The following is a 72089-nucleotide window of genomic DNA, read 5'->3' as shown; positions in this document are numbered from 1 at the left end:
GTCTCTACCCAAATTCCACCTCCTCAGATGTTTTATCCACCATATGTAAATAGTCTTCTTTCCCTAGTCTCATCATTCTTTATTCTCCATCCCAGCTTAATTTGTTTTATATCATTTTTATTAACTGACCATGTGCCAAATATTGATTTGTACATGGCCTTTCCCCTTTACTCCTTATGTCCCAAATGCCTAGGACACAGCTAGCTAGATTGTAGGTGTTCAGTAAAGATTTGGTGATGAACAAATAAACTCAGGGCCTTGGCAATGTTGTTCTCCTTGTGGGAAAGCCCATCCCTTCCCCTTCTTCCCTTTTCCTGGCAAACTCCTTCTTGTCTTCTTAGCATTCAGGTTTCAGATTCCTCAAGAAATCTTTTCTTGTTCCCTCAGCCTAGGTTAGAACCCTCTGTTTTATTCTTCTGTAGCACCTTATAATGTGCTTTTGTAAATTCACTCAGTCATTCAGTCAACAAACATTTGAGTGCCTGCTAGGTTACAGCCCCTGTTCTAGGCCCTGGGGATACAGTAGTGACACAACAGATACCATTTCAACTCTTATGAAGCTGATCTTCCAGTGGGGTTGGAGTGGAGGGCAGACAGAAGTGAGTAAACACGTGAGTACATAGTCCTGTCATCACAAGTAGCTGAGAAAACATGAGGCAGCATTAGGGGGACAAGAGAGCCAAGGAAGCAGGGGTGGCTCTTTCCATAGTGGACCAGTCCTCACACATTAGATGTTTTCAAAGGGAATCAAGGAGGGCTTGGCCCCAAGGATAGCTGGGGAAAAGTGGCCCAGTCAGAGGAAACAGCAAGTGCAAATGCCTTGAGGCAATAATGTTCTAATAGTGTTTTAGGAGCAGCCATGAGCCCAGTGTGGCTGGAGCAGAGTGAACAAGGGACAGGGCAGTAAGAGACGAAGTCAAAGACAAAGCTTTTGGGGGCCTTTTCTGGACAAGTGATGTCATTTTCATTTTTACGGTTACCACTAGGATCGGCAGGCAAAGGGGGAAGGGGCAGCCTGTGGGCTCTGGCCCAATGATCAAAGGAACGCCAGGTCCTGAAGGTGCAGCCTCAGGAACAGCCGCAAGGTGGCGCCAGGCTGCACAGGACACTCCAGGAGGTGCGGTCCAGGGCTGGGCCCGGGATGCAGACATTCCAGGGGACTCCCGGACTAGCCCTCCACAGGGCTGGTGGACCCAGAAATCCCCTTCCTCAAACCTCAGAGGGGATTTGCTCCAGTCCGGCATCCTGCCCTGGCCCCAGGGCCTGGCCTCGGTGGTGCCCATCTGTTTGAGGGGCAGTTCAGCGGTCACAGCCTGGGGACTGGGTCCAGCCCAGCCAACTCGGCAGAAGGTCAGCGCTCAGCTCCTTTCCGTGCTGCGAGGGATGTCGGGGCAGTCAGGTCACCACGCAAAATGCTCGAGTAATCCACCACCAGAAGTAGTGACTTCGGCTGCTGGGAGCAACCTCGGCTGCCTCCTGGAAGACGGGTGGCCGTGTTCTTGGAGCCGAGACGAGCACTTGAGGCAGGTCATGGAGCCCAGGACTGGATGACGGAGTCTTGCTATTTTAAGGACTGGGGCTTTTACTCTAAGAGGCTAAAGTCACAGGAGGGATTTTAGTTTGAACAGGCTCTCTCTGCTATGTTCACTGTAATGGGTGATTAGTTAGAAAGTAATGAAAAGAATCCACATTAGAGATGATGGTGGCTGGGATCCGGGTAGTAGCAGGAAAGGTGGTGATAAATGGTAGAATTTTGGTCCACCTGGAAGACTTATCCAGCAGGATTTGATGAAAGGTTGAATATAGGGTGTGAGAGAAACAAAGCTGTCGATGGTGAATCAGAGGTCTGGCCTGAGTACCTGAGAAGATGAAGCATCACTTTACTGAGATTGGGAAGACCATAGAAGAGCACGGAGGAAGGGGTTATGTCCAGTTGGAACACAGATTTTGGACATGTTGAGGTATCATTAGACACCCAAATGAAGAGGTTGAGTTGGCGGGCTATATATAAATAACTCAAGGGAAAAGTCCAGGATGGAGATATAAATAGGGGAATTATCAACATATAGATGATACTTAAAGCCATCTGGAGGATGAAAAGACATGAAGTTTGATGACTGAACTCTGGGTAATTTGAACATTCAAAGACTGAGAGGATGAGGAGGTATCAGCCAGGGAGGAAAACCAAAAGAGAGTGGTAGTCCTAACAACTGAAATAGCAGGTGAAAGCTTCATTGGAGTAGGGTTAACAGGAGATGGGAACAGATGTTTTAGGGACAGTATGAACAACTGTTTTGAGAACGCTTGCTTTCAAAGAGGGCAGAGAAATAGTATAGTGACGGAGGGACCTACTACTCAACACGCTGGAAACTCCTGTGTCTGTGAGAATGGTGAGAACCACAGGCTGTGGTGACAACCACGTCCATCTTGTTGACTGCTTTTTGCCTTGTACAATGCTTGACCCAAAGCAGATGCACAATTAGATATTTCTTGAACAAATAAATACCATTTCAGTTAAAATTATAACCTAAAATTTGTTATGGTTTAGAAATATTTTCAACAGGTGTTGCTTTTTCTTTTAAATTGGACAAGAATAAGCATTTTGACACTGGTAAAAAAATGAAGTAATCACAGATAATATGGTCATTCCACATTTACATTACCAATGCCACAGCTGACTCAATTATGCTAAGCACCGCAGATCACCTTTATTTCAGAAGAACTATGCAACATGACAAGATAATTTGCTAAAAATATTTGATGCAGCTAGATTTAATTGTCTATATCAGAGTTGTTCAAATTATGGAGAAAAGAAAGTAAATATATTTTTCTTCAGCAAAGTAGACTTTGATTTAAATTTGGAGAGCATCAGGAAACCAATAAGTATTTTTTTCCTTGCATTTTTATTTTATTTTTAATTTTTATTTGTTTTTTAAATTGAGATATAATTGACATATAACATATTAATTTCAGGTGTACAACATAATGATTTGATATTTGTATATATTGCAAGATGATCCCCGCAGTAAGTATAGTTAACATCTGTCACCATACATAATCACAATTTTTTTTTCTTGTGATGAGGACTTTTAGGATCTATTCTCCTAGCCACTTTCAAATGTGCAGTACAGTACTGTTAACTGTAGTCCCCATGCTGTACATTATATCCCCATGACTTATTTATTTTATAACTGGGAGTTTGTACCTTTTGACCCCCTTCACCCATTTTGCCCACCCCTATCCTCTGCCTCTGGCAACCACCAATCTGTTCTTTGTATCTCTGAGTTGGTTTTGTTTTTGTTATTTTTTAGATTCCACATATAAGTAAGATCATAGGGTGTTTGTATTTCTCTATCTGACTTATTTCACTTAGTGTAATGCCCTCAACCTCCATCCATGTTGTCACAAATGGCACGATTTCATTCTTTTTTTATGGCTGAAGAGTATTCCATTTCATATATATATATATATATATATATATATATATATATATATATATAACATTTTCTTTATCCATTCATCCATCGATGGACACTTACGTTGTTTCTATACCTCGGCTATTGTAAATAATGCTGCAATGAACATGGGGATGCGTATATCTTTTAAAGATAGTGTTTTTGTGTTCTTTGGATAAACACACAGAAGAGGAATTGCTGGATCATATGGTAGTTCCATTTTTAATTTTTAAAATTTTAATTTTTTGAGGAACCTCCATATTGTTTTGCACAGTGGCAGCACCAGTTTATACTCCCACTAACAGGGCAGAGCATAGGGGTTTCCTTTTCTCCATGTCTTTGCCAACACTTTTTATTTCTTGACTTTTTGATAATAGCCATTCTAACAGGTGTGAGGTGATATCTCATGGTGGTTTTGATTTGCACTTCTCTGATGATAGTCATGTTGAGAATCTTTTCATGTACCTGTTGGTCATCTGCATGTCTGCTTTGAAAAAAGGTCTATTCACATCCTCTGCCCATTTTTTAATCAGATTGTTTGCATTTTGCTATTGAGTTGTATGAGTTCTTTATATATTTTGGGTATTAACCCCTTATCAGATATATGATTTGCATATATGATTTTCTCCATTCAGTAGGTTGCCTTTCATTATGTTGATGGTTTCCTTTGGTGTGTAGAAGCTTTTTAGTTTAGTATAGCCTCACTTGTTTATTTTTGCTTTTGTTGCCTTTGCTTTTGGAGTCAGATCCAAAAAATCATCACCAAGACTGATGTCAAGGAGCTTACCTCCTATGTTTTCTTCTAGGAGTTTTATGGTTTCAGGTCTTACCTTCAAGTCTTTAATCCATTTTGAGTTAATTTTTATGTATGGTGTAGATAGTGGTTCAGTTTCATTCTTTTGCCAAATGGCTGTCCAATTTTCCCAACACCATTTTTTGAAGAGACTGTCCTTTCCCCATTGTATATTCTTGGTTCCTTTGTCATAAATTAATGACCATATATACGTGGGTTTATTTCTGGGGTCTTTTTTCTGTTCCATTGATCTATCTGTCTGTTTTTATGCCAATACCATACTGTTTTTATCACTATAGCTTTGTAATATAGTTTGACATCAGGGAGTGTGATGCTTCCAGCTTTGTTCTTTTTCAAGATTGCTTTGGCTATTTGGCATCTTTTGTGGTTCCATAGAAATTTTAGGATTGCTTTTTCTATCTCTGTGAAAAATGCCACTGGAATTTTAATAGGGATTGCATTGAATCTGTAGATTGGTTTGGGTAGTATGAACATTTTAACAATATTAATTCTTCTAATCCAGGAACATGGAATATCTTTCCATTTATTTGTGTCTTCTTCAATTTCTTTCATCAACATCATATAGTTTTCAGTGTACAGGTCTCTCATCTCCTTGGTTAAATTTATTTCTAAGTATTTCATTCTTTTTGGTGTAATTGTAAATGGGATTGTTTTCTTAATTTCTCTTTCTAATAGTTCATTATTAGTGTGTAGAAACATGACAGATTTTTGTATATTGATTTTGTATCCTGCAACCTTGATTTCATTTATTAGTTCTAATAGGTTTTTGATGGAGTCTTTAGGGTTTTCTGTGTATAATATCAGATCATCTGCAAATAGTGATAGTTTTAATTCTTCCTTTCCAATTTGGATCCCTTTTATTTCTTTTTCTTGCCTAACTGCTCTGGCTTGGACTTCCAATACTACGTTGAATAAAAATGGTGAGAGTGGGCATCCCTGTCTTGTTCCTGATCTTAGAGGAAAAGCTTTCAGCTTTTCACCATTGAGTGTTATGTTAACTGTGGGCTTATCATATGGCCTTTATGACGTTGAAGTACATTACTTCTATACCAACTTTGTTGAGACATTTATCATAAACGGATGTTGAATTTTGTCAAATGCTTTCTTGGCAACTATTGAAATGATCACATGATTTTTATCCTTCATTTTGTTAATGTGATGAATCACATTGATTTGTAGATGTTGAAGCATCTTTGCCTCCCTGGAATAAATCCCACTTGATCAAGATGTATAGTCCTTTTAATGCATTGTTGAATTTGGTTTGAATATTTTATTGAGGATTTTTGCATGAACAATATTATTAATGCATCCAAAGATTAGAGAAAAATATTTTTCTCAAGCATACATAATTCATTTATGAAAATTGACCATAAATACTCCATAAAGCAAATATCAGTGCATTTCAAGAAATGAATTTCAAACAATCATCACTGATCACAAACATCTCCATTATAAATCAAAAACAAAAAGATACTAAGATAAATGAAAAGTATAAACACATTTCTAAATAAATGATGAACAAAAAAAGAAATTACGATATAAGCTACGCAATACTTAGCACTGAATGATCACAAAAGTACAAAATACCAAAACTGTAGGATGCATGCATGTAAAATAAATTAAAAAGGAGTAAAAATAAGGAGCTGAGCAGCCAAAAAGAGAGTACTGATTCTGAAGAACAAAAAAGAAAACCATAGCAAAGATAAGATAAGAAGTTCATAAAATATAAATATAGAATGGAAAGAATCAACAAAGACAAATACTGAGGATTAGAAAAGACTAACAAAATAGACAAACTTTAGGCAAAATTGATCAGAAAAAGAGGTAACAAAGATAGAAATATTGTTACTGCAGAAGTGATCATAACAAGAGATACAGTAGGTATTAAACATAAGATAATACTATGAATAATGTTATGTCAGAAAATTTGAAAGCAGATAAAATTGACATGTTCCCAGAAAAATAAAATTTATCATCACTAATTCAAGAAAAATGCAAAATTGTGCAATTCTGTAATAATTAAGGAAATTAAATCAGTAAAGTCCACTCATTCTAGATGATTCTAATTTTATACAAACTATTCCAGAGATAAGTAAAGCAAAACACTTCTCAAGTCATTTTATGATGCTAGTTATAACCTTGCAAAATCATACATAAACTCTTTAAAAATTAAAGATTATAGCTAAATTCAATTTATAATAAATATAAAAGTCTTTTATAAAGTGTTGGTAATCTGAATCCTGTAGAATCTAAAAAAATAGTAATAACACAGATTATTGTGGAATGATTTACCCCAGTAGTACAAGAATGATCTAATGTGAAATTCCAGGTAATTTATGTTTATAACATATAAAGAAAAATGGTGATGTAATACTTGTCTTCAAAATGTAGAAAAAGTCAAGGTATTATCATCTTTTCTTCGTCACCATCAAAATACAATCAAAATCAAAATTATGTCAAAATTAGAATTTTGAGAATATTTTAAATTTCTGTAAGGCAATCAGGGAACACTAACAACCAAATAGAAAAACGGGCAATTTATAGAATAGAAAACAAAACTGGACAAAAATATAAGAAAAGAGCTCAATATCACTAATAATTAGGGAACTACAAATTGTAGCCACATTGAAATACCATTTCATGCCCATCAGGTTAACAACTGAGGCAAATTCAAGTAGAATGATAGCATGTGCTCCACAAAGATGGAGAAGCAATTAGAATTCTTACATGCTTCTGGGTTAGCATAAATTAGTTCAGTTCAGATAGAACAATCTGGCTAACCCCGGGAAGTTGATAATGTGTATACCTCATAATTTAGCAATTAGACTACCAGGTACATGTACAAGAGTGCTTATGTTAGCATTTTTTGTAATAGCAACAAATTGGAAACAATCTAAATGTAAACGTTCATGAATTGGAGAATAAACAACTTTGGGGATATTCATATAATTGAACATTAAATAGCATCAAACTATGAATGAACAAGAGCTAAATATGTCAATATTGATAAATCTTTCCAACATAATATGAATGAAAATAAATTTACAAGTTGTGATTTATTTTATAGAAAGTTTAAAAATAGGCAAAACAATACTACATATTGTTTAAGAATCCATATTAAGTAAGTATGTAAAGAAATATATGGAAGTTACAAACAGTAAATTGAATAAACATAGTCATAGGAAGGGAAAAGAATGCCGTGAAGGAGAGGTGTCCAGGGGGCTTCAACTGTATTGGTGATGTTTTATCTCCCAAGTGATGTGGTGAGTACTTGGATGTTTATTTTATTAGTCTCTATACCATTTTGGTATGTCTTAAGTGTTCTTTAATACATGTTTATATTATAGGAAAAATGTGTACAGAAAAGAGAAAGAATGTAAAAGGAAGGGAAGATGGAAGGGAGGTTGGAGAGACGGAGTAAAGAGGAAGGGAGAAGTGGTTACAGAAAAATTACAGGAAAAATACCGACTTCTCACTTCTTCCCAGGTTCTGGTGTCCGTAAAACTTGGGTTCAAATCCCAGCTCAAATAATTAGTAGCAGCATGATCTTGGGCAATTTATTGAACCCCTCTAAGCCTTATATTCTCGTCAGTAGAATTGGATATTATAATCCCTACCTCAACGTGTTGCTCTGGTGATGAAATAAGGAAATATAAGTAAAGCATTTAGCAGAATTCCTATCATATATTAAGTATGCAATAAATCTTGGTAACTATTATTTTTTATCCTTTAAGCCAGCACTCAAATAAAATCTCCTTCCCTCAGCAATACCTTCCATTTGGCAGCTAACACAATCTGTAAACTATTTTGAAATTGTAATTTGATCCATATAGCATCTGGGGAGATGGGCAGGAAAGGTATCCTGAGATTGAGTGACTTGTCCAAAGTCCCTCTTGTGAGCTGGCCCTTGAAATCACACTCCATGTGTGTTCTTTCCCATCCATCATGACTGTCACCTTTGGTAGATGATGACTTCCATGTGGATAGAGACTCTTTCTTATTCTGTTTTGTTTTGTGTTCTGTAGAAGAACACTTCAAAGAGTGTGTGCCTCACCAAAGTAGAAACTGATGGATGAAAATAGCGTTAAGCATCTTTATCACAGTGCATTTTGAATTTTCTTCAATTACTAGTACTTACCAAGAGTTTTAAAGCAAGAGTGAAAACAGTAGGGCAATCTGTGCCACACTTATTTGCGCTAGAAGTTTGAGTGTTATCAACAGTGGGTAAAGAAAAGAAAGGGTGTGCTCAATAAACTTCAGGAGCACAGAGCTATATTTTATGTCTATTTCTCACATCTGTGGGGTTCATCTGCTCTTTTGAATCAGTAATATATGTTTGAGGATTATTAGGAGTGAATCAAAGATATAAAAGCATGAATTGAAATATTGATTTGGGCACTAAGAACGAAACTAGCCACAGTGTGAATGCAAGGACAGGCCACTAGACCTTGAACTGCCACGAAGGCTCTTTACCAATGCAGTAGGGAAAGACCAGAGCTTCTAGGTGTTGCATGGAACCTCTCACAGAGGAAACAGCCCTCACACAGCCCAAAATGGGACCCAGGTGCAGGCTCTTAATGTGTGTTTTCTTCAGTGATAAAAAGGACTCATTTATTATTGCAGAAAAAATGTCTTCCAAAACAATGTCCGTCCAAATAGCCACAGTGTGATGACAAAACCTGAGAAACAAGGACAGGCATGGAGACTTGAAAGATGAATTGCTGTCCCTTAGGGGACCCAACAAAATGTTCTTTAAATGACAGTGATCGAGATTAAGAGGCTGTGGAGCCATAGCACAAACAAGAACAGGAACCAAATCACCCCGTGGATGGTTTTCCACATGATCGAGTGGGATCTATCTGCAGATGTGTTCCCAGCCCCACAAATCGGGGTGACATTAGCAATTTCATTACTTCAGAAAAAGTATTATTAAAGTGGAGTATAAACAATAAATCACTAAGTGCATGTTGAAAAAATGATTCATATTCTCGCATTTCATATTCATAGATGGTGCTACCACAAATGGCTGCATATAAATATGGGTAACTGAAAAATGTGTAACAAATATTACTTTAAAGATAATACGCATACTGTGTACTCTGAATGAACACAGAATAATAGTATTATAAAATGTTCAGACTCTACCCTAGCCTTCTTTAAAGGAGTTCACATATTATTGGCATAGTATTTGGGATTCCTTATAGACATGATTAAAAATTAAGGAGTTGCAGGCTGGAAAAATATTTTTGTTGTACAGAGATTTCTGTTGTAATGGCATATTTTAAATGGGATTTGACTGGAATGATGTGAAAAAGCTGCTAAAAAGTAATACCCTCAGTCCAAACACTGAAGACCAGAATGTAATTTTCCCATGTTGAGTAAGGACAATCATTCATCTTACTTCACTTTTCTTTGTTTTGGTGAGGAAGATTGACCCTGAGCTAAAATACATTACCAATTCTCCTCTTTCTGCTTGAAGAAGACTGGCCCAGGACTAACATTTGTAGCAGTCTTCCTCTATTTTGTGTGTGAGTTGCCACCACAGCATGGCTTGATGAATGGTGTGGGTCCACGCCTGGGGTCTGAACCTGTGAACCCTGGGCCACCAAAGTGGAGAGCATGAACTTAACCACTGTGCCACCAGGCCAGCCCCCATCTTACTTCACTTTTCAATGTGAATTCAATCTCAACTGAATGAGAACTTCCATAGCAAACTGTTTAACAGCGAATCAGCGTTCTCCTCTGCCGTGTTAAATGCCTGGTTCCTGAGGGAGACATGGATTGCCTCTTGCTTCAGAAATCATCAGACATATGTAAGTAGATCTAGACCTGGTGGCTGGTTCCCAAAGCTTTCATTCATTTCTCACTTAAGAAGTGTACTATTAATATAATTTCAGGCTACATGAAACGAGTGAAATAGAATACAAGAGAGCAGTGTGTGTACTATTGGCCTTTCTACTTGGGGATATTTCTTTGCCCTAATTCTAGCCTCATCCTTTTACTGATACTCAACAAGGTCCAATACTGTGAGCAGGAAGTATCACCACCTCCACATTGAAAATGTGGAGCTATGTATAATTGTGTAGTGAAAAAAATATTATGGGGAGAGTTTTTCTCAGTTAACTGGTAGGGAACTTGAGTTTCAGAATAGTAAAGAGACTTGTTCATTGTAGAAATTTTGGAAAATGTATTTTAATGAGGAAAGTTGTTCATAATTCCACCACATGGAGCTAGCATCTTGGATATTTTTTAAAAATTGGGAAATAGCCTCTTTTGTTTAACAATAATCTACTTTTTAATTGAGCTCATGTTGAACATTTCTTATTGTTCTTCACAAACATGACTTTAATGGTTTCATAGTGTTCCATTGTATAAATGTACATGTACAGTAATTTACCAAACTGGTCACTTCTTGTTGTAAATTTAGCTTTTTTCCACATTCCACTCTGTTGTGATAAATTTCTTTTTACATAAATATTCTTGAACATGTCTGAATAAATTTTTCTTAGTGTTTTCTTAGGATAAATTTTTGAAGTGGGACAACTATATTTAAGGATGCAAACATTTCTAAATATCACCAATACACATTTCAAAATTCTACTGATTTGAAAGGTCTTTATTCCTATATTTATTCATTCATTTATTGTTTCTTTTAACAGATATATATGAGGTCTTTTGATGTATAAGATACTGTGTCCAGTTCTAGGAATAAATCCTTCGATATGATACCATCTCTTACAACAGGGGGTTTATAGTCTATTGGGAGAGCAATACAAGTAAACAGCCAATTACAGGTCAAAGAGAGAGTGCCAGTGTTAGGGTGCCATTACTCGTGAGAGTAAATGGGTAAATATGAGTAGTTTTAGGCCCAGGGTTACAAAGTCATGAGAAAGAAATAGCCTGCAGGTGGGGGGAAGTAAGCTCCTGAGGGAAAAGGCAGGTTTCAATTAGAGAGATTAAGAAAACAGAGATTTTTCTGATAATAGACTACGAATTCCAGTGGGCACAGTGAAAGATTTCCAGGATTTGAGGAAAAAGTGGAGAAAGGGAGAGATAGTGCAGCCTTTTTTGTACAGAGGGGGAGAGATAAGGGTGACTTGAGAGTGTGCGGATTTTTGTGTAACAACGTAAACAGGATCAAAGGGCACAATGAGACGAGTTCCAGTGGTGAGCAGATTGTGATTGTGGGGTAGTGAGACGTGGCTTTCTGTGGAAGGACTCTCTTAACCCCTGAGGAGGAAGTAATTTTCTTTAAAGAACTTTAAATATTGGAAAAACAGGAATATTTCATGAAAATTAAAATATTGTTTCCTTTTAGGATTCTCTCATCAGCATGACTTTTCCTGCTGTGGTATAGCACCTAACTGTGTTGCATTTGTAGGCACCGTGTTGCTCTGGATTTAAAAGAGAAGGAGCTAATCAATGGGAGGAGAATCCTAGGCTTTACTTTCACTCCGGGTCCCTTATCCTACTAAATTGTATCATACAAAGATGACACCCCCTGATAAAGCTCGGAGGTCCCAGTTTTTCACTCTTATCTATCATAAGCACAAATACCAGGGGCAGCAGTAGCATGACTGAGGTCCCTAGATGGGATCAGCTGTAGTCTGTGGCCAAGGAAGGGGCAGAGTTTGGTTTATGAAAATATTTAAGAAGTGAGCAAAATTCATATGGATGTAACTGTGTTGTTAACCAAAAAATAATTTTGCAATGAATTTTTTATACAAAAATTGTCAATATACCATCAAAATTGGGAAAGAGGCACAAAGAGATTTCCAATGAGTCATCTCGGTGCCAAACATATTCCTCCCTGTCGCTGTGATGAAATAGCAGCACTATATCCTGCTCATCACTGGTGTCAGTTTTCTCTACGAGGATGTCACCATTCCCTGTATGTTGCTCTCTTGGCTGCTAGACTCTTGCTGCGTCTATGTAGAAATGTTCCCTTTGGTGAATCAACGTTCATACCTGAAGAGCATAGAGTTGTGGGGATGGGAATCCAAATTCTCCAAGTAGGGCACTGAGAGTGAGGCTAAGCAGGGCTTCTCCAACTTCTACTCCTTGGATCCTGGACATTTGTATTCTACTTAATGGTAAAAACCAAAAAACCAAAAAACTGTTGCTGATTTAGGACATATACTTTATCTTGGAGGATATTGCCCTATCTTTGCGTATCATCTTCAAGCTGGCCCTTCAGCTGTGACTTTAAAAGGCCATTCTATTGCTTTATCAGATGGTGTGGTATGTTATAGGACCAGTAGATCCCATGTTTATATACCTTCTGTTTACCTTCTGTTCTGCAAAGTGGGTTAATTGGTTTAGTGCAATGTTAAGTGGGATGCAATGTCAGAAAATCAAACACTCTCTAAACTCTGAGACAGTGGAGCTGGTTCAGTCACTATAGGCAGAAGAGAATAAGTGCTAATGAATCAGTGGCTCTTCCGAAGTGGAAAGAACTCAATGTAATCAACTTGACACAGAAGGGCATTGGCCTATTAGAGGGATGATGCCCTCTGGGAACTCTATGTTGGTCTTTCCAGATGGCAGGTTGGACATTTATTAGTGGCAGTGTCTAGACAAACCTTGGTGAGTGGAAACTTGTGTTTTGGAGTCCAAGAATAAATCTTCCATTCCTGCCCTCATGATTACTCCACTTATGTTCCCATTGTGAAAGCTCTAGAGTGGACGATGACAGAGATTGGCTGACATCAAATGGTTGAATCATTATGTCTACTTGGTTATTTAGTGTATGACACAAAGATCTTCACACTTTGTCCACTCCTGTAGATTATCCACATGCCTCTTGTCCCCAGTCTTTCAATTTTTTTCCTTCCAGGTCCCTGATCAACAAACCAAGCCATTCTCTACTGTCCATAAATCCTTATATATTCTTACTCCAGGCCACTTCTCTATACATGAAATTGACAATTAGATGCACTTGCCCTTGGGGAGAATTGTCCCTACTGCCATCTTTCAGGGACACCACTGAGTAGGACTGTAATGCAGCCGTACTTAATCTTTTGCTTATAGCAACAGCAGAGCTGAATCATCTGTGAACCAACCTTGTCCTTTTTCCTCCTCCATCAGTTGTGAACCGAGGGAGAGAAGCCAGTGATATGGTGTATAACATAGGAGTCTGTGCAGTTACTGGTGCTCTCTGGTCCTATTATGTCCTATTCTGTATATGGTTGGCCCTCCATAGCCCCAGGTTCTACATCTGTGGATACAGAGGGCTAAGGGACTTGAGAATGTGTGGGTTTTGGTATCTGCAGGGGGCCCTGGAACCAATCCCCCATGGATACTGAGGGACAACTCCATACCATTTCCATTTTATGATGGATTACTACCGGCCTTCCCAACCATATGACTCAGGGTGGATGTGGGGGGCTGAAAACAATCCAATGAATACAGGTCTGGCTACATGCTTACTTCATCTCTGTCCACCAGGACCTAATAGTATAAGAGTAATGGCTTATTCAGTGCTATATCATTTCTGCTGAAGACAGTATGGTCTTACTCCAGAACCCTAGGGACCTCAGTTATGATTCTCCTTTTGGGACTTGCCATAAATTCTATGCAGCCAAATTTTCCACCACCAGTACCTCTAAGACCATAGGGTCTTCTGATTCATATGGCCCATTTGAAACAGCTGCTTGCACCAGTGCTTGGACCTATTGCAGAGTTACTTCCCTGCTTTGGCTCCCATTAAAAGCTGGCAGCCTTCCACGTCACTTGGTAAATGTGTTGGAACCATATTCCCAAGTATGGATTATGCTGCCTCCAGCATGTGAAGAGGACTGCCAGGTCTTCTAGAGGTGGAAGATGCTGAATATGATCATTTGAATTTAACTTTGAGAGGGGAGGTTATGGTATGCCCGTGATCATGGGACCATTAAATATTCATTGACAAGATAGGTATCTAAATCTTTGTAGAATTTATCTTTTACCCTGTGGAGTGCATTTATTTTACCAAGGCCTCCAAGGTACTTCTCATTTATTATTCTTTTTTTCTGATTAAAATGATATCAGTTATAAAGTGAACCAATGTGATGTTCTGCAGAAGGTCCAGATAGATGGTCTGGGTAACTTTGGACTATTTTATGCAGAGGACAGGAGCATCAACATAGCTTTTGGACAAGACTTTAAATATATACTGGTGTTTCTTCCACTGAATGTGTGAACTCTGGTTTTATTTCCTGATAACTTAGGGAAATAAAGCATATAGAGAAACAAAAGCCTCATGTTACATTATTAAGGCCATGTTAATCTACTCTAGCAAAGGCACCACATCAACACAACAGTTGCAATTGAGGTTACAGTTTGTTTGAGTTTGTAGTAGCCAACTGTCATGCATCCTCCAGGATGCATCTGGGTATTGTGGAGGTAAAGATTGGTAAGTTCAATGGAATTCCAATGGGGAGTACCATCCCTGTATCCCTTAGGTGTTTAAGAGTGGCATTAATTTCTGCCATTTCTTCTGAGATACAATATTATTTTTGATTTAGTATATTGGCCAAGGGGTGGGGTTTCATAGGTTTCCTGCTCTAATAACTCTTATCCTTTGGAGTAAAAACACAATATGGGCATTTTGCCAACTATTAAGTATTTCCATTCCAACCATATATTTGGAGACCAGGAAAATAAGCACCAAGTAGTTCAGTGGACCTAAAGGACCTGTATCCAGGTGGACCTGAGTGTATCCAGGCCAGGACTTTACCTGATTCCCATATAAACCATTTGTCTTCCCCTCCCTCACTACTCTAATAGGAAGTCCATGATGGCATTTCAGATCCTTAGGTCAACTTGGACCATATCTCCAATAGTCATTGAAATATCTGGATATTCTCTATTCTACTCTGTATGTTCACCCTTTGTAGAAGGACTGGAAGAATCATTATCACGCAAGCCTTCTGTGGTGTTGTAGGGTCCTTTCTCTTGAGGACTTGGATCTTCATCCAGTTAGTGTCTTCCAGGTCTAACAACTGGCGTAAGTTCAGAAACTGGGCAAGGATTGTGACATTTTATTGGAGTAGCTACTCTCAGACTTCTGTTTGTTCATTCTTGGTTTCCAATCATTGTATAGATTAAGAATTCCCTGGTTGGTTGCTCATCTTTGTTTTACCCTTGGAATACTATTTTCTGTATACTATCACCATAGCCCCCAGTGGGTCTGGAAGGCTGGTTGCCACTGCTATCTTGCTGCTCATTCAGATAATTGAGTTCACCTTACTTGTGGTGTTTAAACACTGACAACTGGCCTCTAATATTTGGTGATTATTGGCCTGACAACTGGCCTCATTGCTATCAGGAAGCATTTTTTTAGACAGCTCTTGGTGTGATTCCAATGTGTTGCCAAGTTTAGGAACAATTGATTTGACATATTAATATGATTTTGACTTTAAATATGACATCGTATTTTGTTAACATATGTCAATGGAAAAGACTATATATAAAATTGTACTAATTATTTTATTTTTTGTTTTTTTGTGTGTGAGGAAGATCAGCCCTGAGCTAACATCCAATACTAATCCTCCTCTTTTTGCCGAGGAAAATTGGCCCTGGGAAAACATCTGTGCCCATCTTCATCCACTTTGTATAGGACACCGTCACAGCATGGCTTGACAAGCAGTGTGTCAGTGCGTGTCCGGGATCCGAACCTGTGAACCCTGGGCCACCGCAGCAGAGCCTGCGCACTTAACCGCTGCGCCACCGGCCGGCCCATGTACTAATTATTTCAGGTCAATTGTTTTAAAACAGTCCCTGATTCAAGATTTATTATAGAGCCACCTACTGATTAGGAACACCTATTTTAGATTTTTTGAATCATTATATATTTTTGATTCACTTTGTTATAATAGGTAACATTACGCTAAATAATACAAATTGTGAACTAAAAAAAATGTATGTCTCTTTCACAAGAGGTTTTTTCCTATTAGTTCTCCTCATGCCGTATGTTTTTAATACACATTTTAAATATAAATAATCGTATTAGTTTTAGTCCATTTCTTCTTATCACCTTTAACATTTATGTACCATCTGTCATTGAGATCACACATTCTGCCATTTCATGTGTTATTTTCCTCAACTTTGGGTAATGTATAAATTAGGTAAATTTGCCTATGTTTTTCCCTAATTCCATTGATGAAACTGTTGAACAGGAAAGAGCCAAGGGCTTAACCCTGCAGCTTACCTCCTGCGTAGTGGTAAAGATCCACTAATCAATACTTCTGGGCTGCAATTGTTCAACCAGCATGATCCACATAATTGTTTTGTCATACAGCTCACATTTCATTTTGTCCACCAGGGAATCATAGGAGAGTTCATCAAACACATTGTTGAAAGTGAGAGATACTATGTCTACAGCATTTCCTTTGTTGCATTAAAACAATCATAATAGTTACCCTTTGATAAGGAGCCTGCTGAGCACTTGACTTAAAATATCTCGTTTAATTGTCACCACATCATTAGAAATTAGGTATTGTTATAATATTCATTTTATAGGCAAAATGTAGATAAAAGAGGTTATGTGATTTGTCTATAGTAGTTCAGCCCCTAGATCCTTTCTACTCCAAAGAATGTTGCCAGAATAACAATTATATCAAAAAATGAATTGATAAATAAAAATCCAAAATCATCATTTTGTAGAACTTCAAATTACCTTCATCATAGTGCAACACCTTTTCTCTATTTCATGGTTCTAAATTTCTGACTTTAAGTTTCTAATTCATTTATATTCTTAAAATCTTTTTCAGGAAAAAACTTAAAAAGTAGAGCGTCCATTTAGTTAGTACCAATATTTCAAATAAACCATTCAGAAATAAACCATTCAGAAATAAACCACTGGAAAAAAATTTTTCAAAAGAGCTTCCAAAGATTGACTGAAAATTCCAGTTAAAATGAAAATAGATTTTCTAGACAAATACTGCAATACTAACAACACTTCTCTGGATATGGGTACTGCTGAGAGATTCATGGCATTCCAGTGACTTTATCATGATTATTAAAAATTAAACATTTATCACCTACTATGTCGTTTTTACTAGGTATTTAAAAGCAATTTTATAATGATTTCCATATAAATTATTGCATTGTTCAATTCATTTGACAATCACAGTATAGACTGTAGCATTCCTTCCATTTATTTTTATGAAGTTGTTAAATCCTTTATTCCTATTTAATAGTATATGTTTATTCAGCATCTTTTCAAATAGACAAAAAGGACATGGAGAACAGGGAACATAGGTTTCAAATGTTTTTATAGTCCTCATATCCTATTGTACAATGCTTTGCCATTTTAGCAGTCATGAATAAATGTATTGATTTGGTTTAAAACTGCATATGTTCTTCTGCCAGATAACAGTTTATTTTATCTTACTAGTTGGAGTGCTTTTTAAAAACATAACAATAGGCATGCTTATTACTACTTAAAAAATTGAATTAAGTTGTTCTGCCCAAATTCAATATGTAGAGGGGGCTCCATGGTATTTAAAATATTTTAAATTTAATAATGACTAGTGAAAGAATTCTATTCTGTACAGAATCAGACATAATCCTTAGGATATCATGAAGTATATTTTATAAAATTGAGAGAAAAAGATATGTATGTAGTTATAGTGTTAGATATTTTAAATAGAGGATATAGTTAAATAAGGATGAGGATTCAAAATTAAAATTTTGTAAACCAACTTCCAAAAACTTAGAAAGTGCAAGTATTAGAGGAAATAAGCAAACCTACAAAGTGATTTCTCTAATAAGTTCAGATACAAAGGAAATATAATCAAAATGTGGACAGAATATCTGCTATTGCATTTTCTATAGGAGTTTTCATGAAATTGGAAGAATATGTGTATTCATACCTGCAATGTTTTAGGACAGGACTTAATGGATCCTTTCGTATGCTAATACGCAGTGTAACTTTCCAAGAGAAGCATATAGTGCGCAGTAATCCTCCTATTTTTTTGATGTTGAAAGTCTTATTCTCAGATCATTTCTACAGACCATTGGTCCACTTTGGTAAATACTGCCCTAGTATGACCAGAAAAGAGTAACATGACCATATAAGAATGGTTTTAGGTTGTTCACAGCAGATACACAGGTAACAGCATAACTCACTTTCACAGCATGACATACAGCAGGAATAATAACAAGGGAGGGATAGGTCTACTTCTTGGGAAAGGCAGTGAAATGACAGCAATTTTCGTACTTTATCGCCTCTGCTAGTAAGCAATTATCTTCAAAATGGCTCAAGTAGATCTTACATTAAGAGGGAATGGAAGATCCAAGAAAAGTGAGAAATTTTTAGAGAACATAGAGTGTGTTTAAGTCTCTGGACTTTAAATGAATTTTGAGATACACTCTTGGTGCTAGTATCAGTATGTTTTGACAAATCATGGAGAATATAAGAGATGAAAAGTGGGTCAATTGACCAGGTACTTGAAAACAATAAAAAATTAAATTTAAGAAAATGACATTGGTTAAGTCACTTGGCATTAACTATGAAATGAAGTAATTATTCTAAATGATTTCTAGAGCTTCTTCCCGGACTGACACTCTATGTTTTTGTGTTTGTAAAGTTTCTGTAAATTCCTGGCAAGAATTACGATGAATTTTTAAACAGATGAAGCCTGTGTTTGTGTGAATGTGTGTGCACTTAGGAAGGCATGTAGGTGGGTGATGGGGAATTTCTGGGTTAGTGTGGTGCCAGACTAGACGAGCTTATTTTTCCAAATTTCTTCTAAAATACCCATGGAAACACACACAGACAACAGAAAATAACAGCAAGAGAATTTGAAACTGCATAAAATGAATATTATACACAAAATCCAGGGGATAGTCCACTGACTGAATTAGAGGTGTAGATGGATTTCAAACCAGAATCTTGGACTCCACACAACATACACCAATATCTTAACCAAAGCAGGATAAATGGCTTGGCAAAAAGTAAACTATGAGGCTGCCTTCAACTGACTGTATAGCTCAGAGACACAGGCATTATATTAAGTAGATCATTACTTAGCCACCCACTGAATCTTCTGAAATTACCCTTGGAGCCATCCAGAACCATAGTCATGCCACCATCATACACTTCTCTTTGTCTTGTCTCTTCAGAGTCTTCTTCTACAACATGAGACCGTTGGATGTGGAAAGTGAAAGGAGGGGGCTCACTGTATTACGGGAAATTAGTTTACTGAAAGCATATGTTAAAAGCAGGAGCAGAGACAAAAGTCATTGTGTGCCACAAAGGTTTACATTGACCTGTGTGTGAGAGGGTTGTACATCTTGGAAGGCCCTGCACTCCATGTTAAAGGCTTTTAAAAAAACTGAGATCACTTCCTCCATTACTCAAAACTATCTCCTTTATGCTTACTTTTTATCTTTCATTACCAAAACCCCACCCTGTAGCAATTGGGATTAAAAAGCATCCACCTGATACTTCACTACTGTTTGTGTATTTAACTTTTTCAAGCTCAATACGTGGCAATTAGAAGAGTTAGGGATAGTTTTTTTTTTTTCCTTTTTTTCTCCACAGAAGAGAGAAAGGACTAAAGAAATATACGTTTCAACCCAACATGTGGATGAAAATGCTAATACAGCTTTCTAATAGTAGAATGAGCCTCTTTATAATATCTGATTCCCTTTCACTAGATATTTTCACTTGAGGGTGGCTGGTTTATCAGGCTGATAGGTTAAAGCAGATTTCTGCATTCAATGAGACCTTCAAATAAATGACCCCAAAGTCCACTCCAATTCTAACAGTTCAAGAATCAAAAAATGGCCTCATAATTTTGTGTCTTTCCTGTATGCTTCAAGAGTACAGTATAAATCAAATTGAAGTGGTCTGCTGGATATTGCTGTTTGGAGCTAGTTGAATATCCATGGAGAGGGTTGCATGGCAAACCTATGACCCATCATTTAAACAAACCTCAAAACTATTCAATCTTCAGCCATGCACCCATGGGGCACAAGCCTACCCAATCAGTGATGACATATTTAATTGAGAAGAAAACTACCAAAGATCTGTCAAGAGATGAACATGGATGTTGGAAGACAATTGCAAAGATAGGACCAGCCTCGTGTACACCAGTTAGAAGCATGATGACACAGACACTAAAGCTACATGGCACAGTCAATATATGTTGATGCAAACTGGCAAGTAGGGGAAATATCATGTTATTGCCAGGATAAAACAGAATAAGGTCATTTTATTAATGTATAGATTCACATTAATGTAATAGACAAATGCTTTTTAGTATCAATAAGAAATAGGTTCTAACAAATTATATGATATGATTTTCCAGTATTAACTGTGACCTTGTAAAGAATATAGGACTTAAGTCTGATGCTTTGACTCAGCAACTGTAGGAACTTGAGTGAGTCAATTCAGCTCTGTTGCCTAAGTGTGCTTAATTGCAAACTGAAAGAGATTGAACTTGATCAGTATTTCATTTTCCACAGTGTTCAATGGAACATGCTCTACTAAAAGGAAAATAAAAGTTTGAATGATCAAATAAGTGTGGGAAATGATATAGTATATAGAATATTAAGACTTTCTTCATAAGAAACATGTTAAATATTTTTTCCCAAACATATTTACTTATTTGGCAACTCTCCTTCTCTCCTTTCTTCTTCTTCATCCTCATCCTCCTCCCTGCCCCCACTTTCTTTCTCCTTCTAATTTTGAAACTTAACATCCTGTTTCCTCTGAAAAACTCTTCGGGAAATTTCAGAAATTCCTAGTCTCAGGTATTGGTGTTATGCAATGTATGTTCCATACCTCTGAAACAAAGCTTTTTGTGAGCCTTGCTCCCTGCTGCTGTGAAATGTAGGAATTGAAGAGTTCAAACATAGTTTTGATATTTAAAATTCAAAATGGCTATGATCAATGAAGCAAGTCTAGAAAAAAAATTTTCCATTTAGAATACAGGTATATACTGAAAAATAGTAAACAAATTTATCTACTCTTCTTTCTGCTGCAGAAATGATCTGGGATTATTTCTTTGATCATGATCTCTAAACATTGAAGACTAATTTTGTTTGTTCATTGCCAAGCTAATAGTAATAAGTGTATTAGTTGATTGCTTACCAGTCTTTGCTTTCTGTCAGTATTCACAGTAACAGGACACAGTGGTTCTCCCTATATTACAGATGATAAAACTGGGGATTAAATAGGTTCAGTTACTTGCTCAGGGTCATGTACAGTAAGTGCCAAAGCTGTTCTTGAAACCAGGTCCGTATAGAACATCAACTCTTCACTAATACTCTGTATTGCTATACTCTTTTTATTACTCTAGGATCAATTTAAAAAATTACAAACTGGGGTTCAAATTATGAATATGTATCTCTATCTTGGTAAGTAATGGGTAGCAAGGAAATTTTTGGAATCCTGATGACCATACCGGAATATTCAGTTTATCTCAACGCAGAGTAGACCTCATTTCCTCTTCATGAGACTGGAAGTAACACTGCATTTTTAGATTTGTTAGTGGTAGTTTAATATTTGCTCTCACTGTCTAAATTTCAACCCTTTGCCTTAATGTCTCTGGCATTCCTTTCTATTTTTTCTTATCTGTCCTGGAGTTTATCTTGCCCTTCTGTCAAGGTCCATTTTAGATACTACCTTCTCCGTTCAAATTCCCCCCTTTTCCTTAAATAAATGTAAATTTGCCTCTTCCCCAAATAGAGAATTAGTATTTCTTTCACTATTTTAAATTAATTGCCTACTACACGTCAGGCATGTGCTAGAGGCAAAGGATTTAAAAAAAAATTAAAAACATGGTCTCTTCCCTCAAGGAAATTACATTGTAGTGCAGAAATAGATATATAAACCCCAAAATGCAATAAAATGGCATGCATTAAAATTAAGGTGACCATAGAATTAATTGCCCAATCTGGGTCATTTTGGAGGATGAAAGGGAAAATTAGTAATTATGCTTGGACAGCACGCATGACTAGGGTCTGTCCTGGCAAATCCAGATGTGTGGTCACCCTATAATGATTTACGATTATAAAAAGAGGAGCGGCCAAGTCTAGGGAGAGAGGCTTGTAATGTTTATTGCCTTCTCTCTTGTATTACTCTCATTTATACATCACCTTATTTTATCACCAAATTCTAGGAACCTTGTAGGTGGGCTCCATATCCTAGTCATCATCTCATATCCCGCAGTGCTCACAGATACCTCCTTGTCGGTGGTCATTTCATATACGTTGAATGGATGTATTAGTTTTCCTGTCATGTATCAATGCTCTCTTTCTGTCAGTTTTAGAAATGTTCAGTCATCTCAGGTACATTTCCACTGTCTCTGCATTTTGGCTATCATTTACTTTTTATATTTATTTCTTTATTTGCAAAGCAATTAATTATAATGTGTATTATTTTGTCCCTTATAAATTTTATAAGGTTTGCTTGCTACCAATTAACTGTATGTAGAAGAAACAGAAGATAACCAGCAGAATAGGTTAACAGACAGTGAAGAAATAGTCAGAGGAGGGGGTTAGAGGATGGATTATATTGTGTGAGATGAAGAGAAAGACAATAAAGGAAGCCCACTATTGTTAGAGTTCTGGCAGTCACTCAGAAAGCCTCTTGAAATTAACACTCTTAATTTTAAGCTTGAGGGTAAGCGACTGCTTGTTTCATCCCGAAAGGAGACAGCCCAAGCTCTGTGACAAAGGGAGGAGGAATTTGATCTCCTAATTTTTTTTATAGCCTCTGAGGGACCTGCCACCCTGTTTGGAGCAGCCCGCCTTCCCCTCTCCCTGGGTATGGATGAAACTGCTCTGTGTGGAATAAGGCATCCATCTTCAGGATTTCACAGACTTTTCATGCTGGAAGGAGCTATAAAGATGGCCCAGTGCACCTCTTCATTTCACGGGAGGTTTAGAGGGCAAGGTGGGGAAAAGAACTGGGGACCAGAGAGAAGAGGTCACTCAGCCAAAATGAAATATATACTTTCCAGCAAACAAACCTTGAGAGTAAATGTTATAGATTTATAAACATGTTTTCATAAATAAGTTAATAAAAACATGTTGATTTACTACCAATTTTCTATAAATAATGACCATAGTTTAAATTCTGAGCAATGTTAATATTCTACCAGACATCCTGAGCCTTTTTGACCCCCTCTGTGACCTCCCAGAGCTCCCTAATGATGCAGAGGATTGAGGTTTGGATGTGGTACATCTCAGCCCTGACTCTTGGTACTGGCAACGAAAAGATGCACCTGTTTTAGTCAGGAAACAGCAAGAAGTGTCTGGACTTGGCTACTCACTGAATAGCCAAATCCACGAAATCACATCCAGGGAGGACTACAATCAGTTGAAGGCAATTGAGTAGCAGATGCAAACTAGCTGTCTCTCTATGTATCTCTCTAACTACAGACGACATTCAGTTGGGCAGGAAATATCGCGGGTAGGAGCCTGGCATCGGGCTCATATAGACTGAGTTCGAAGTCTGACTGTGTCAACAACCTTTGACAAGTAACTTAACTTCTTTATGATTTAGTTTTCTCATTTGTAAGATGACAGTAATATTAGCACTTAGCTCATAGAGATATTGTAAATATTTCATTGGATAAATAATGTGAAATGCCCAGCATATAGCAAGCACTCAATAAACACTTACTGTGGTTATAAACTTTATTACTCTTAAGGCTACTATGTGGTGTCCCAGAGAAGTCTTCTTGGCTAAAAAGGAGACACAAATCAAAGTAGGGGAATACGACCTAGGAATTAATATATTGAGTCACACATTTATCCTTTGTATTTGTTCTCATTATTTACCAGGTCTTAAGGAAATGCTATGTTATTGCTCCTTGATACCTTTTCTTGATTGTAAGAAAAATATTATGCTGGTCCTCGTAGTGAAAAGGACTGTTATGTAATAAGAAATGAAAAAAGATGCTTAAAAATGACACTGCATGGAAAAACAACAATTTTAAAAAGTTAAACAAGATTAAAGTATCTTTTCATTGTGCTCGTTTAGGTCTAGAATTCTCTCCATTTTGGAAGTTACAATCCCTTATGCAGCGACTTTCAGAATCCTGAGGATTTTTTTTTTAACTCTATTAGTCTAGGGAGTAAAGGGTGTGCAGCAAAATTTGAGTTAATTAATGTCTTCAATTGTTCATGCTTTAAGGGCAGAAGTAATTGGTGCATTTCTGTAAATCTAGTAAAATGGTTCTGGCAAGTAAAGTTTCTTCCTTTTGAAGATTAAAGGTTAGCTTCTCAGCAAATTCACTTACTGGAACCAAGAGGATTAGAGATCAAGTACTATACAACTGATGTTATTCACCAAGGCTCACGTGGACACTGGGGCCACCACTCTCAGCATCCCTTTAGGTTAAATCTTGTTAGAGTAAATCTCACTGCAACAAAAACATCCAAATAACCAAAGTCATTAGAACCATGTGATGGCACTCTTACAGCAACAACATCACTACAAGGGAACTTGCAGTCCCACCACGGCAATAGGGGAATAGGATTTCTGTTGGAGTTTGTGGTCATGGGATCGAGACATATTTAGCTGCATAATTTGAAATGCACATGATGGAAAAGCAATAATGAGATAATCAAGTGAGAAAGGTAGGCCGCCATTTCCTTGGCAGCAAGAGAGAAAGTGGCTGCCTTCATTTAGAGGAGCTCGATGGCCCAGCTGCTTAATCAGTGTCATTCAGGTACAAATTCTGCTAATGTAAGTAAAAGGTTTTGATAACATGACATTGCAAGTCATTGAAATCACAATGGAGTTAGAAGTGTATGCTGTTGGCTATAGCTCAACAATTTCAGAAATCAATAGTCTTGAGCAAGCATTTTTCAAGACTTGTATAACATAGCTTTAGGGCAACACACTTCTAAAATCAAGTGTATTCATCAAGAGAATAAAAAAAAATAAATTCAAGTAGGAGACAAAGGAGCAAGTGAGCAACATGAAAACATTATGCAATCTACTTGAAAAATGGCTGTAGTCAGCCTCCAGTGATGGCAGTTTAGAAGAGAGGCAGAGGAAAAGAAAGTCCAACTGGGAGGGTAGAATTGAATATATTTGCTATGATAATAGAAAGCATCTATTTGGGTTTTTTTTTGTTTGTTTGGTGAAGAAGATTAGCCCTGAGCTAACATCTGTTGCCAATCCTCCTCTTTTTGCTGAGGAAGACTGGCCCTGGGCTAACATCTGTGCCCATTTTCCTCTACTTTACATGTGGGACACCTGCCAAAGCATGGCTTGATAAGCGGCACATAGATCCGCGCCTGGGATCTGAACCCACGAACCCCAGGCCACGGAATTGGAGTGCCGTGAACTCAACCACCACGCCACCAGGCCAGCCCTAGAAAGTATCTTTTGATAACCAATAGGAAGTATATCCATATCATCAAATCTGGCACTACCTTGAGTCGTTTCTCACTGCTTGGCGTCTTTCCTGTAACTTTTCAGTTCTTGGCTGGTGGCTCAAACAGGTGGCTAAAGGGGAGGACACATCATTCAACAGTCCATAGTTCTTAACTAACAGAAGCCTTCTGAGGATATTCAGTCTCTCACTGCCACGTTGATTGAAAATACCAAAATGAATTTAGTGTGTGAAGCAAAAATGCTACCTTTTTGGCTTAAGATATTTTCCCAAAATGCTAGGTCTACTTTTTTGCAAAAGAATCCTGCATGGTGTGCATTTTTCCTTGTATGTTTAGTAGAACCTGTTTGTAATTAATAGACAATGTATCCGTATCAATAAGCTTTCATGAATTAACCATTCTGAACAAAAGTTAAAATTAATAATGTACTCTAAACCCTTACTATTCAAAGTGTGTCCACAGATCAGCACATTAGCTTGACCTGGGAGCATACAAGAAATGCAAAATCTTAGGCCCAACCTCAGACCTATTGAATCAGCATTTTCCAAGATTTCCCTTGTATTGATGCCTATGCACATTAATTTGAGAAGCACTGCTCTAACATCAATAAGGCTTTTCTCTGGTCTTCATTAACTTGTATAAGAATTGTCCATACCTTACCAGTTTAACTGTTTAAGATATTCAGAGTTATGTCTCAATGTTTAGAAATGTATTAGAATATTTTTGTGAGATTTATTCTTCTGATTTTTACTTAACTGGTAGTTAGAATCACTTATCTCTGAAACTAGTTTGAGTGCATCTTAATATAATTTCAAATTTTTTTCTTTCTTCTTTTGAAGAGTATAGAGTTTGATTTAATTTTTTCTTGCTTGGGAATGGGAAACATAAGATAATTATACTGAGTAAAGACAGGATGGATTGGGAAAAACTTGAACCAATTGATAGAGAGAAAAAAATGTGCCATTCTCACAAATGGGGCTGCCTACTTGCTAATTTCAAGGTCATGGGGAATGATCTTTTTCCCCTCAAATATTTTCCTACCTAATATTTTAGACTAATGCTTCAAGCTTCTCATTTGTCCTAAGATATTTATATTTGTAAATATACCCAAGTGGATCTTACTACAGGCAAATAATTTCCAAAGTATATTCTGAAGTCAGACTGTTCTTAGCACTTCACTTTGGAGAACAAGGGTTTAGAAGGCTTATTTCTAATTCTTTCTCTGAATGGTTCTCTTTGGAATACATAATCTATTAAGTTTAGAAATGACCGCTTGGTATAGGATCCTCTTTGCAATGCACATTAGCCATTTAAAGACTCTGAGAAGTCCTGCAGTAAAAGCATAATATTTTGTTCAGCCCAACATTAACCAAACCACTTACCCCACCATAATATATACTGAATTCCTATGGAACGCATATAGAAAAACTGAAATGTATGTTACTATGAATTAATTTTACTTGATTTTGAAAGACATGAGAGTGAGTTTTGATGAGAGGAAAGGCAATAGTCACTTGAGCAGGGAGAAGGGATTTGAATTGATGGGGATATGAGCACAGACAATGTGAACGTGAGGTAACTCTTTTACAGTGTAATCTAGAGAGAGCTGTATGGTCTGGCTTTGTAGTATAAAAAATGGAGCTTAGGGTAGGTGAATCAGGGTGTGTGTGTGTGTGTGTGTGTGTGTATGTTTGTATTTAGTGCTAATAGAGATAGATGAGAAGAGAGAAGCTAATCAGGGAATCCACTACTTGAGTTTAGTGTTTGTTTTTATTGACCCAGAGAAAAGTGCCTGTTCTCCAGAATGTTTATGAGGACTTAGGTTGGCACAGCAAAAGAATGTCTTGGGAGGAACTGTTTACTTGGTGAGAATGAAGTGAGGATTCTGGAAATAAAATGATGAGTACTGAAATCTAACAGATGGAGACCTAGAGTGAAGTGATGGGAAGAGTGCTGGCTTCTGTTAGCCAGGTCTGGTTTGCATTCTGCATCAACAACGTCTGAGCGGTGTTGGACGCACTTTGATTTCTCTGAGTGCCAGTTCTTTCATAAGTAAAATGCAGAAAATTTTAGAGTAATTGTAAGGGTTAGAGACCATAAACGTAAAGGCCTGGCACATAGCAGGTCGTATTAGGGGGTCCATCAATGGCAGTGTTATCCTTTGTTCTGAATGAGCACTTATCACTGTGCCAGGAGCTGCCCTGGGGCTGCTGGCCTGCTGCTTCTTCAGTATCTGGGGCATTAGATGTGATGTTAGAAATGGCTTTGTGTACCTCAGCCAGACACATCTTGACAGACCTCTTACAATTTTTTTATAGATTACTGAGATAAAATAACACAGAACAGAGAAACTTCATGTGTGTGCAGATGAATACTTAAAAGAAAATACTTACCATTTCTTTTTTAACCAGAAATGAAAAAAATTTCACTTAAAAAATCTTATTAAGCCTCAAAGAAATATCTCCATTTGTAAAATCTAAATTATTTCCAGCCCTTTTACACTTATATGTTTTTGTAACTGAGAGTTAAGAAAAACACTCACAACAAGTAATTGTGTTTGACATGGAGAAGTCATTCCTATTCAAGTAGGGAGCCCGATGGTGGCCACTATCACCAAAATGTCTGCACGTTGTTCTGGAGGAACCAGTAAACAAAATTAGGCCAAAGGGGAAATAAGAGTTATAAAATTTGGAAAGAAGAAAATAAAAGTCACCATTGCCTGCAATTGATAATATTAAACGTATAAAAAGCTAAGAGAATCAACTGAGAACTATTATCAAGAGTAAAATAATTCCTTGAGGTGATTAGTCACAAAATGAATATGCAGAATATAGCCTTCCTATAGTCATCAACAGCCCGATAGAAACATATTGTGGAAGAAAATATCCCAAAACAATAGTAACAAAACAACCAAATGAGAAAATTCCTAGAAATAAACATGCAGAATCTATATGAAGAAAACTTTAAGAGAGAACCAAAGAAGTCTTGAATAAGTAGGAAGATACACCCCATTTCTCTATATAAATCTTCAACATCCTATAAATATCAGTTATCCCTAAATTAATCTATACATTTCATATGAATACAATAATGTTACAACAGGATTTTTTTTAGAAGTAAACAAGCTGATTGTAAATTTCATTTGAAAAAACATCAGGGAAAAAATCATGCAAATTCAATTTTAAGAAAAATAATGATAAGGAATTAGTCTTTTGAGATGGAAAAAAAGTGTAGTTATGACACATAAATAAGTAGGCAAGTAATGGAACAAAATAGAGGGTGTGCTGACGAGCTGAGTGTTTGCTCTGATACCCTCAACTCCCCACACCTGCTTTTCTTGTATGCAGATGGCATAGAACTACATTTCCCAGCCTCCTGTGCCCCCAGAGAGGCACTGGCAGAGTTTAGAAGGGAAAAGGCGGGGAAAATCCAAGATGTGTTTCTGACACTCTCTCTCTCCATGCTTCCTAATCGTGCAGAACAGCCACTATCTCCATGATCTCTGTTCCCACTGGGCATCCCTTGAAATGACTGTCTCTCAACAGAAGAACTGACTTCTGGGCTCTGATTACTAACTTCTCGCTTTATCATCATAGCGGTGGGAGTTGTATCAGCTTCCTGCTGTTGCTAATCTCTGAATTACCTCACTGGCCTCTATTTGATACCCCTATAGCCCCCACCTGTGTAAGGAATTCTCTGTATTAAGTTCCATGTTTGTAGTACCTGCAGTGGTTTCTGTTTCCCTACCTAGATCCCAGCTGTTCCTGCTTGCAATGTCATATCAGCAGAAAAAGAGGCACCATTCAGCAAATTTTGTTGAGAAAATTGGAAAGATATTTGGGGAAAAAAATTACTATAGTCCATCTCACTCCTTACACCAAAACTAAATCCAGATGAGTCAACAATTTATGTTTGAAAACATTCTGTAAACGTGCTACAAGAAATCACAAGAGAGTCAAACCTTCCTAAGTGTGACACAAAACTCAGATGTGGAAGAAAAATTAGACAAATGAGACTACATAAAAATAGAAAGCAATCACAAAACAAAAGGGGGTTGTAAACAAAGTCAAACTATAAAATATATATTGACAACTTACATTACAGATAATGGGCTAATTTTCTTACTATATGAAAAGCTGCTACAAATCTCCAAAAATAATGAGCAAAAGTGAGCAGAAGCATGACTGGACAGTTCACAGAAGAAAAAATATAAATAGGTATGAAATATCTTAAATATATAAAAAGATGTTAAATCTCATTCATAATAAGAGAAAAGCAAATTTAGACTATAATCATATACCTATCTGGTGGGAAATTTATAATGCTTTGTAGGTGAAGGGTACATCATATATTGCTAGTAGAATGGACAGATCATTTCAGAAAGCAATTTGGCAATAACCACCAAATATAAAAATGCACACTTGAGTCCTAGTAATTCTACTTCTAGAAATTTACTCTTCCACTGTAGTTGCATATTTGCAAATTGAAATATTTATTGGGATGTTTATTTTGGCATTGTTAATAGCAGTAAGAGCCTGAAAATAATCTCAATGTCTAATAGGGTACTGGTTAGGTAAATTATAGTATGGACACGTAACAAAATATTACGTAGTCATTAAAAAGAGCAGCAGCTCTCCAAGATACATTATAATAGAGTACAGTGTATGTGGTATACTTCATTTGTGTTAAGAATGGCTACAGAGAGAGACACACATGATGATATATGCATAAAATATCTTTGAAAAGATAATAAAAACCATTAGCAGGAAAAAGTGACTAAGACATAGGGAGGGAGATATTTAACTATAAACCTTTGAATCTCTTGATTCTTTCAACGATGTGCTCGTGTAACTTTGAGAATTTAAAAATATAGTATTTCAAATTAAAAAAAATTCCAGAGGGATTTTGATCCATTCACTGGTGATATTGACAGATTTGATGTATTAAGGTAATCCAGTTTGAGGGGTTTATCAACCTTATGAAGATAAATAACAGAGAGCAGACGTATCATCCCACAGAGCATTTTGTGAAGTCATTCCTTCATTTATATAAGAAATTTTTTTTTGTGTGTGAGGAAGATCAGCCCTGAGCTAACATCCATGCCAATCCTCCTCCTTTTGATGAGGAAGACTGGCCCTGAGCTAACATCTATTGCCAGTCCTCCTCCTTTTTTTCCCTTTTCTCCCCAAAGCCCCAGTAGATAGTTGTATGTCATAGTTGCACATCCTTCTAGTTGCTGTATGTGGGACGCCACCTCAGCATGGCCGGACAAGCGGTCTGTTGGTGCACACCCAGGATCTGAACCCGGGCTGCCAGTAGCAGAGCGTGCGCACCCAACTGCCAAGCCATGGGGCTGGACCCAAGAAATATTTTTTGAACATCTACTATATAGCAGACTCTGCTAGGCACTGATGATGAATAAGACAACCAAAGTCTTTGTCTGGTATACAAATAAGACAACAATAATACAATGTGATTAGGGCTATGTAAGAAATAAAGGATAATAAGGAAACACATAAGAGGGTCCCCTTGTTTACACCCACATCCTCAGTGATTTTCTTTGAAGCTGCATTTGTATAGACTGCAGAAATTTTTACCTAGACTGTGTGTTCCAATGGGAAGTTTAAGAAGCTGAAAGAAATAATGAATGTGGCCAATTGACTCTAAGATAGCCTCCAATGATCCTTGCCTTCTGGTATTCATACTCCTGTGTAATCTTTCCCTTTGACTGTAGGCAGGACCTGTGGCTTGCTTCTAGACAATAGAATATCTCAAAGGTAATGGGATGTCACTTTTGTGAGTCAATTACATAAGATTTTGGCTTCCTTCTCGCTATTGGACTCTATCTCTGATGAAACAAGCTGCTATGTTGCACACTGCTTTATGGAGAGAACTACGTGCAAGGTATGGAGAGCAGCCACTGACTGGCAGCCAGCAAAGACCTAAGGTTCTCAGTCCAACAGCCCAAAAGGAAGCCTGCCAACAACTACATGAGCTTGGAAGCCTTCCCAGTTGAGCTTTCAGATAAAACATTTTGACTTTGGTATTGTGAGAGACCCTGAAGCCGAGGACTCAGCTACGCCATACCTAAATATGACTCGTAGACACTGAGATAACAAATGTGTGTTGTTTTAAGCTGTGATGTGTGCGATAATTTATTATGCAACAATGGATAGCTAATACAATGAGGATGACAAAGTACCTGCACAAAAATACCACAGTCTATCTTGTGCTCCACAGGTTGTCAAACATTTGTAATATTTTAAATGAGAGATGATTATCAAAACAGTGATGAGGTTATCAAGAGATGTAGATGTATTTGAGAGAAATTTAAGAGGCAGAATTGATAAGACATGATTAATTTGATGAGGAAATTGAGAGAAAGGAGATGTCTAAGGTGAAACGGGTTTGGCTCCAGTCATCGGGCAAGACAACAGTGCCACTCACCAGGACAGAAGAGCAAGGCAAGGTCAGTAACCCGAGCTTGAATCAAGGTGTCCTCACCTCCCATCCAGTGATTTTTTTTTTTTCGGTACATCATGCCACATATCAGGAAATTGACACAGTATGGTATTGCTTATATAAATCATGTATAAGATATTTATAAGATATAAATCATAGTTCTGAGAACTAGTGAAAGGACTCTATACTGAGTTGGCAAATTCTAACACTCGAAAGTGAAACATAAGATACTTGGAAGAAAGTATTCAGAAACTCTCGAGGGCACAGTGGCCTCATCTGTAGACTGGAGACAGGTGTCTTTTCTTTGTATGCCTCAGGGTCTTTACACCAAAATGTGAGAATGCACTTAAAGATTTGGGGAAGTACACATCACAAATACATGTCATAACTTAGTCTTTCTGTTACTATTCTACAAAAATGTGCATATTTTTATCAGCTACTTATTATTCAAGGAGCTATTTGTTAACACCAGACAGGTAAGATCACATAAAGGCAGAGAGGGCCAAGATAATCTCTATTGTTGACATCACAGTAAATGAATACAGAGTAATGTCATCCTCTGCTAAAAGATAAAACCCCAGGAATAGCTCTGTACAGAAACCCTCAGAGCTCATTCTGCCAGTGTGTGAACAGCAAGGGTGCTGACAAAGACCTTACGTGGATCAAACATCAGCCACTATCTTCACGTAGTTCAACGTGTTATTAGTACAAGTGGAATTTTTGTTTCTTTATTTCCTTATTGTTTGTTTGCTTGATTGTCTTGGCAGGGTGTATGGACAGAGGCAACTAAACATCAATGCTATACAACTAGCGCATTACGAGAATAGGTTCAGCAGTTCCATATTTTATAATTGCATTATTGAAACTACTTTTAACTTCTGCATTTATGATAGCAGTAGAGTTTAACCTTCAGGTAAAGAGGGATATTCTTTTTCAAAAACATCTCCATAATAATCTTGAAATTTTAAATTCTGAGTGACAAATCTGTTCATTCAGTAGGTCAATTTCTTTTGTGTAGTTCATTCAGTTGATAATGAAGTATATTTACTACTATTGGAGCAAGCATTTGGAAATTCTAAAATGCATATTATACTTTTTTACAGAGTAGAATTATCCAATTTTTACACTTTTTTTTTTCAAATTCAAACATCCTCGAGGCTCTCAGAAATATTTATTTTTACAAGTTGACACAAGTTCTTCTAAGGTCGACTTTCAGTGGAAACTTCAGAGAGAAATAAAAAGTCTTGGACAAGTGACACAATCTGTATCACATAGAGTATATTAAAAATGATTTCAAAAGGATGATTATATTCTTTCGAGGGACATTGATGTCAATATATCTTCAAAGCAAAAACACATCTGAAAAATCAATAGTCAGTTCACTATTCACAGTGTAGTCAACACTTGAGCTCTGTAGGTCTTTTCAACTTATTCTTGTAGAGAATGGCTTTTGTGATAACTCTCTGCCTCTGTTACAAACAAATTGGTCTGGAAAATAGTGCATTCCGGCCATAACTTTTTGTCCTCTAAAGCCCGGGCCTATTTCTTCAAGGACAATATCTTGGAGAATAGATTAGTCTTGTAGAAATGTTACCATGAAAGGTGGTATTTATTTAGCTTAGAAGGTTTGTTCCATTTAACTAGGTATCATTGCATGTTAAATTTCAGGTCATCCAACTTAACTGAATAAGAATACAGAAACCAGAGTTTCTATCTATCTATCTATCTATCTATCTATCTATCTATCTATCTATCTATCTATCTGTCTGTCTGTCTGTCTGTCTATCTATCTATCTATCTATCTATCTATCTATCTATCTATCTATCTATCTATCAGATACCTATCATCTATCATCTATCTTCTCTTTACTTTGTGGTAAATTGCCAAGAGTGCCCTTCCTACCTTCTAAACTAGATAAATACTATTTATCTTGCTCACTCTTGAACTCTTGAGAGCCTCCAGCATTTCCTGAGCCTACAGACTCTGCTAAGTGTTTTATTCTGTGTGTCGGTAGCATCAGGAGCATGTGTTTGTCATGGTACTTGTCCTACTGTAGGAAGAGTAGTCATTTGTGACTTTATCTCTCCAATTAGACTGTAGCCCCTTAAGGACAGGGCAGTATGTCATCTCAGTAGCCTGTACTAAGAACAAAGCATAGTTCTTGACACCCAGTCAATAACTACTTGCTTAATTGAATAAGATTATTTGTATATAACTAAATAGGTTGTGAGGAAAAAAAAGCAAAATGCAGCAAGCAGAGCAAATTGCATGCTAGACATGCCCAGACCTGAGAGCTATTCAAGAATATCTCTCCCTAAGAGCTGCCCCCAGTACTTCCCACTGGCTGCTCCTTTCTTTGATTAATTGAACTTCTTTGTTGATAAAGCAAATACTATTTGAGAAGGTTAGAATATTAAGATACTCTAATGAATGCATGTGAATTTGTTTTTCAGACTCACTTGCCAAAGCCAAAAAGGACTTGATGTGAGAGCCAAATTTTGAGGAAGGAAATGGTCTCTCTGAGCGAGAAGGTTTGGCCGGCCACTGCAATAAGGGGCAGCCAGAGGCAGTGTGAAGGAAGGGTCTTTATGATGCACATTTGTTCGAAATTGTCAGCCCCCGGAGCTCCCATAAACCAGTGCATTGACTTTACTGCTCCAACCAGAGACTCCGAGCATCTGCCTCTCAGCAGCAAAGCAAATCACTGAGCAGCACCTCTGTGGAGTAGTGTGGACATTCACTTGCTCCAACACACGGCTCTTATAGTATGGGTCACAGAGAACCACTCCATCTGCAAGTACAGTTGGTAAGAAACATGAAAGCTGATATAGAGATGAATTATGTTAGGACATTTACTCCATTCGCCATGAGCCTTCTGCACGTGAGCCTGATTCTCACTAATATGCAGTGTTTTCTCACTCTCCACCAAAATAGTCAGTGGCCACAATAAGTCATGAACTAAAACGTCCACTTTTAGAGAAGAGAAATGTAAGAGATGGAAATTATTTAACACTGCTGTTGTACACACTCTGAGGAATGGACTTTCCAGTGTGTGAAATTCCAGTCTGGTACAAAAACGCTTTTCCACCTATTATACAGGCAGAGTCCATGCTTCTCTCTCAAACACCCTCCATATGTTCACTAGATCACTTTCTCTTTCACTGCTCAGTGTTTCAGCAATTCTCTCATGTCTCTTCTTCATTATTATATTTTTCTTTCTCTGCTAGATCCTTCCCATAAGCTATTGTTTCTCTCATCTCAAAAATTTACCTTCCCTTGTGCCCATTTCTTTAAATGTCTGCATAACCAAATTTCCTCACCAACTTCAAGTCTTTGCTGGAACATCACCTTCTCGAAGGGGCTTTTCTTTATCCCCTATTTAAACTTGTGACTCACCATACTCTCCATCGCACTTATCCTGCACTTATTTTTTTCTCATGCTGTTTATCATCTTCTAACCATGTAGCACACTTATTTACAGGACTGTTTTTTGTTTGTATCCTCTTAAATAAAAGCTGCAAGAAAGCAAGGATTTGTGTCTATTTTGATTCTTATTTTTAGAGTTCATAAACTACTTCCTGATATTTGTAGGAGCTCAATAAATAATTGCAGAATGAATGAATACATACATGATGACATTCATTCCATCCCTTGAGAGACTCAGTCTTAAGATTTTCACTATAAGAACAAAATTTGGGGGGCTGGTCCCACGGCTTAGCAGTTAAGTGCGCACGATCTGCTACTGGCGGCCCGGGTTAGGATCCCCAGCGCGCACAGACGCACTGCTTGTCAGGCCATGCTGAGGCGGCGTCCCACATACAACAACTAGAAGGATGTGCAACTATGACATACAGCTATCTACTGGGGCTTTGGGGAGAAAAAGGGGAAAAAAAGAGGAGGATTGGCAACAGATGTTAGCTCAGGGCCGGTCTTTCTTAGCAAAAAGAGGAGGATTGGCATGGATGTTAGCTCAGGGCTGATCTTCCTCACACACACACACAAAAAGAATAAAATTTTTTAACTAAGAATCATCCTATTTCTGTTATGAAAATTAATTTCTTTTCTTATTTGCATTCTGCTTTTGCTCCACAGGGCCTGATTCTATTCTTGGTTCTAGAATTTCCATGTTTTTGGATTTTGTGCTCTTCCAAGCAGTATCTGAAAGAGGCTTCTGAATTGACAAAATCGTCTACTCTGCATCTGTTATAAAGCAGAAGAAACAGGTTTTTGGGGACTTTTAAGAGGGCTCTCCACAGGTCTCATTTTATTTGACCATGTTATCAGTGTTTGCTTTTGACTTTAGTTATGTTTTCATGATTCACCACTTATTTCTGATTTTTAAAAAAAGGGTGAGAGAGGTCAAATCTAGGAAGCGACGGAAACTAGGGTCCCTGATTTCATAACAGCTAAGAAAGACAAATGCAAAGAAAAAATAATCTTGCTATAAGAGAATGCCTTCAGGGGTCCTGGAGAATTAAGGCTAGAATTTTGCTATTTTAAGCCAGGCAGAAATAAAGAGATGCAGATTGGGAAGTGGAGAGACTGTTGCCCATGAGAAGAATTTCTTGCTTGACTATTTCCTCTTAAATTTCATTATATAATTTGACTGATTGCTTTTCCCAAATTCAGGTCCCAAGTACAGAAGAGCAATTCTAGCAGAATATTTAGATGTAAAATCCCTTTGGAGTAAAACATTTTATTTCTATATGCTTATAATTGTTTTTTGGATTATTTACAATAGTGTATAGTTGGACAATTCTGGAACTGAAATTTATATTCCCTAAATATGCATGAAAAAACATTTGGTCCACTTCAGTAAGAAAGGAGGTTTGTTGATTTAATTTTCCCTCAGGCAGCCTGATAAGCAGAAAGCCTTTCACCGGCAGAATTCTGGAAGAGGAGGATATTACAGCTATTGCATCTAACTTCCTAGTGCAGGTTTCATATCTAAATGCAACATGGCAAAAATTGACCTGTTTGCTCAAGGAAGGGAAGAGCTACATTGCTCACTTCAAAGACCCCAACAGACTCTTGCTCGTCTTACATGCCCCAAGTTACCTCCCTGGTCTTTTTATGCCTTCTATGTTTCAGCCAAAATGAATGACAATACTCTTGTTGCATCCTTTATTTCTCAGGATCTTTGGCTTTGTGTATACAGTCACCTCCACCTGCAGGACCTCACCCCCATGTCCACACATCGAAATCTAACTTGTCATCTAATCTCAGTTCATATGCAACTTGTCCTTTGAAACTTTTCCTAATATTTTCATCAAGAAATGATACCATCTTTTAAAAAAGTCTCCTAGCTCTTCATCAGTACTTCTAATATGATATTTTATTCAACAAATATTTATTGTGTATGTACAATGTGCCATACACTCAGTGCTAGGGCTGTATTAGTGGACAAACAGTCAGAAATCCTTGTAAACTGACTAAATAAGTTAAAACTGCCTATTAGATAGTGATAAATGCTAAAGAGAAGACTGTAGAAGAATAGGGATACAGGAAGTGGGAAGAAGGCAATTTTATGTGGTCAGAGGAGTCCTGACGGAAAAGGAAACAGAAGAGTTAAGACCTGAAGTGAACAGGCAGACATCTAGGAGAGCATCCAGGCAGCGGGAAGATGGGAGTGTGGATGGGACTGTGGATGGGAGTGTGCCTCATGTGGGAAGTCACTGGGCTAGGAACCGAGTGAGAAAGAGGGAAAGAAGTAGGAGATGCAGTCATAGAGGTGAGGAGGCATAGGATAGTATGAGCAAGAGCAGGCAGATTGTAGAGGTCCTTACAATGACTGACTTTTCTCAGGGTAAGATGGCAAGCCATTGAAGAGTTTTGATCAACACAGAGGAAGGATTGAACTCATGTTTTAACAGGAGCAACAAGGCAGCAGTAAGAGGGTGCAGGTTCTGGAAATATTCTAAAGGTAGAACCTATAGAATTTATTGAAAGAGTGGATATCAAATGGCAGAAAAAGAGGAACAAGTATGACTTAAAGGCCTGTGACTTGAAAAGTTGGAAACAAGGAGCTCCCACTGGTTCAATTGGAGAAAGCTATAAAAGGAACAAGAAGTAGTGTCTGGCATTCCAGTTTGGACACGTATAATTTAAGAAATTGCTGCCCTGTTCTGTGGTCAGTTGGATATACAAACAAGAAGTTTCAGGGAGTAATTTGGCTGGTGATACAAATTTTGGAGAATTTCTTTTCTTTTTTTTTAGTTCTGTTTTTATTATTAATTAATTTAAATTGAGGTAACATTGGTTTATAACATTATGTAAATTTCAGGTGTACATCATTACATTACAACTTCTGTATTCACTACATCGTGTATACCAACAAAAGTCTGGTTTCCATCCATCACTGTACAAATGTCCTCCATTACTCCTTTTCCTCTCCCCTCACCCCTATCCCCTAGGTAACCACCAACCTGTCCTCTGTATCTATGTGTTTGTTTGTTGTTGTTGTTGTTTTTATCTTCTCCACATGAGTGAAACCATATGGTTTTTGTCTTTCTCTAACTCATTTTGCTTAGCATAATACCCTCAAGGTTCATCCATGCTGTCACAAATGGCAAGATTTCATCTTTTTTATGGCTGAGTAGCATTCCATTATATATATACTACATCTTCTTTATCCACTTATCTGTTGCTGGGCACTTAGGTTGTTTCTAAGCCATGGCTATTGTAAATAATGCTGCAGTGACCATAGGGGTGCATAAATTTTTTGGAATTTGTGTTTCAAGATCTTTAGATAAATACCCAGAAGTGGAATAGTTGAATCATATAATAGTCCTATTTTTAATTTTTTGAGGAATCTCAATATTATTTTCCATAGTGGCTGCGCCAATTTACATTCCCACAAGCAGTGTATGAGTGTTTCCTTTATTCTGCATCCTTCCCAACAGTTGCTATTTCCTGTATTTTTAGTAATAGCCATTCTGTTGGGTGTGATGTGATATCTCATTGTGGTTTTGATTTGCATTTCCCGAATAATTAGTGATGTTGAATATCTTTTCATGTTCCTATAGGCCATCTGCCTATCTTTGGAAAAATGTCTATTCAGATCCTCTACCCATTTTTTAACTGGGTGTTTTATTTTTTTGCTGTTGTTGAGATGTATGAATTCTTTATTTATTTTGGATATTATCCCCTTATCTGATACATTGTTTGTAAATCTTCTTCCAATTGCTAGTTTGTCTTTTCATTTTTTTGATAGTTTCTTTTGCCATGCATAAGCTTTTTAGTTTGATGTAGTCCCATTTGTTTACTTTTTCTATTGTTTCCCTTGGCTAATGAGACATATCAAAAAAGATGCTGCTGAGACTGATGTCAAACTGTGTACTGCCTATGTTTTCTTGTAGGAATTTTATGGTTTCAGATCTTACATTCAAGTCTTTAATCCATTTTGAGTTAATTTTTGTGAACAGCGTAAGATAATGGTCTACTTTCGTTCTTTTGCATGTGGCCGTCTAGTTTTCCCAACACCATTTATTGAAGAGACTTTCCTTTCTGCATTGTATGTTCTTGGCTTCTTTGTCAAAATTTAGCTGTCCATAGATGTGTGGACTTATTTCTCTGCTCTCAATTTTGTTCCATTGATCTGTGTGTCTGTTTTTGTGCCAGTACCATGCTGTTTTGATTACTATGGCTTTGTAGTATATTTTGAAATCAGGGAGTGTGATGCCTACAGCTTTGTTCTTTTTTCTCAATATTGCTTTGGCTATTCGGGATCTTCTGTTGTTCCATGTAAATTTTAGGATTCTTTGTTCTACTTCTGTGAAAAATGTCAGTGGGACTTGGATAGGATTGCATTAGTTAGTATGGACACTTTAACTATATTAATTCTTCCAATCCATGAGCACAGAACATGTTTTCACTTCTTTGTGATTTCTTAGATTTCTTTCAACAATGTCTTATAGTTTTCAGTGTGCAGCTCTTTCACCTCCTTGATTAAATTTATTCCTAAGTATTTTATTATTTTTGTTGCTATTGTAAATGGGATTGTATTCTTGTTGTTTCTTTCTGGTATTTCTTTGTTATTGGTTTTTGTATGTTGACTGTGTACCCTGCAATTTTACTGTATTCATTAATTATTTCTAATAGTTTTTGGTATGTTCTTTAGGGTTTTCTATAGATAAAATCATGTCATCTGCAAATAGTGACAGTCTTACTTCTCTCTTTCCAATTTGGCTCCTTATTTATTTTTTTTCCCTAATTGTGCTGGCTAGAACTTCCAACACTATGTTGAATAAGAGTGGCAAAAATGGGCATCCTTGTCTTGTTTTTGTTCTTAGAGGGATAGTTTTAAGTTTTTCACCATTGGGTATGATGTTGGCTGTGGGTTTGTCCTCTATGGCCTTTATTATGTTGAGGTACTTTCCTTCTATACCCATTTTATTCAGAGTTTTTATCATAAACGGTTGCTGAATCTTGTCAAAAGCTTTCTCTGTGTCTATTGAGATGATTGTGTGATTTTTATTCCTCATTTTGTTAATGTGATATATCATGTTGATTGATTTATGGATGTTGAACCATCCTTATATCCCTGGATTAAATCCCACTTGACTGTAGTATATGATCCTTTTAATGTATCATTGTATTTGATTTGCTAATATTTTATTGAGGATTTTTGCGTCTATTTTCTTCAGCAATATTGGCCTGTAATTTTTTTGTGTGTGTTGTCTGTGTATGGTTTTGGTTTGGTATCAGGGAAATGTTGGCCTTGGAAAATGACTTAGGAAGATTCCCCTCTTCTTCAATTTTTTGGAAGAGTTTGAGGAGGATAGGTATAAAATATCTTTGAATGTTTGGTAGAACTCGCTGGCGAACCCGTCTATTCTGGGACTTTTTTTTTTCAGAGGTTTTTGAATACTATTTTGATCTCCTTACTAGTGATCAATCTATTCAGATTCTCTATTTCTTCTTAATTCAGTTTTGGATGGTTGTATAATTCTAAGAATTTTTCCATTTCTTCTTGGTTATCTAATTTGCTGGCACATAGCTTTTCATAGTATTCTCTTATAATCCTTTGTATTTCTATGGTATCTGTTCTAATTTCTCCTCTTTCATTGTCAATTTTGTTTACCCTTTCAAAGAATCAACTCTTAGTTTCATTGAGCTTTTCTATTGTCTTTTTAGTCTCTATTTTATTCATTTCCACTCTGATTTTTATTATTTCCTTCCCTCTACTAATTTTGTGCTTTATTTGTTTTTCTTTTTCTAGTTTGTTTAAGTGTAATGTTAGATTATTTATTTGAGATTTTTCTTATTTCTTTAGGCAGGCCTGTATTGCTATAAACTTCCCTCTTAGTACCTCTTTTGCTGTATCCTATAGATATTGGTATGTCATATTATCTTTTTGATTTGTGTCCAGGTATTTTTTTATTTCTTCATTGACCCAATAGTTGTTTGGTAGCATTTTTTAAAAATCTCCACATATTTGTGACTTTTCTAGTTTTCTTCTTGTAGTTGATTTCTAGTTTCATATCTTTGTGGTTGGAAAAGGTACTTCATGTGATTTTAATCTTAAATTTATTGAGGCTTGTTTTGTTTCCCAACATAAGGTCTATCTTTGAGAAGGTTCCATGTGCATCTGAGAAGAAACTGTATTCTGTTGCTTTTGGATGGAATGTTCTATATATATTTAGTAAGTTCATTTGGTCTAATGTTTCATTTAAGAGCAATATTTCCTTGTTGACTTTCTGTCTGGAGGATCTATTCATGGATGTAACTGGGGTGTTAGGATCCTCTACTATTATTGTGTTGCTGTCAATTTCTCCCTTTAGGTCTGTTAATAATTGCTTTATATGCTTTGGTGCTTCTCTGTTAGGTGCATATATATTAATAAATTTATGTCTCTTTGATGGATTGTCCCCTTTATCATTATATAATGTCCATCTTTGTCTCTCATTATCTTTTTTGGCTTGAAATCTATCTTGTCTCATATAATTATGGCTATACCGACTTTCTTGTGGTTGCCATCTGCCTCCTGTCCCTTCACTTTGAGCCTTTGTCTTTTGAGCTGAGATGGGTCTCTTGGAGGCAACATATTGTTGAGTGTTGTTTTATAATCTGTCCAGCCACCCTGTTGTCTTTTGTACTGTGAATTCAATCCATTTACATTTAGGGTGATTATTAATATACGAGGACTTAATACTGTCATTTCATATTTTGTTTTCTTCTTGCTATGTGTTGTAATTGTTTCTTTTTTTTCTTTGTGTTTCTGTCTACTATTTCATCAAACCACCAGTTTGGTGGTTTTCTGTGATGTTTTTCTCAGTTTCCTCTTTTTTTTATGTTTCATGTCTCTGCCCTGAATTTTCGTTTTGTGGATATCATGATGTTTGTATAAACAGTCTCATAGATAAGATGATTATTTTTTTCTGTGGATAGCATCTTATCTTCATTTGCCTATTCAGGTTATATCCTTTTCCTCTTCCCCTTCTACGTTTTTGTTGTCATAAATTATCCCTTTTTGTATTGTGAATTTGTTACCAAATTGAAATATTTATTTTTAATACTTTCTTTCCCTTTAACCTTTATGTTATATTTAAGTGTTTACTAACCTTTCTGATATACAGTTGGAATTTTCTGAGTCTGTCTGTCTATTTATCACCTTACCCAAGTTTTGTAAACCTTTGCCTTTTTATTTCAGGTAGGGGGCTCTTTTCACCATTTCTTATAGGGCAGGTCTAGTGGTAATGACTTCTCTCAGCTTTTGTTTGTCTGGGAAAGCCTTTGTTTCTCTTTCATTTCTGAAAGATAACTTTGCTGGACAGAGTGTTCTTGTCTGAAAGTTTTTATCTTTCAATATTTTGAATATATCATTCTACTCTCTGCTGGCTTATAGAGTTACTGCTGAGAAATCTGCTGATAGCCTAATGGAGGTTTGCTTGTAGGTTATTGTTTTCTTCCCTGGCTTTTTAAAATATTTTTTCTTTGTCAATGATTTTTGACAGTATTATTATCTTGTGTTTTGGAGAATGTCTTTTTACCTTGAGATAATTGGATGTTTTATTACCTTCATAGATTTGTATATTCGGTTTCTTCCCCTAGTTTGGAAGTTCTCAGCTATTATTTCTTTAAGTAAGCTCTCTGCTCCCTTCTCTCTCTCTTCTCCTTTTCAGATACCCATTATCCTTATGTTGTCCCTTGTAATGGAGTTGGATAATTCACATAGAATTTCTACATTAAAAAAAAACTTAGTTCTCTCTCTTCTTCTACCTGCATCATTTCTAGGTTTTTATCTTTGAGCTCTCTAATCCTCTCTTCTACATTGTCTACTCTATTTCCAGTGCTTTCTAATGTATTCTTTATCTCATTTATTGAGTTCCTCAGCTCCAGAATTTATGTTTGGTTCCTTTTTAGAGTTTCAATCTCTTTGGTAATGTATTCCTCCTGTTCATTGATTTTATTCTTTTTTTTTTTTTTAAGGTTTTATTTATTTATTTTTCCCTCAAAGCCCCAGTAGATAGTTGTCTGTCATAGCTGCACATCCTCCTAGTTGCTGTATGTGGGACGCGGCCTCCGCATGGTCGGAGAAGCGGTGCGTCGGTGCGATCCCGGGATCCGAACCCGGGCCGCCAGCAGCAGAGTGCGCGCACTTAACCGCTAAGCCACGGGGCCGGCCCTCATTGATTTTATTCTTGAACTCATTGTACTGCCTTTCTGAGTTCTTATAGTTTGTTGAGTTTTTTCATGACAGCCATTTTCAATTCTTTATCGGTTAGATCACTATCTTCCGTGACTTTATGTTTTATTTCTAGAGAATTGCTGTTTACTTTTTTTTTTGATGCCATGTTACCATGGCTTTTTTTTTGGTGCTTGTTGTGTTATTCCTCTGCTGGCACATTTGGCATAGCAAACACTTTTTTAAATTTAGGTACAGCTTTGTTGTGATTCAAACTTTTCAACTGGTTGGAGATTAGAGGCTTTTCTTCTGTTTTTCAGTAGGTGGTGCTATAGTGCTAGTTTTTGTTATCTCTTACCTGAGCTGCCTCTGGCTATATTGAGGATCTGCATGGTCTACACTTCACAGCTTCTATTGGGGGTGTCACTGGTACTGTAGTCACTGCCTACACCTCTAGCGGTAAATGATGCCTTGCTGTTGCCAGTGTTCCTGTGGTAGCTGACTTTGTCACTGGGGATAAAGGGCTTGCTGATGCCTTGGTACATCTGGGATCACCTGGGTCAGAAGCTCTGCCACCATTGCTCAGGGAGAGGGTGGTTAAGGAGGGAGCTGGGTTCACTGGGCGCTGCCTTTGCTGTTTGTAGTTCTATTTTTAATTTTTTGAGGCACTTCCATACTGTTTTACATAATGGCTGCACCAATTTACATTCTCATCAACAGTGCATAATTGTTCCCTTTTCTCCACATCCTCACCAATACTTGTTATTTCTTGTCTTTTTGATAACAACCACTATAACAAGTGTGAGGTGATATCTCAGTGTGGTTTTGATTTGCATTTCCCTGATGATTAATTATGTTGAGCACCTTTTCATGTACCTGTTGGCCATTTGCGTGTTTTCTTTGTAGAAATGTCTTTTCAGGTCCTTTGTCCATTTTTAAAATGAGTTATTTGGTTTTTTGTTGTTAAGTTGTATGAGTTCCTTATATATTTTGGATATTAACTCCTTATTGAATATGTGGTTTGCAAATATCTTCTCCCATTCTATAGATTGTCTTTTTATTTTGTTGACGTTTTCCTTTGCTGTGAAGAAGCTTTGTAGTTTCTTGTAGTCCCACTTCTTTATTTGTGTTTTTGTTGCCTTTGCTTTTGGTGTCATATCCAAAAAATAATTGCCAAGACCAATGTCAAGGAAATATTCCCAATATTTTCTTCTAGGAATTTTACAGTTTCAGGCTTTACGTTCAAGTCTTTAATTTATTTTTTGTTGATTTTTGAATTTAATGTAAAATAGAGGCTCAGTTTCATTCTTTTGCATGTGGTTGTCCACTTTTCCCAGCAGCATTTATTGAAAAGACCATCATTTTCCCAGTGTATATTACTGGCTCTTATGTTGTAAATTAATTGACTATATATGCATAGTTATATCTCTTGGTTCTCTTTTCTGTTCCATTGATCTTTGTCTCAGTTTTTATGCCAATAGCATACTGCCTTGATTACTATAGTTTTCTAATATAGTTTGAAATCAGGAAGTGTGATGCCTCCAGCCTTGTTCTTTCTGAAGGTTGTTTTGGCCTTTTGAGGACTTTTGTGGTTCTATAAAAATTTTAGGTTTGTTTTTTCTATTTCTGTGAAAAATGCTTATGGAATTTTGTTAGAGATTGCGTTGAATCTGTAGATCACTTTGAGTGGTATGGACATTTTAAAAATATTAATTCCTCCAATCTATGACCATGGAATAACTTTCCATTTGTTTGTATATTCTTCAATTTCTCTGTCTTTTAATTTTCAATGTACCAACTTTTTACCTTCTTGTTTAAGTTGATTTCTAAGTATTCTTCTTGATGCTATTGTGAATGAGAATGTTTTCCTAATTTCTCTTTCTGATATTTCACGTTAGTGTATAGAAACACAACTGATTGTTGCATATTGATTTTGTATCCTGCAACTTACTGAATTCATACAGTTTTTGTAGAGTCTTTGGGGTTTTCTATATATAAGATCATTTCATCCGCAAATGAAGACAATTTTACTTCTTCCTTTCCAATTTGGATTCCTTTTATTTCTTTTTCTTGCCTAATTGCTGTAGCTAGAACTTCCAGTACTATGTTGCTCACCAGCTCTTTGGTGTCCAGGGAGGAATGCAGTCAACATCCAGATGTATGCTGTTTAGAAGCTGGACCCTCAGGCAGCAGCTTCTATAATATGCTGTCAAACCCCCTCCAGGGAAAAACTAGGAAATGAGTGGGTTTTTTCCTGCTCCCTTTGTACTTAGCCTGGGTGGATAGACATAATGAATCCTAGAGCACATGCCTGTTAACTATGCTTCTTTGTCTGTACAGTTTTTGGGGACTCATAAATGCAAACTCTATTGGCTATCAGAGTCAGGCCATTTGGGGGCCTGTGCCTCAGGTGGCAGGTGCAAAAGCTCTGGTGCCAGATGTGTGTAAAGCTCCTTCCAGGGAGATACTAGTGACTTGGTTTATCATTGAAGAGAGCCAGAGGGAGAAGGTGGGGGAGTGTACCTTTCTTTGGCTCAGGGAGCATCATAGTCAACACCCGGATGTATGTTAATTAGAAGCCAGACCCTCAAGCAAAAGCTTGGAAAGTATGCAGTCAAACTCCTTCCAAGTAAAAACTTGGGGATGGGCATTTTTGTCTGCTTCCTCTGCAATTATCTCTGGGAGGAGAACACAGTGAATGCTCACGTGCTTGTTAAAAACTGCTTTTTTGCTTGCTGGAGTCCTGTGGGACTCATGAATGCAAGCCCTGCTGGTTATCAGAGGTAGGTATTTTGACAGCCCATCCCTCAGATGGCAGCTGTAATAGTTGGGTTGTTGGATGTGTTGACAAGTTCCTTTCAGGGAAAGGCTGACACTTTGGTTTTATTTTTGGAGCAAGCCAGAGGGAGAAGGCATGGGAAGTGCCTACCAGCAACTGTGGGCTCTGAGGAGGATCACAGCCAGCACCTGATGCTGCTGCATGCTGATTAGAAGCCTGAATCCCAGACATCAATTTGTAAAGTGTGCAGTAAAACGCATTCCAGGAAGGGGCCATCCCAGTGGCACAGCAGTTAAGTGTGTGCACTCTGCTGTGGTGGTCCCGGGGTTCACAGATTCGGATCCTGGGCCTGCACCAACACTTCGCTTGTCAAGCCATGTGAAGTGGAGGAAGATGGGCAAAGATGTTAGTCCAGGGCCAGTCTTCCTCAGCAAAAAGAGGCAGATTGGCGACAGATGTTGGCTCAGGGCTGATTTTCCTCACACAAAAAAATAAATAAATGAAAATAAAAAATAAAATTAAAAACAAAAAACATTCCAGGGAAAGACTGGGAGAAAGGTGTTTTCATGGGCTCCCTCTGCACTGAGCCCTGGGGGAATAGCCAGCAGCTAGTGCTCATATGCTCGCTAAGACTTACTTCTTTGTTTGTAATAGTCTTATGGACTCATGAACGCCAGCCCCACTGGCTTTCAGAGTTAGATGTTTTGTGCGCCCACCCCTCTGGTGGGATTCTTAAAAGTTGGGGTGCTAGATGTGTGGTCCAAACACTTCACTTTTAGGGAGAAGCTGGGAGTTGGGGATTCCCTCCCAGTTGTATGGTACTGTGCTGGGAGTGGGGTTTATAGTGAGAGATTGACTCAGCATTTTCTATCTATTTCAGTGTGGGTATTTTCTTAATTGCCTGACGTGTAGCAGTGACTCAGCTAGTTTCTAGATTTCTCTCAGAGAGAATTGCTCCACGTGTAGCTGTATATTTGATGTATCCATGGGAGGAGGGAAATTCAGGAGCCTACTATGTTGCCATCTTGGTCCAGAGTTAAGATGTATGCTGTCAACTTTTGAATGACCTAGACTGTTTATGCAGAAATTATTAGTAAAAGACAATTGCTACATTAAAATACCATACATTAAGTTTCTCTGGATAAATGAATATGTCACATGTTGGAACAATTCTTTGTAGTTCTAAAGAGATCATGACACCAGCAATTTCTTCTAGCAATATATTTGAAGTGAGTTCATTTAATTTGGCTTAATGCTATAAAAGGCACATTTTGCTATTTTTCAATATCTATTTTATCTTTTACAGGACATATCAGGGATATGTTATGCTCCAAATTAATTTACTTATTTTCTTAATACAATATCACAGTGTCATTAATATATGTCTAATACTTTTTATATTAATTTTAATATTAAAATCATGTTTTCTTTAAAAAAGACAGAGTTCTCACAAGGATACATGGGAACATACAATAATTACACAAAATATGATTTTAGTTTCTTATGCAATACTATATTTAAAAAGAATGTAAAATATTTAAACATTTAACATTATACACCTCTCCTCCTTGGTTCCTATCAGAACATTTGCACCAAGATATCTTTTTGTTTTTGATGCTGCAGATGTGAAAACATAAAAGAATAAATGAATTTATTCTACCTATTATGGAAGCAATGGATGAACATGGAGGGATTACTATTTTTCTAGAGCATGCATTCACATAGATTATTTGAGATTAGATGGGTAAAATTTTATGGCTAAATCTATGTACTAAAAACCATTTGAATACAATTTACCTTCATATTTCAAAATAAGTAGCTTGATTGATTTAGTCATTGAATTAAAGAATTTGGAGTCTTGGATCTAAATGATTCTTCAATCATCTCTTTGTAAGACAATTTATATTCTATAATTGTGTATAAAATAGCATTCCTGACAGAGAACATCATGTGCAAAAACCTTGAGGCAAGAAGTATTGAGGTACTTTTGAGGCACTTTTAAAGAAGTTCTAATGGCAAGAGTCCTTTAATGCTATGGAAATGTGATCATAGCATATTGTTACATGACAGGATAAGGTTATGAAAAATGTATAACATTTTGTCATTTCTTTGAACACCTATACTTAGCTGGCTTAGTATAATGATTAAAAGTGTAGACTCTGAAGTCAAACTGCCTGGGTTTATATCCCAGCTCTGCCAGCAATAGCTGTGTTACCTTGAGCAAGTCACTAAACCAGTATGTACCTGCATATTCTCATCTGTCAAATGGGAATATTAATAATACCTTCCACAGTGCATTTGGGATGATTATATACACTTATATGAGTAAAGTATTCAGAACTGTGCCTAGCACTTAGTAAGTGTGCAATAAGTTTTAACTATACTTATCATATTATTTGTGGGTACTTCTGACAGGAAAAACATGTAAAAATGTTAATGGTATTTTTTATGAATTGTAAAATTAAAGTGAATTTTAATTTCACACCTTTTGCTTACATGAACTTTATAAAATATCTACTATGAATTGTATACAATAGAATTCTACCATGAATTCTACCTATATTGAGAGAATAGATTGCTAAAAATAGGTTGTAAGTGTTGAAGTAATTTAGTATGCATTAATTTTTTACAATTTCAATCTGCAAGAAACATCTGGACTACGGTCATGTGTCAGCTTAATGACAGGGATATTTTCTGAGAAATGCGTCATTAGGCAAATTGCATCACACAATTTTATTATTGTGTGAACATCATAGATTGCACTTACACAAACCTAGGTGGTATAGCCTACTATACACCTAGGCTACATGGTACTAATCTTATGAGACCATTATTGTATATGTGGTCTGTCATTGACCGAAACATTGTTATGCAACACATGACTATATTCCTTCTCAAGTAGTAATTCTGCTATCAACAACTCATTGAGTATAATAAAGTCTAAGCACAAAAAGGATACATTTATTGAGTAAAATGTGGTCAAAACATTTATAGGTAGATATAATGGCTTTTATAATTGTAGAGGAGGATAAATGTTTGTAAAAATACCCACATGATATGTGTTTATCACTGTTTTTCTATTGATTCACTGCTTAGTTTGTTCTCAGTGCATCTTTTCTGTGTGTTCATGGATGAGTCGGCAGCAGTGGAGAGGGACTTCAAATGGGAATTGTAAGACTGAATATTCTACTATAGTACTTCTAAGTTTTGTTAAGTGTTGTGACCTTGAGCAAGTCACTTAATATCCCTACATCTCCAATTCTTCATCTAATAAATGAGGAAAATAATATCTGGCCTGCTGTAGACATGCTATTGTGAGGATCAGAGCAATGCTAAATACAAAAGTATCTTGAAAACTTTAAGTCACTAAACAGATGTTAACTATTATCAGCCTTACAAGTTTTAAAGTGTAAAACTTTGCTACTATTATAAATGTGAATGGATATTTTCCAAGGCCTTTAGTACCAAGATAAGGAAATATAGACTTGAGTTTTGCAATAAAAATATGCATTCCTCAACTTCAATGTCCAGCAAAACCAGGCCACATTATTCAGGCCCATCCTCCTCTTGGGGACAAAGAGAAAGTCTGGACAAAATTTATATTTAAAAAATTCTGCCTAAAAGCATTGGAGAGCCAATAATCCAGTGAAGAATTATATTGCCAAGATCTTTTAGAAGAACTAATATAGAGAGGAAAACCAGGCATTTGGGGCTCTTTCACCTAGCATTGTCTGTCAATTTCAAAAAAGTGGCTTTTTGTCCCACAGAAGCTGAGAAGCTAAGCAGAGCTTTTGGTTATCTTTCAGGTCTAAGGGGACAAAACAATTGGAGTAAAGGAATGACCATAGAGATAAAAATGTAGTAAAGCTCTTATAATTTGTTCGGAGACCATAATGGGGAATAGGAATAAGAGTAAAGAGGAAATAGAGAGAATCTCTCTTATAAGGACTGAAGCCTAGTGGTGAATCATCTAATCCTTGAAATTTTTAAAAGCTGATTTTCTAGAAAACCAAGGATTAGCAAATATAAATCTTCCATGGAGGAATATGACATTATCCTAGGTGTGAAATTTCTTCTACAAATTTTTTATGGACAATATCTAGCATTTAATCAAAAATAACCGGGCACATAAAAAGACAACAAATCCTGGACAAAACCAAAAGAAACAACAAACAAAAAAGACAATAGAAACATACTTACAAAAGATCCACTTAATGGATTTATTAGACACAATAAATATAAATATATTCAAAAGGATAAAGACAAGACTGAGAATTTGCCCCTAAAACTAGAAATAATAAACAAAGAAGCCAGTGGCTATTTTAGGATTGAAAAGTACAATAATGAAATTAAGAACTTAGCAAATTTAATCACAGATCAGATACTGATGAAGACATAATTAGTCACCAGAAAGATAAATCAGAATATATGAAGCAAAAAGAATTAAAAAGATGGAAAATAAAGAACAAGATGTGAAGAATATATTGATGCATTCTCTCTCTCTGTTACATATACATAATATGTATATAAATAAAGTATATATATATTACATTCTTCCTCTCTCAATTGATCTATCAATAGATAGATAGATAGATAGATAGATAGACAGATAGATAGATAGACAGACAGATAGATATAGATTGATCCATTCCAGATGGATCACAGTGAAATGGTATAACATATACATAAATGGAGTCCAAGAAGGAGAGGGCACAGAGGACATGTGTAAAAGCGTTACTTTAAAAGATACTAAGAATGTATCAAAATTAACTCAAAATGTCAAGTCTTGGAATCAGGGATCCTCTTTAACCTCAAGCAGGATAAATTCAACTAGGTGTATCATAATAAAAGTTCTTGGAAAACAAGACAAAGAGAATAATCTTAAACACAGTCAAAGCAAATAGATTGCTTACCTTTAGAAGAGGAACAATTAGTCTTACAGCGGATTTCTCAGCAGTAACCATGGAAGCCATAAGAAAATGGAATTAAAGTGCTGACAAGAAATAACTGCCCACCCAGAAGTCTAAACTCGACAAAAATACCTTCATTCCTTCAAACAGAAACAAGAGAATGTGTCATCAACAGACTCATGCTTTAAAAAATATGAAAAAATATTGAGAGAAATTTAAAAAGATGTAAATTATTTAAGGGATACACATGTTATTTTCTTTTAAGGCTAAATATTATAAAGTCTGTTCCTTTCAAATTGATGTATAGATTCAATGAAACTCCAATGAAATAACATTATTATTTTTATAAAGGGAAATTAACGACTTACTCTAAAATTTATATAGAGATACAAGGAGTCAAAAATAGTTGATGTGGTCTTAAAGAAGAATAGTAACGAGGAAGAATCTGGACTACCAATTATAGTGACTTATGAAATTACATTTTTTGAGACAATTTAGTACTGACATAAAGACAAACTTTAAAACAGAAAAATTAATCTAGCAATTGACCTTCACATATGGTTACTTGATTTATGATTAGAATGTCTCTACGGAATGTCTCTATGGAAAAATGAATCTCTCTCTCATACTATATACAAAAAAATTTTATTCTAGATGAATCTTAGTTAGAAATGTGAAAGCTAAATCAATAAAATTGCCCGAAAAAGTCATAGGTAAATATTATCATGATTTGGATAGGCAATAGTATTTTATACAGGACAAAATGCACTAACATGAAGAAAATACTGATAGTTTTGTTTACATTAAAATTAGGAACTCCTGTTTATAAGAGAATGAAAAAATAAGCCACTGATTAGGAGAAGATATTTGCAATGCATATTACCAGTAAAGGGCTTGTAACAGATTATATAAAGAATTTTAACAAGTATATAAAAAACAAACATACTAACAGACCACTCAATAGAGAAATGGGCAAGAGCTAACAGATACGTTAAAATTAAATAATATCCAAATGTTAAATAAGCATATGAAGAAGTTTCCAACCTCATTATTAAGTAGAGAAATGCAGATTCAAACCACAGTGAACTCCCACTACAGAAGAGCTAATTTTAAAAAACTGACAGGGCAAGTGTTGACAAAGATGTAGATCAATGGGAACTTATTTCTTGACTTGGGTATGTTTACATGGGCGTGGTCACTATGTAATAATTCAAAGAACTACACAATAATGCTTTGTGCACTTTTATATATATGTATGTTATCCTTTACTATAAACAGTTTATCCTAAAAAAAGATATCATTTTAGGGCAAAGAAGTCATTCACTAATGGCATTGATTTCACCATTATAAATTATGTATTCATCTGGATATGGAGAAATTAGTCCTCATGTTTAAATACAATCTGAGGGCTTGTGAAACCTGAATTCTTAATATGACTTGAAATTTCTTAGTAATAATACTGATTGTTGAGGTGAAGATAATTTTAGTGATTCTTTTGTGAGTAATAAAAAATGGAACCCTAATACCAAAACCAAATACATTAGAAGAAAAGAAAACTATAGAAAAATATTTCTTGTGAACATAGATGCAAAAATCCTCAACAAAATATTAGCATATCAAATCCAACAATGTATAACAAAAAATTATATACCACCACCAAATGGGATTTATCACAGGTATGCAAGACTGGTTCAACATTCAAAAATCAATCAATGTAATCTATCATATCAACAGGCTAAAAAAGAAAAATCACATGATCATATCAATAGATGCAGAAAAAGCATTTGACAAAATCCAACACTCATTCATAATAAAAACTCTCAGTAAACTAGGAATAGAGGAGAGTGTCCTCAACTTGATAAAGAATATCTACAGAAATCTACAGCAAATGTCATACTTCATGAAAGCTAATGTCATACTTGAAGCTTTCCCACTAAGATCAGGAAAAAGGCAAGGATGTCCCTTCTCACCACTGCTTTTCAACATTGTACTGGAAGTACTAGCTAGTGCAATAATAAAATAAAAGGAAATAAAAGGTATACAGTTTGGGGAGGAAGAAATAAAGCTATCTACGTTCACAGATAGCGTGATTGTCTATGTACAAAATCCAGAAGAATCACCAAAAACCTCCTGAATCTAATAGAATACAAGGTAAATATAAAAAAGTCAATCACTTTCGTATATACCAGGAATGACCATGTGGAATTTGAAATGGAAAACACAATACAATTTACATTAGCATACCTCAAAATGAAATACTTTGGTGTAAATCTAACAAAATATGCATAAGAACTATATGAGGAAAACTAGAAAACTCTGATGAATGAAATCAAAGAAGAACTAAATAAATAGAGAGATGCTCCATGCTCATGGGTAAGTAAACTCAATATTGTCAAAATATCAATTCTTCCCATCTTGATATATAGATTCAAAGCAATTCCAATCAAATTCCCAGCAAGTTATTTTGTGGATATCCACAAACTGATTCTAAAGTTTATATAGAGATGCAAAAGACCCAGAATAGCCAATACAATATTGAAGGAGAAGAACAAAGTTGGAGGACTGACACTACTTGATTTCAAGACGTACTATAAAGCTACAGTAATCAAGATAATGTGGTATTGGTGAAAAAGTAGACAAATAGACCAATGAAACAACATAGAAAGTCCAGAAATAGACCCACATAAATGTAATTGACTGATCTTTGACAAAGGGGCAAAGGCTATACAATGGTGCAAAGACCGTCTTTTCAATAAATGATGCTGGAACAACTAGACATCCACATGCAAAAAAAATGAATCTAGACACAGACCTTACACTCTTCACAAAATTAACTCAAAATAGATCAAAGACCTAAATGTAAAATACAAAATTATAAAACTCCTATAAGATAACATGGGAGAAAACCTAGATGTCTTTGGGTATAGTGATGATTTTTTATATACAACAGCAAAGTCACAATTGAAAGAAATAATTGATAAACTGGACTTCATTAAATTAAAAACTTCTGCTCTGTGAAAGACAGTGTCAAGAAAAGAAGACAAGCCACGTACTTAGAGATAATATCTGCGCGTGCAAAAGACGCGTCTGTTAAAGGATTATTATCCAAAATGTACAGAGAGCTCTTAAAACTCAACAAAAGGAAAACCAACAATTAGATTAAAAAATGGGTCAAAAACCTTAACAGACACCTCACCAAATAAGACATACAGATGGCAAATTAGCATATGAAAATATGCTCCACTATATATGTTACGAGAGAAATGCAAGTTAAGACGACAATTAGATATCACCATACGTATATTAGAATGGTCAAACTCTGGAACATTGACAACAGCAAATGCTGATGATGATGTGGAGCAATAGAGACTTTCATTTATTGTTGTTGGGAATGCAAAATGGTACAGCCAATTTGGAAGACAGTTTCGCAGTTTTTTACAAGACTAAACATACTCTTTTTATATGATCCAGCAATCACGCTCTTTTGGTATTTACCCAAAGAAGTTGAAAACTTATGTCCACACAAAAACCTGCACATGGTTGTTCATAGATGCTTTATTCATAATTGCCAAAACTTGTAAGCAACCAAGAAGTCCCTCAGTAGGTGAATGGGTAAATAAACTGTGGAACATTCAGACCATGGACTATTATTCAGCACTAAAAAGAAATGGGCCATCAAGCCATGAAAAGATATAGAGAAACTTTAGAAGCATATTACTAAGTGAAAGAAACCAATCTGAAAAGGCTACATACTGTATGATTCCAATTATATGACATCTTGGAAAAGGCAAAACTATGGAGACAGTAAAAAGGTCAGTGGTTGCCAGGGATTGGAGGAAGGAAGAAAGGAATAAGCGGAGGATAGAGGATTTTTAGGGCAGTGAAAATACTCTATATGATATTATAATGATGGATACATGTCATTATATGTTTGTCTAAACCTATAGAATGTACCACACTAAAAGTGACCCCTAATGTAAAGTATGGACTTTGAGTGATTATGTTGACTCAATGTAGGTTCATCAGTTGTAACAAATGTACCGCTCTGGTGGAGAATTTCATAACGGAGGAGACCATGCATGTGTGGTGGCAAGGGCTATATGGGAAATCTCAGTACCTTCCTCTTAATTTTTCTGTGAACCTAAAACTGCTCTTTAAAAAAAAAGTCTTTAAAAAAACTGGTAGCTGCTTTGCAAATAGACTACTTACATGATTTTTTAATGTAAAAATAAATCACACATTGAAAAAGATTTAATCAATGAGGGTATAAAAATAACACCTAACATTTCTTTTTTATAAAACTGTGCTAAGCAGTTGAATTTTCTTGTTTAACACACATAAAAACCTTGGCATTAGACATTATCATCAATCTCATTTTGAAAATGGGAAAACCAAGTCTTATAGAGCATAAGTAACTTTCCCAAACGTTGGGTCTAGGATTTGGAAATAAGCAGCCTTATCTAGAGTTTGTGTTCTTGCTATATACAAAAGAAGCCAAAACAATTACATAAACAAAAACTTCTATTCGAGATTTTCAAATCAAGGAAGGTTGTAGTAACTGATGTTGATGAAGAAAAACTGCCTGTCACATCAACAAAGAATTACAGATTTTCAGGATTGAAAGAGACCTTCAATACCACTCTTGCATCTGAATATCTTCTACCTAATGGTAATTCATCTTCCTTTTGGTCATCACTAATGATGGTTAGCTCTTCACTCTAGTAAACCTCCACACATTAGAAAAAAAAATCTTTTTATAGAGCTGGAATTTGTGGGCTTTTGTTTTGTTTTAGTTTTTAATCACTGGCTCTAATTGTGTCCCTGAATAATTCACAATAAGTCTGATTCATATTATACTAGGTAATTCTGAAATATTTAGATAAATCTATCAAGGTATTCATAAATAATTTCTTAGTAAAACTAAGTAATTTCTTCATTAAACTTCATTCTTAACAAAGTTAATTTCTTCGTTAAACCAGTTCTTTCTTCTTTTGCTCATACAGCATAATTCCTGATAGCTTTCCTCAGGACATGCTCATTTGTCAATGTCTCTTATTGGTAAAATTGGGAGATTTCATAGGATAATTGCAGATACAAAGAAAAAACTTATGTAAAATATCTGGAACATGATAAAGTCTTGTTCTTTCAAATTTCCTCAAGAATTCAAAGCAGTGATGTTCTCATTTATTCTGGTATTTACTGGAGTAGACCCTCTTCAAAATTGTAAACTTCATTTGCTTTTAATTTACTAAAATTCCTTTATTTGTTTTTGGGGGGCTTATAAAAGACATTTATACAACAGTGTTATCTTTTCCAATGTAAGATTATTTCTTTAGGATATATTCCTAGCCGAGGAATTGCTGGATAAGAATATGTCTTAGCTAGGATAGAGGCTAAATTACTTTAACAAAGAAAATCCCAAAATACAATGGCTTGAGTACAATAGGATTTTATTTCTCTCTCATAAAACAGTTTAACCATCAGGGCAACTCTGCCTAATCAAATCTTCTAGAGATGGAGGTTTTCTCCATTTTTTTCTTGTTCGGACATTGCCGTCATCTTTGTGATCAAAACTACGCTACTGCCAAAATCTGCTTTCCGGCCTAAAGGAACGAGAGCAGCAGTCCAGGACAAGCGACTTGACTTTTCAATTGGAACCTACCTGGAAGTTGTATATATAAATTTTGCTCTCATTTTCTTAAAGAGAATGGAGTCAAATAGCCAAGCTGGTTGCAAGAAGCCTGGGAAATGTGATCTCTAGCTGTGAAGCCATGGGCCCAGCTTCAGCTCTTCTACGGTGAAAAGAGCCAGGGATTAAAATTTGGTGTATGTTAGTCATCTCTGCCACAGAAATTATATTCTTCTGTTTTTATAAATTTTGAAATATTTTTTTCAAATTGCTTTACAAAATGTTCATTAACTAAATCTCTTCAAAATATTAGTAACCATATTAATCTTTAATGTAAATAAATAAAAAATTTTAAGATAGCATCAACAGTTTTGGGGAAAAATGTAATTGACTCAAAGAGCAAACATCTCATCTTACAGTACAGAAACAGAAGGGTGTGGGTATATTAGGAATTTGCATATTGGACACAAGCATTTACGGTGTCACAGGCTTTAGTGAGTATGATTTACAGGAAGGATAGAGAGTAGAAATTCATCTTGCAGGTTGGTTAAATGGAGTCAGTTAAGACAGCTTCTTTTGTACCACCTTCTCTGCAACAATTGCTATTTTGCTCTGAACACCATCTCCCCAAACATCACCCAAAGCTAGCCTCTAGTAATGGACTCTAGCCACTGTAAATCAGTCATATTACATTGAAAAAATAATTCACATTTCTCATGGATCCTGATATTTCTTCAAGTTAATATTGTTTACAGTGGAGAGTCATTTGCTAATTGTTTGCTGTTATATTGAAAACAGTGTTTGCATGCACAAGAAAAATAATTAGGTAGAAACCAAAATTTGTATCATTGTGGTGATTTTAGAGAACATCAAAGTAAGTGATAATACACTTTAATAAAGTAATCAAAACCTTATTCTACATTCCTTCAATTTCATTCATAGGCATTATGCTATTCATTTATGACATGCTGGATTCTATTCTCTTTCTCTCAATCTATTTTCTCTTCATATTCATTTTAAAACTTTTGCTTCAGGATAGTCTCATTGAACTGCACAAATTCTGAGGGAAGAAGGCAACACACACAGAATTTCAAATACAGCCTTGCTTTTAAATTTGAGATGGCCAGTCCACAGCCATTCAACAACCTGCTCCAGGAGAGTTCTGTACTGGACACAGTTAGTGAGAAGGAAGTAGTCCCTGCCCTCCAGGGTCTTACACTTTAGTTCGTGAAGATAAAACATACTCTAAGAAGCAACCATCTAACAAGGCTAGGTTTTCAAACAAGCCTTGACTCATTCCTTTTCCTCACTCCAACATCCAGTTAATCAAAAAGTCTCTTATATTCTAATTTCTCATCCCCACAGCCACCAGTTCATAATCAATGCAACACCACTCTCACTTGTTCTGCTGGCTCTGGTCTTATCTCCTTCCAGTCCACTGAGAGAGATTCCCTCCACTCTTCACGTTACTTTGGAACACATATAGCAAAATTTATTGATAAATAAACTATCACATATGGGGAAAATAAGACACAACTAAGATGATGATTCAGTCCACATGCACATAACTCATCTCTGAATCAGTCAGTACAATTTGCTGCCTCTTTCCCACATTCTTATGTGATGTACTTATTCTATGCCCTTCATAAAAGACTGATATGTCCAGAGTTGAAATCTGATGATGTCATCCCCATTCACAGTTTAAAAACTTTCAACATGCCCTCAATATTCTTAGATAAAGTCCAAACTCTCTTACATGGCTCTTGAAGTTTTTGATACGGTGTTGCATTGCTCTCTGGGTTTGTCTCTAATCATTACTCTTCTCCTGTGCCTAAGGCTCCGTTTTACACTACCTATCGTTACTCATACCTTACACCTTCTCTTGCCTCTTAGCTTTTGTATATGCTGCTTCTTCCCTAGAAGGACCATGCCTTTTACTTTGCTTGTAAATTCCTCCTTGTCTTCCACGGCCACAATCTAAGAACTAAGGTTATCTCTCTTAACTGCTCCCATAAAAATGTGTGCCTCTTTTACCACAACCCTAATGGCACTGCACTGTCATTGCCAACCTATTTGTTCAGATTTCTTTGGAAACTCAAACTCCTTGAATACAGGGACTATATATTTTTCTCTTTTTTTGCCAAGTGGATAGTACAGTATCTAACACATAGCAAATATACAATAATTATTTATTGAATTGAAATTTATAAGCAAGTTATGGTATAGATTAAATGTATTTGTGCCAAATTAAGAAAACAAAAAGGTTTTAATGTTTATTAAGACCTTACTCTACGCCAGGCATTGGTGAAGCCAAGGTGAACATGATAAAATTCCTGTCATCCAAGAACTCAGTCTAGTAGGTTCATTCCTTTTCTTTCTTTTTCTATAAATCTTACTTAGCTGCCACATTTGTTATTATAAATCACCTTTTAATAAAATACTTGGGAGAACCCTAAATTTTAACCCAGGTCTGCCTTACAAATAATGGGTAGAGTTAATTAGAGAAGACTGGAATTTGCTCTTGAAATAAAATTCCTATGCACCTAGTAGAAAGAAATTGGGCTGACCTTCCAAAAGGGATACATAGCATAGAAGGGAATACAGAAAGACTTATTTGAGATAAAAATGACTGCGTAGCTTGGATGGACTTAAGATAATCTGAGGGGTAAGTATAAGATTTGAGGTCTGAGGATTGTTAAGTGGTATCTGAGCCCTGGAAAGGGATTTGGAGAAATGACAGTACATTTCAGATCCTACTAATTTTAGTCCCTAAAATTTTAGTTAAATGGTCGTGCTGGCATGAATACCTTTGGCCTTTAATAGTTTTTTTTAAAAGCTTCAAAAATTATCACAATCTAGAACTTTGTGATATTTTTATATTTTGAGCATAAGAGAATTTTAAAATATACTTCAGAAGTGTTGTCTTTATATGTTTGAAAGAAACCGAAAGAGGATGATAACCTCCTGATCTACACCCTCACTGAAAATAGAATAAAAAGAAATCTGCCTTTACTGAAACAGAAAAGACTTGGGGATGATAGAAGAAAAACCTCACACACATTAGAGGTTGCTAAACACATTTACTTGGATCCTCAAAGAGGAGTTTTTTCAAAATAATATGTTTTCCAATATACAGTTAAAAATGCTTTTTACAGTCCCATAATTTTCAAGAGAGAATAAGACAAGGGCCACTATCATTTTCCAGGCAAAATTATTTAATGTTCATTTTCCATTTGAGAGTTCATCCTAGCTTCCTCCAAGAAAACTGAAAGTTCTTAGAGTTTGATGAATAAGCAATAGATGATTCATTAAAGAGTAGTCTCTGAACACTAGCTGTACACAGAGCACCACTTTAAAAGAGCACATCACTGCTGGAGCAGCGAGCGATAACTTGCTTTCAAGAAAGGTATTTAAAATAATGACTCTTCTAGATTTCTGGAAATTTTTCCGTTGAGACACATTTTAATTCAGTCCACTGAGAATCTTTCTAAGACGAGAGGATAGGTCAAGGAGAAAAAAGAGTAGAAATAAAAAAGTTAGAGAGAGAATGGATAGATAAAGAAGAGGAACGGAGAGTGAGTAAAAGTAACAGAGACAAAAGTAGGTGAGGAATGCAAATTTGAAGAGATAGAGGATTTGGAGTACGAAATATATGTTGTGTACCAGTTACATGAAGACCAGCTACTATGACTGACAAGTCTGAAATCTCAAGTTTCTTTGAGAAACGTACAATGATATCAGCGGTTTTCAAAATGTCTCCAGACCAGCAGCATCAGCAGCATCTGGGAACTTGTTAGACATGCAAATTCTTGGGCCCTGCCAGAACTCCTGAATCAGAACTTGGGGATGGGTACAGCAGTCTGTGTTTTAACAAGCCCTCCGGGTGGTGGGGGCGGGGGAGCTGATACAGTCTGAATATGATGACCACTTTTATTTCTTGCTCACGTAACTGTTTATTGAAGATACTCAGCAGGTGACCTTCGCGAGTTCAAGACTCAGACTTGTGCGGCCCTTTGGCTCCACCTGCCTCGTCTGCGCCATCCTTTCTAATCAGCCCTGATTAGACCCTGATTTTGCTTTCTGGGAGGAACGCCCTTATCCCGTGTTCTGAGGCGACTTTTCTTGTTCATTTCCCTCCTTGGCCAAATCTGAAGTAAGTGATGGGGAATATGCTTAGCCTGTTTCATGACTTGACAGTTTCAACAGCTCACTTCCTGTTCATGCCATTTTAGGGGTCTGGATGTTGTTTTAATGTGAAAATAGCCAAATTTTGTTTGTTTGTTTTTATCCAAGCTAGTGGTTTCTTAGGTAATAAAATTTGGTCAAAAATTCCTTATATAGTCTGATTAGATATTTGATTTATAGGCTTCTAAGCAGTTCTATATGCTGTCATGCCAGTGACTACACACAAAATTCTTTCCTAAGGATAATTCTTAAGACATTATTATTATTTTTTTCTTTTTAACCTTCTTTCACATATGTTTCTGTCTCTCAGGTTAATGGTGGCTACCTCAGGACTATCTGATATAACATGTTTAGGTAGAGAAGCATTAATTTGAATTTTGCTACAAGCTGAGTCTTAATATGATTTTTTGGCTCAGAAACTTTTTTAGTCTTATTTTATACTGTCTGAGGTCTAAAAAGTTGGTTTTTCAACTCTGCAAGATATCAGATTTCTTTCATTATTTTTTTTAACTTGCAGATTGTTTACTGTTTGCCTGAGGTTATCTCTTCCTTCTGTAGTGCTAAGCATTGCCAGTAAAAATCACCACTAAAACCCAGTGTTTTCCAACCTCTTCCCCTAGAGCTACAAGCACATTGTTTCCCACTACGTTAATGCAGGTGGCATTTTTGCCAAATGTTTTGCCACAGTGCAGTATGGTTTCTCCAGGATTCCTGCTTCCAGAGCAGTCGCCACCGGCCACCTGATCACTGCGTCAGTGCAGCTACAACATCCCACTTCAAGGTACCAATTTCTGCACAAGTTAAAGTACTGTGAGCTTATGTAAAAATAGTCACTGATTCTCAGTGGCTTTACACAAAAGAACTTTATTGTTGGTTACATAACAATTCACTGCCACTATTCACAAGGTGTTCAGGGACTCAGCACCTTTCACCTTGTGGCTTTGAATCTGCCCTTCCCCTTGTCCTCTCTCCATTCAGCCAGTGAGTGGAGAAAGAGAGCAGGAATGACCTCAAAGAACGTTTTCCACGTCTGCCTTCCTCCCATGGGCCGGCACTCAGTCAAATGGCTGCACCCGACTTCCGGGGAGGCTGGGAAGTGGAGTTAAGCTGTGTGCTCAAGAGTAAAAGGGAAAGAGTTTGTGCTGAAAGGTCTTTCAATTCTGCCACATTAAAGAGAGAAATGAAGTGCAATAGTAAAGGGGAGTGTGGAGGAGCAGTGAGGGGGAGGGAAAAGTGTTCAGAGATGACTAGAAGGCTTAAAGAAGGGAAGTTAGGAACGAAAATTAGTCATTTAATCTTTAGAATTATGAATTAAGATGTACTGCATTTCCCCCTTTACAGATATAAAACTGAGGTTTCAAGAGCCTGATAACATATCTAATTTCACACAGCCAAGAAAATTTATTCTTACATTCAAATCCAAAGACATCTGAAAAGAAAGCCTGTGATCTTTCCACTAGAAGGAAGACACACACACACACACACACTCACACCCATTTATATCCAGTAGTGTGCTACACCCACAAAGCCCAATGATGTTTGACTTCCTTATTCTACCTGCAGTTTCTCTGTATGAGTATAGCAGGCTTGCCATGCTTAACAGTTGTTAACAATTTGCTTAGTTAAGAAAATATGCTCAATTAATTTAACTTGAATATAAATTGGTGACAGTAGATCACAAATAATCAAAACTTTCATTAAGGATGTAAAATAGGAAAAGCTTTTCAAAATGGAGAGATTTACCCTTTGAGTCTACATGCCTAAATGTTGTTACGTTGTTCATTCAATAAAACACACAGCATTTTATTTAATTACTATCATCTGTCTCTGAAAGCAAATATTTGCAAGCTACATGAATTCCTCAGACACTCAGCTTTTTTTCTGAACTGAGAAAGCAAGCATCAAACTGATACCTTTTGTTTAAAAAGATGCAAAGATATGAATCAATATAAAGGATTAGTTTTTATTATTCCGCTAGAACAGAAATAAATGAATTCTCTTTATTCAAACAAGCGTTTATCTCTAACCAAACCCTTTATCTGGGAGGCGGGGGAGATCTCCATGTAAGGCAAACTGTTTTTGTTTGGTTCTTTAAAGAATGGAAATGTTCCTGAACCACCATGTAAACAAGGCTTGTATATCAATTATGTATATTACTGTCCTAACTAAAATCTTAAGCCTCTTAACAGGCCACTTATTTTGCCATGTAAACAAAAATATAGACTTCTCTATTTTCTACATACTCTGGTCTTCGGAGAGAAAATCATCCCTCAGATGTAGCCCACTCAGACAACATTCTTTTGGAGGGGCTGTTCATTAGTCTTCTCATTCTGGAAAACAGAACCTTACTGTAGCTCTAAGATAGGTCCACCTTCTTTATGTGCATAGCTCTGAAAATAACCAAAAAATTTCATTTTAATTTTGGGAGACATTGAACTATTGCAAGGCAAACCGAAGCATATTAAAAATTTTAAGAGTTTATTTGAGCAAAAATTGATTCCCCAGAAAAGGAAGTTACTTGATTGGCTATGGCTTAAAGTCTAGTTGGCTGTTTGTGATTGTTTGTCCTCAGCATTTTGATTTTGTAACCTTGAGGCATTTACAGGCTGAGATTTTAGTTTGCTTACATAGGCCATTAGAGCCTCCTCAGTCCAGTGGCCTCCTTGTTTAATTAGTTTAACAATACAAATAAGAAAAAATATTTAGTTGAGAAGGTTTATGGAATGAATTATTACAGTTCATAAATGAATAAGATTAAATGTATATGTGTTATGGACTATGAGTACTGTTTACGTCAATATACGCTTGAAGTGTGGTCCTGCCAGCTCCGTGTCCTCCCATAAGATTCAGTTACATATGTGTGAATTCATCCGGGTCTGAGCCTCCTCTGCCATAGCCCACAGGCTCTCTTCACAAACCCATGCTAGATTGTCCATGTTTCACAGGGAAAACCAGGACATTGTCACTTTGTGTTAGGCTTCATATTCTAAGAGTAGAGAATTCTTATTTGCTCCTCTGCAAATGACTAAACCCCATAGATCAGAGTCTTCATTCATTATCTTTCTCTAGCTTTTTTTATTCCATTTCCTATTAGCTTTGATACAGAATAGGTGATGTGGAAACTTAAGAAACAGGGACTTCACTATGATGGCATGTTTAGCAAATTGCTATAAAAGTTGCAGTGAATCCTGTAACAGGTTCTTCTTCTACCTTACGATCACGTCAGTGAGAGGATTTCTTAAAAATTGAGTTATTCGTTGATGGGAAAGACTTCTAGAACTCTTAGTCTTTACTCACTGTTCAACAAAACATTATTTTATTTCCTCTGTTCCACGAGCAAATGTTCTTCTGTGTTAAGATGAGATTTTGCTCTTTAAACCTTTGTAGCTTAGATAGCTGAGTGTTGTTGAAAGATAAACTGAGGCATATTAGAAATTTAAGAGTTTATTTGAGCCAAATGTGATTTGAATTGGGCAGCATCAAACTGGAAGTGATTAGGAGTGCTCCCCCGACGGGAGCTCGAGGTGATAGATGGAACCAAAATAAGGAAATGATTGATTGGCCGTGGCTTAAAGCCTAGTTGGCTGTTTGTGATTGGTTGTTCTTGGTGTTTGATTTCGTAACCTTGAAGCATTTACAGGCTGAGATTTTGGTTTGCTTACATAGGTCGCCAGGGCTTTAGAGCCCCCTCAGTTTAATGGCCTCCTTGTATAATTAATTTAAGAGGGTATAATTAAGGACAATTTAAATTTAAAGAGACCTCAGAGACTTTCTAGTTTGCACTCTTTGTTGCACAGAGGAGGAAATAAAGAAAATCTCAGAATCACGTGACTTGCCCAAGACTAATCCATTTTTTAAAATCAACGAAGGCCTTGGAACCCAGACTTTGTGCTTGTAATTTCATGATGTTTTTTCACTAATTCTTGCTGACTATTCAGTATCCTTCTCTTAAGTAAGTAAATGGAGATATTTGAAAGTTGTTTCTCTACCTATGCTTGATTCTACACTTAAAGTGAATTCAAGGTACACATAGGATAATCTAAACAGGGCTTTTATAGCTGTCACACTTAAGCACAGATATCTAATTCCAAAATATAGAGGCCTCATAGGCGGCCAACCACATTTATTAAATAATCCCTAGAACAGTCAAATTTCATTTCTAGCAGTGCCAATTCTTGCCAGCTGGATGACACTAAACATCAGGTAATATAATTTAATTGATAATATAAATTCCAAATATCCAGCTTTGTGACACTATACGGCCAATAGAGTCAGACAGTTTGTGCCGTTCATAGATATATTTGGTAGCTTGTAGTCAGCGTTTGGGAGAAAGATTGATGTATGTTGTGAGATTAAAGGCTGAAGCAGGCAGTTGAAGCAGATAAGCTGCAAGGTACTAAGTAAATTTACAGCAGCACGCATCAGTAACAGGCACTCGGAAGTGGGTTCTTACTGTGTCAGAACAAAGAATATAGTTGAAAGAGTTAAAAATACATTTTAGAAATACTATTTTTTAAATAAATAAAGTGTATAATATAACTCTGAATGAGATAAAAATCTTTATAATAAATATTTGTAAAATAAAGTAGCTATAAAATTTTCCTAGCCAAGAGGAAGAAATATATATTTTAAAGTAAGAATAAAAGAATATAATTTTTTGATATAAAATGTTAGCTTTTCTTCAATTGTGAGGAGAAATGAGTTGAGAAAATGCTAACTATAGTACATTAAATACTAGTTCTCCATTTTTTAAAATGGAATCAGTCAATAGAAAAGAAGGAAGATAAACATTTCCTTGAGGTTTTTAATGTAATATAACTTTATAGACTCTTTATAGAAAAAATAATCTTTTTCATTGACAGTTAATTATAAAAGTACCAATTTTGTAAAATACTGTGTTTTTTTGTGTTGATTTTGAAAGGAGAGTGAATATTAGCATAATGGGGTTATTTGTCAATCACCGGTATTAAGAACTAGCTATTAACTGTGAAGTAGATGCTAAATATATTATTCAAATGATTCTCTTAATAGCATTTTGTTTGGGCTTCCCAAATGAGATAATTTTATGTGAATGTCTCAGTACCAACTTAATTATGATTCACTTTGGAAATAGTGTCTTAACGAATGTCTATGTATCTTGGGTTAGTGAATAATACACTGAAATATTGCTACCTATGTTGTAATATTCAAAAGTTCAGTTCCGTATTCAGAGATTCTTTTTTTATTCTTAGTTATCAAAAAACAATAAAAAATCTAAGGTAAAAGTAAATTAGAAAATTAGAAAGGAAATTGGGAGAAGGGCATTTGTAACTGTTTAAATATTATTAACTAGTTTATAACCAAATATAGAGTGAGAAAATGAAATAGTTATGCTATGAATTATAGAAAATAGATATTTCTGTGAAAAATCAAAAAACAAAAACAAAACAAGAAGTCTGCTATTAGAGAAGCTGAGTGGCTATGAATAAAAGGGGAAAGGAGAAGGAATTTTTACATGTTTGGGAAGTAAACAAGATCGAAAACTCCAACGTTTTTATAGTCATAAAGAAATATATTCAATTTTCAACAATCTTATCACTTGTGATTAAAATACTAAATATTATTTCCTTACAGTTTTGAATATATATCAGGTGAAAAGATGGGGATATTTCAAGGTAATTTAACGGTCCATTCCAGCTGTGAACTACCACCAGAGCCTAAAGATGTCCATTAGAATCAACTTTTCAGAGCTGATTGGCCAGTTAATCTATTCCCATGTTCTTCTTCTCAATTTTTGTCTTTTCTATTCCATTGTTAGCAAAATGTGAGACAAATGGCTTTGGAGGCAAAATTAGCCAATTTTGTGTAAAATACTAACCTGAATTTTAGGTGTAGTTGGAGATTAAGAAAATCTCTTAATTTAAATAGAGATTGGGCATCCTTTGAACATTTCACTTACTTGTGTATTTTATGCCTGAGCAAAGTACTTTCAATCCGTTTGTGCATTTATACCTTGAAATAAGATGTTGTCAAATAATGCCAGAAATACATTGAAAAAATAAATTTTATTTTCAATAAATATGAGTATGCAATGATGAACAAATGATTTTAATGATACTTTACGTATCAAATTCTTGATTATTTCTGTTAAACATTAATCTCAGGTACTTCCAATTCAAATCAGCAGATTGTTACCTAATAACAGACTTTGGGTTTTGTTTTGTTTTTCTCAGAGATATTTATTTTATGTAATTCATACCATAACCACCTCATTTTCTTACTCTATATTTGACTTTAAATTAGTTAATAATATTTGAAGAGGGATTAAAATATTCTCCCTGATTTGCTTCCTAATTTTCCAATTTTCTGTGTTGGTAAAATTTCGTTAGATTTTAAAATATTTTTATATTGATGATAAGAGTTTGATAGTCTTCCCATCAATAAAAGATAACTTTGAAAGTAATGGAAGAAGAAACATAAGTTTATAATTTATTATATCTAATGATGATACTAGAAGTGAATGTCCATTTTAGTAATTTTAATAAAAATTCAAAGGAATGATATTAAATAGACAACATATGAACTTTATCTTTTACTTTACATAAATTATTTGATGACCTCATTGTGTATTAATCATTTATTATGCCAGCATAATGGAAATTAATGGTCTGGATAAAATGGTGGAAAAGATAGATTTCAATTTCTCCATTTCAATCAGTTTTAATCAGGGACCTAGAGAGTGACCTTCACAATCATTTTCAAGTGATTGAAATGAGTTTGACTGTACAATATAGAATAATTTTAGAAGAATAAAAACAAATATAAATGCTTTGTGTTTCCAATAAATTAAATTTTCCATTCAGTTTGATAAGTAATCTGAGATTATAACACTCCCATTAATACTTTTGCCCACTTTAGAGGTTACTATTTTTACTAAAATTACTGTATTTAACGGCTTATACTTTTGCACAAAAAGCTATCCAGACAATCAACCATAGATATAATGAGCATTTCAAAGAGAAGAGAGATTGGCACTTAGTAATTATCTGTTGAGGTTCATTGCCTATTTTCCGTAGGAGTATTAACTTCCTCTTATTTGTTTGTGAGAGACCTGAACAGACCATTAGCTCCTTGGTAATATAGTGTCTGAGGTCTAATGCCATATGTAACACTAGGTCTGAGCCAGATGGCTTGAGTTCAAATCCCAGCTCCCCCATATACTAGCTGGAAAACATGGGGCAGTTTTCTTAACCCTTCCTCACTTTTCTTATCTGTAAAATGATGACAATAATACTACCCATCTTTTAGTACTGTTAGCAAAGTTACATGCCTAATACATGTAAAACACTTAGAAACTCTCTCTTCCTCAGTTTCGTCTTCCATGAAATGAGGATGATAACCATATGCCATTTTACAGTGTTGTGATGAGATTAAATGCTTTCAAATACGTAAAGTGATCAGAATGGTGCCTGACGTGGTAACTGCTATGTTAACTGCAAATATTATTATTTTTACTTTTATTATTACTATCATGATTATTATTATTCTATCAATACCTAGTGTATAATAATCCCCTTATTATTACGATATAGGGCAAATAATTAGGTTTATATTATTTTCCAAAGTTTTGAATTTTTAGGCAAAGTTAACATTTTATACACGGATATGTGCTAGTTATGCCATCACATTCTTTACGTGACTGTGACTGTCTTAATCTGCTTGGGCTGCCATAACAAAATACCATAGACTGAGTGGCTTAAATCTGCTTGGGCTGCCATAACAAAATACCATAGACTGAGTGGCTTAAACAATAGACATTTATTTCTTTCAGTTTTGGAGGCTGGGAAGTCCAAGATCAAGGTGCCAGTAGAATTGGTTGCTGGTGAGACACCTCTTCCTGGTTTTTAGACAGCTGCCTTTTGTTGTGTTCTCACTTGGAAGAGAGAGAGAGAAAGAGAGAGAGAGAGAGGAGAGCGTGAGTGAGCTCTGGCCTCTCCTCTTCTTATAAGAAATAAAATACATACTAATCCCGTCATCGGGGCCCCACCTTCATGAACTCATTGAAGCCTAATTACCTCCCAGAGGCCTCACTGCTAAATACTATCACACTGGGGACTGGGACTTCAACATATGAATTTGAGGGGAGGGACACAAACATTCAGTCCATAACAATAACTATCTCATTTAAATTTTATTATAATCTGATATGATTGGTGCTTTTATTATCCCACTTTACAGATCAGGAAACCACTCTCCTCTAACCTATCTTTGGAAAATTGCTTTAACTTTTCATATTGGACTTGAGATTCGTCACTGCTAAATGGTATAGGTACATTTATAAAGCTCCAGTAACATTTTTATAAGTATGTATTTTATTTCTATTTTATTTTTCTATTATTATTTCTATTTTATTTCTGTGGTTTGGTGGAGAAATGATGATTAAAATAATAAAACAAAGGACATCATATTTACCATGTTTTATTTTTAATGAAAAACATTTGTAAAATAATAAACAGAAAAACCTAATGATGTAGTTAAGATTCTTATTATTTTGTCAGCATAAGCACCATACTTTATTTGGCTGAACCTCTCTGTTTGAGTTCATATATAATTCCTATGTCAGCCTTCAACCGTTAATTTATGTGATTAATCTTTTTCAGTTACTTTGTTATGGAAATTCAGCTTTCATAAAATATTTCTAGTCTATTGGAATCCAAACATTTTATTTCATCAAAACGTTTCATTATAGGAGAATAGCTTCATACATCGTGACATTGGCTTTTTTTAAAGATACCTATCAGCAGTATGTTTTGTTTTATCTCTGATTCCATTGCAAAAAAAAAAAAGGGAGGGGTGTTTGGCTCAAGCTGGCTGTGACTGTGGAACTAAGCACATACAGACTTTTCCATCGTGCCTCTGGGATTCTTGCTCTGTGATTAACAAGGTTTGAGGACTCGGCTTTCTCTGCAGAGTGAAGACTTGTACTGTTTTGTTTTGTTTTCACACTCCAGGTACCTCTGGCTAAGAAGTGGAGTTGGTTTCCTTTTTTCTTCACATTGCTAATTCCAGATCATTTCTTCTACTCTGTGTTGCCAAAGCTTTGCTATTCTTTTGATACTCATGATAATATTTAACTGTTGTCTCGTCCTTTTCTCTGTGAATCTCCCTTCATTCAGTAAAGTTTTTAGTTCTTGATTCAAAATCATTTTCTCTACCCCTCTCCTATTGTCTTTCTGGTTGACTTCACCTCCATGAGGAAGACCCTTTGTTGACTTTGGCATTAGAGCTCCTCCAATTGTATTTTCTTCCACTCCTCTTTTTCTACCTGCTAAAATAGTCACATCTTAGCCATTGGTATCCCTAGAAGCCCTGAAAGCATGATTTCAAACATCTCACTCTATCCCAACACCTCCTATCAGCTAATCCCACTGATATAATTCTTCAATATCCTTGAAACTGCTAGTCCACTAATCTCATCATTTTCTTACTATTCACCATTCCTCCCTTCACTTCATTCCACTCTTTGATCAGTTTATATTCCATGGTCTATTTTGCCCTTGCAAAGGCCCTTATCACATTTGACCTCTGATATCCTCCGCCAGCAATAGTCCAACTCCTGCTGAATCCAATCATCCAATTTATTCCTGTCTGCACCCCAAACAGCTGAATGTTGCAGAGAAAAATCAGATAATCAGGATAACTGGCTTATCGTTTTCATTCCTAATGACAAAACTTAAATATTTGTATAACACTGCCAGAAAATTCTACAACGCGTTACTAGTAACCTTTAAGTCTCTCTCTCCCAGATATGTGCTCCTTAAAGTTCCACAAACTGGTGCTCTTTTTTGAACCGTTTATTAGTGGTCCATGACAAATGAATTTTAGAAATTCATAGTAAGGGTTTGCAAACTTTTAGAGTAATTCCAAGGAATAAGTTTAATTTTCTTGACTCTAATGTTAACATAATTTGGTTTGTATTTTGTCTGACTTTTAAAAATTTAATTTTCCAGTATTTCATTTTTATTATATTTTATAAAAGTATTTGTCCATGGTGGATTGGAAGTTAAAAACAAATGGTCTATTACAGCAGATAATTTGAAAAACACTGTTCTGGATGATTATTTCATACCTTCTCTCTTCTAAAACCTCTCTTTATCCTCCTCATCATCTTGAAGAAGATACAGCTGTCTTATACTTCATTGAGAAGAGAAATAGAAGCTATGGAAGATGCGTTCCCTTACCTTCCATTCCCACACTGAGAGATGTACCAGCATCTGCGCTGCAGCAGCCTCCCTTGTTCAGGTGGAAGAGGCCCCTCCTCGTACAAATCCCCACCTCCCACTGTGCTTCAGAGCCCTCATCCTTCCTACCTTGTCGGAGACGTGCTCCTGCAATTTTCCCTTTCCTCATCAGCATTATCACTCTCTTCCTCTGTATTGGATAATTTCCACTAACCCTGCAAACATGCTGTATCTCTCATCTTAAAAAGAAAAGAAAAAGGAAAATATATAGATCTAAATTTAATATTCCCTGCTCATTTTCTGTGCTTGCCCTTCACGGCAAAAGTTCTCAAAAAGAGTATTGGAAAGCTGATGACTCTAGTCTAGAGAAACTCCCTAACTCTTGCAGAATTGGGAATGTGGAACCCCAGATTCATTTCCCATTGTCTTGGTCTGCCTACCCTGTGATAATGTGTCAGTTTCACACAAATCAAAGGAGAGATTTGGTTCCTGTTTATTTGATGGAGGCAGACAGGACGATAAGCCTCATTGTCCACACTTTTTATTAAATGTCTCCCTGTGCCGCTCATAGACCTGGCAAAGTGGCCAACTAGGGCAACCACAGCAGGGCCTTTGTGGGCTGCTCTCTGCTGGCGCCAACGAACTGTGAGTCACACCAGGTCT

This window comes from Ceratotherium simum, chromosome 19 (assembly GCF_057802395.1).
Source record: "Ceratotherium simum simum isolate JZ-2026a chromosome 19, ASM5780239v1, whole genome shotgun sequence".
In the NCBI taxonomy this organism is placed as follows: domain Eukaryota; kingdom Metazoa; phylum Chordata; class Mammalia; order Perissodactyla; family Rhinocerotidae; genus Ceratotherium; species Ceratotherium simum.
This window is presented reverse-complemented; position numbering follows the sequence as displayed.